The 70,561-nt window shown below is 39.4% G+C and overlaps 5 protein-coding genes across 6 annotated transcripts in view; 1 reads left to right on the top strand and 4 right to left on the bottom strand.

Moving 5' to 3' along the window:
- atp2a1l (ATPase sarcoplasmic/endoplasmic reticulum Ca2+ transporting 1, like) overlaps positions 1–10,356 on the bottom strand; it is a 15,253-nt gene extending 4,897 nt beyond the window's left edge. For both annotated transcript variants that reach the window (XM_042507386.1, XM_042507385.1), the window contains exons 1-18: positions 10,071–10,356; positions 9,079–9,096; positions 8,662–8,744; positions 7,412–7,516; positions 6,461–6,599; positions 5,028–5,108; positions 4,848–4,933; positions 4,459–4,756; positions 4,190–4,356; positions 3,634–3,722; positions 3,445–3,547; positions 3,222–3,353; positions 2,668–2,784; positions 2,360–2,578; positions 2,148–2,259; positions 1,337–1,560; positions 1,003–1,223; positions 689–891 (exon numbers count right to left, since the gene is read on the bottom strand). In XM_042507386.1, coding sequence (XP_042363320.1) covers positions 689–891; positions 1,003–1,223; positions 1,337–1,560; positions 2,148–2,259; positions 2,360–2,578; positions 2,668–2,784; positions 3,222–3,353; positions 3,445–3,547; positions 3,634–3,722; positions 4,190–4,356; positions 4,459–4,756; positions 4,848–4,933; positions 5,028–5,108; positions 6,461–6,599; positions 7,412–7,516; positions 8,662–8,744; positions 9,079–9,096; positions 10,071–10,188 — 2,515 coding nt within the window. In that variant the 5' untranslated portion in view covers positions 10,189–10,356. The remainder of the gene's footprint in view (positions 1–688; positions 892–1,002; positions 1,224–1,336; positions 1,561–2,147; positions 2,260–2,359; positions 2,579–2,667; positions 2,785–3,221; positions 3,354–3,444; positions 3,548–3,633; positions 3,723–4,189; positions 4,357–4,458; positions 4,757–4,847; positions 4,934–5,027; positions 5,109–6,460; positions 6,600–7,411; positions 7,517–8,661; positions 8,745–9,078; positions 9,097–10,070) is intronic.
- A 13,946-nt stretch (positions 10,357–24,302) lies between these two features.
- ppp1cab (protein phosphatase 1, catalytic subunit, alpha isozyme b) lies at positions 24,303–34,944 on the bottom strand. The gene is made up of 7 exons (XM_042507346.1): positions 34,522–34,944; positions 32,408–32,539; positions 30,734–30,964; positions 30,233–30,337; positions 27,262–27,485; positions 26,598–26,732; positions 24,303–25,183 (listed from the first exon to the last, which is right to left on the bottom strand). The coding sequence occupies exons 1-7, from the start codon at positions 34,574–34,576 to the stop codon at positions 25,091–25,093; spliced, it is 975 nt and encodes a 324-aa protein (XP_042363280.1). The 5' UTR covers positions 34,577–34,944; the 3' UTR covers positions 24,303–25,090.
- A 323-nt stretch (positions 34,945–35,267) lies between these two features.
- pelo (pelota mRNA surveillance and ribosome rescue factor) lies at positions 35,268–43,860 on the top strand. The gene is made up of 13 exons (XM_042507345.1): positions 35,268–35,494; positions 36,147–36,239; positions 37,574–37,724; positions 38,169–38,259; positions 39,935–40,098; positions 41,563–41,623; positions 41,876–42,037; positions 42,120–42,166; positions 42,259–42,332; positions 42,421–42,492; positions 42,784–42,858; positions 42,964–42,995; positions 43,380–43,860. The coding sequence occupies exons 1-13, from the start codon at positions 35,454–35,456 to the stop codon at positions 43,472–43,474; spliced, it is 1,158 nt and encodes a 385-aa protein (XP_042363279.1). The 5' UTR covers positions 35,268–35,453; the 3' UTR covers positions 43,475–43,860.
- A 422-nt stretch (positions 43,861–44,282) lies between these two features.
- LOC121958399 (progestin and adipoQ receptor family member 4) lies at positions 44,283–47,457 on the bottom strand. Its single transcript, XM_042507298.1, has 3 exons — positions 47,292–47,457; positions 45,338–45,556; positions 44,283–44,716 (listed from the first exon to the last, which is right to left on the bottom strand). The coding sequence occupies exons 1-3, from the start codon at positions 47,455–47,457 to the stop codon at positions 44,283–44,285; spliced, it is 819 nt and encodes a 272-aa protein (XP_042363232.1).
- Positions 47,458–48,078: 621 nt separating this feature from the next.
- Positions 48,079–64,857, bottom strand: cmn (calymmin). The gene is made up of 53 exons (XM_042508245.1): positions 64,826–64,857; positions 64,651–64,704; positions 64,512–64,571; positions 64,335–64,379; positions 64,080–64,121; positions 63,725–63,775; positions 63,496–63,543; positions 63,346–63,396; positions 63,214–63,264; positions 62,901–62,939; positions 62,680–62,730; positions 62,509–62,553; positions 62,253–62,303; positions 61,948–62,007; positions 61,798–61,860; positions 61,279–61,326; positions 61,097–61,177; positions 60,403–60,444; positions 60,253–60,294; positions 60,113–60,160; positions 59,957–60,019; positions 59,823–59,870; positions 59,647–59,739; positions 59,376–59,432; positions 58,766–59,197; positions 57,095–57,391; positions 55,921–55,968; positions 55,498–55,551; positions 55,134–55,178; positions 54,991–55,041; positions 54,775–54,831; positions 54,138–54,191; positions 53,989–54,030; positions 53,836–53,892; positions 53,636–53,686; positions 53,514–53,552; positions 53,329–53,385; positions 52,977–53,045; positions 52,777–52,845; positions 52,518–52,583; positions 52,260–52,310; positions 52,097–52,144; positions 51,908–51,979; positions 51,725–51,796; positions 51,362–51,427; positions 51,194–51,262; positions 51,032–51,100; positions 50,534–50,590; positions 50,395–50,454; positions 50,272–50,310; positions 49,868–50,155; positions 48,527–48,583; positions 48,079–48,438 (listed from the first exon to the last, which is right to left on the bottom strand). Exons 2-53 carry the CDS (start codon positions 64,667–64,669, stop codon positions 48,434–48,436), a joined length of 3,639 nt encoding a protein of 1,212 aa, XP_042364179.1. The 5' UTR covers positions 64,670–64,704; positions 64,826–64,857; the 3' UTR covers positions 48,079–48,433.
- Positions 64,858–70,561: the final 5,704 nt, after the last annotated feature.

Below are 70,561 nucleotides of genomic sequence, written 5' to 3'. Positions count from 1 at the left end.
TGCGTGCATGTTTTTCTATCACACAGTGGACAGGTTAAAAAAAGTTTACCTGTTTGAGGTGTTTGCAGAGGTGCAGTAAGAGCCTGTGGTCTGCAGCTCTTCATCTAACATTTCACTGTGGCTGTTTCTGATTTACTTTCCTATCAAATTGCCGCTAATTCGGTTATTAATACTTTTCATTTTCCTATAGATACTTGTAACATAAAAGCTTTCATTGTGAAGTTGCAAAAATAAGGAAATGTTGTGTTTAGCAGCTGCAACTTAACACACTCCCAAGAACGGGCATTAAAGGGTAAACAAAAGCAGGGATCTGTAGTACAAACAAGGACACAGGAGAGAAATTAAACTCCAGACCACAGAGATTGAGTTAGAAGCTACAAACGCAGTGAGAGCTAAACACACAGAGGCTGTAAAAAAGTCTTTCTCTCTGTTCTGCTGCACAGAGGTAAGTAGAGTCTCGCAACCCACACAAATGCTTGTTTTTGGGCGGGGAAGTAGGGTTGTCAGGGGTTGGCCGTGGTCAGTGAGACGTTACCACTACCTGCTTAAGGGCGGGCATTTGTACTTTTGGACCTACTCCGGAAAAGGTACATCTTTAGTGTGGTTTATTGTTGCATGGTGTGGCTAAACTGATAATGTACATGCAAATGGGAAACAGTAACAACAACAGTAATAACATCCTACTTACCACCAATAGCCATGTATCTGAAGAACAGCCAGCCAGAGATCAAGGGCTCCTTGGGGGAACGTGGGGGCTTGCCCATGATGTCCAGATCAGGGGGGTTGAAGCCCAGAGCGGTGGCGGGCAGACCATCAGTAACCAGGTTGACCCACAGCAGCTGGACGGGGATCAGAGCCTCAGGCAGACCCAGAGCGGCAGTCAGGAAGATACTAAAAGAGTGAAATAAGAAAGAATAAAGCAAAAGGAAAGTTAGCTGGAGACAGAGAGACAGCTGAAATGTGACGTTTCGGTGTGGATCAGAGATCACGTAGGCCGCTCACCAGACGACCTCACCAACGTTGGAGGAGATGAGGTAGCGGATGAACTGCTTCATGTTGTTGTAGATAGCTCTGCCCTCCTCAACAGCAGCCACAATGGAAGAGAAGTTGTCGTCAGCCAGGACCATCTCAGAGGCAGACTTGGCAACGGCAGTGCCAGAGCCCATGGCGATGCCGATCTCAGCCTTCTTCAGGGCAGGGGCATCGTTCACACCATCACCAGTCTGTGTGGGGAAGTGAAGAATCTTAAGTTAAAACTACACACGTACAGATAACACACGTAAAAAAGGTAAGCTCTTTGTCTTTAAGGTTGTATTCTACGCAGCTGAGCTCTCACCATAGCAGTAATGTCATCATAACCCTGCAGGAACTCCACAATCTTGGACTTGTGAGATGGCTCAACACGGGCAAAGCAGCAAGCCCTGCGCACAGCCTCGGACTGTTCGTGGAGGGGCAGATCGTCAAACTCACGTCCGGTGTATGCCTTGCCCTCAACATCCTCATCCTCCTGGAAGATGCCAATGCGACGGCAGATAGCGATGGCGGTTCCCTTGTTATCACCTGAAATATGAAGGAGACATTTGGTGGGGAGTCAGTAAAGTAAGGCTGCATCCAAATCTCTGGATTTCACCACATTTGCAGACTCGCGGACTTTGCAGGCACTCATGGGAAGATTGCGAGTGCTGATGGCTGTCCAAATCCACATTATTTATTCTAATATTGCTTTTAGTGTAATTACAATGCCCTTTAACGCACTTTGGTAATGCACTTTATACTGTGTACTTTATGTTGTATCTACAATACCATTGTTTTGTTTGGGACATCATTGTGCTGGTCAAGGGGGCACGACGCAAGAACTTTGTTCTTTTTGTATTTTTAATATGATAAGATGTAACAATAAAGTGAATCTGAATTGAATTCAATGACTGAAACAGACTCGAGGCTTGTCTATCAGCGGCTTGCTGTATTTGCCCTCGCAGACTTTACGTGATGACAGAGAACACGTCACAGTATGTGTGACTGAAGTCTGTGAGGGCTCAGTCTGCAAGTTTCCATTTCTGTGGTGTAAAACCCGGGAGAGTGGATACAGAAGAAAAATAAATAATTAGACAGCGTTGTTTTTAGTTCATCACATCCATAATACTAACCAGTGATCATAATGACACGGATTCCAGCAGCTTTGCACAGCTCAATGGAGCCAGTGACCTCCTTGCGAGGGGGATCCAGCATACCCACACAGCCAACAAAGGTCAGGTCAGTCTGGGGAGAGAAGTGCAAATAGAGCCATTTAGTCCAAGTTTTGACATGTTAGTCACAGCTGCACCCCCATATCTGTGTATAAGGGGGGGCAAGTTCTCACCTCGTAATCGGCAAACTTGGTTGAGTCCTCAAGGTTCATCTCATCAACCTTCAGTGGGGTGTCACGGGTGGCCAGGGCCAGGCAACGCAGGGTGTCACGGCCGGTACCCCAGTCCCTGATCACAGCCATGATCTTCTCCTTGATGGCATTGGTCAGGGGCACGCGGGTGGTGCCAACACGCACATATGCGCACCTGTCAATCACACCCTCGGGGGCGCCCTGAAGAGAAAACGGTTAAATGATTATCTTGTGTTTCGTCTGCCGGCGTCTGATTGAAGGCTGGGAGGAGAAAGAAATAAGTAACTCACCTTCACGAACATCTTAGCACCACCATCACCCTTAGTGGGAGAGCAGTACACGGACATGGACTTCCTGTCACGGGAGAACTCAAGAGTGAAGTTCTTCTTCATCAGCTGTTTGATCACCTGTTGGATAAAAGATTTTTTAATTAGATCGGCAGTCACCTCACCACAGGTAAATTGAAAACTAAAAAATTGTAGGTCTTTGGAATAAGTAGGACTAATCCAAATAACAAAAAGTTTTCAGTTGTTCCCAATTAGCCGTCAGATACAAGATTTTTTAAAGATATTTTTAAAAACCAAAAAGACTGATATTTGAGCAAATCATCTTTTTCTTATTCTAACATTGCAGGTGAGTAAAGTAAAGTAAAGTTTATTCAGAATCTACACTTTGCAAACAGGTAAGTGCAAAAGTGAAAACAATGTTGTTAGGTCCAGAGGTAGATTTGTAACATCAGAAAATGTGGGCTTTCTTGCAGAAGAGTTTTAAGAAGAGAATTTAAATCTATGATGTTGAATGTGAATCATCTTTAACGTGTAGCAAATGTCTGGAGAAAACCTACTGAGCAGCAGGCGTTGGCCCTCTCAATTCTGGACAGGCTCTTCACGTTGCTGTTGAAGACGTTCATCTTCTCAACCAGGCAGGACAGGGCAGTCTCAGTGGCCTCACCGACCTTCTCATAGATCTTCTTGGCCTGAAGAAACAGAGGTAGATGTGGTTATACTGTTGAGGGTCATGCGGTTTCAGTGCAGCGAATACACTGCATGACTTCACAACGTCTTTACCTCGTTGTAGTCCAGAGAGGAGTCGTTGCACAGGGCGCAGATGGTAGCCAGCTCAACAAGTCCGTCATATCCGCTGCAGTTGACCTTGGCACCTCCCTGGGAACTGAAATACAAAGAGAGATTTAGAAATAAATAAGTTACTGTGCACCTTACTGTACAGCTCTATTTGAACAATGAAAATCAACTTACACCTCGCCCTCGGGGGTGTACTTGGAGCCAGAGATATCGAAGGCATCAAGGTCAACGTGTTCGCCTTCAACGCCCTTGATGATGAACATCTGTGTCGGACAAAACAAAAATTACTTGGGTGTGAAGAAGGCTGGTTTTTAGACAAACTGTTGGCAACAAGACTTCCTTTTCGAGTGTAGAAAAACTTTTTTGTTTTTTCTTCTTAACCTTTTGTTGCTTTACAAGGAGGTTGAAATTATGATGAGGGAAAAATGTAGGTAATTATTAAATAAAAGGAAGAATTTTAAATTTTAAATTGGATTAGAGATATTTTTCTACAATTTCAAAATTGCAATAAAACTCTAAAGACCTAAACATGTTCTGTAACTACTGTCATTATCTATGTTTATATATCATTATATATAGATTATTTGTTATTCCAATGTACCAGTGGGTGAAACACGTATTCATGTAATTTTTTATTTAAAAATTATTGTCTTTAATACATGAGCTATGTTATAATATAAACAACAAAATAAAAAGTAAAAAAAAACAACAACAAAAATGTTTAACCCACCTTGGTCACACACATCTGGTTGGTGGTGAGGGTGCCAGTCTTATCAGAGCAGATGACAGAGGTGCAGCCCAGGGTCTCCACAGAGGGCAGGCTTCTGACGATGGCGTTCTTCTTGGCCATACGGCGGGTACCGAGGGCCAGGCAGGTGGTGATGACGGCGGGCAGACCTGAGAGACATCGGTGAAAACTGTGAGTGTGATAAAGAGGTGGTGGAAAAATAAAGAGTCTACTCAAACACAAACATTGGTTTCACGATGCGTTTCCCTCACCCTCAGGGATGGCAGCCACAGCCAGGGCGACGGCGATCTTGAAGTAGTAGACAGCACCACGGATCCAGGAGCCACCGTGGACGGGGTCGTTGAAGTGGCCAATGTTGATGGCCCAGACGGCAACACAGATCAGGGAGATAACCTTGGACAGCTGCTCGCCGAACTCATCCAGTTTAGCCTGCAGAGGAGTCTTCTCCTGCTCGGTGGCGGCCATCTGGTCACGGATCTTACCGATCTCAGTGGAGACTCCGGTGGCAACAGCAACACCAATGGCCTTGCCGGCAGCGATGTTAGTGCCCTACAGAAGAGATGATGATGAGTGTAACAGAATGAAGAATAATGCTAAAAAGCTTGAAACAAAGTGAAGATGAAATAATGATGGCCCTTACAGAGAAAAGCATGTTCTTCTTGTCCTGGTTGACAGCCCTGGGGTCGGGGACAGCCTCTGTGTGCTTGATCACACTGACGGACTCACCTGAGAGAGACAACAGGAAATCAACTCAAAACTGCCAGCACAGATGAGACAGAGAAACACATGTTGACAGATTTAAGGTTTCTTGAACGCTTACCAGTCAGGATGGACTGGTCAACACGCAGGGTGGTGGACTTGATGGAAACAATCCTGATGTCAGCGGGGACTTTGTCACCAACTGTTGGGATCACAGAAAAAGACAGTCATCATTAAAAATGTTTTTGCTATTTCTATTATATGGTCATAGAATCATTTTCTTATTTACATTAAACATAAAAATGAATGCAGTCAACATAACTGTGTATATTTGTTAATTATATTAAATTATTGGCTCCTGGTCTAAAGAAGTTTGCACATTGCTTTGCAACTCTGGATTTAGTGAGGCTTTTAAATAATGTAAAGCTTCATATTATTTTTTTCTTTTTAGAAAATCTGAGTTTCCCAAGGACAGAGGAAAGTGGGCTAATGATATATGGACTAATCCAAAACTGCATCCCTTTACAATCAGAAAAACAGAATAGGGTAAAGAAATGATGCTGTATACACTTTGTCTAGAAAGCAAAGATTTCTCTGTACTCAGCTGAGAAGTCGGATAGTATGTTAATCTAGAAGAAGAAAAGCGGATCTGTCCAATGTATTGTTAACGACACAGAAAATCAATTTATTTTTTCTACTGTCCTTTTTTATTGTAAACTGCATGATGCTTTGTTGGATGGGACGAGGGTGAATATTGATTTTGGTTTGCTGTGGTTTATTTTTTATTTGTTTTTCTTGTCCTTTTACACATTACATTAGTTTTGTTTAGTTTAGTCATTTTCCAACTCAAATACACAAAAGAAGAATAATAATAAAATTAAGTAACTGTTGTTGAAGTAGTGACAAACCAAAGCAAGTTTTGCACTGCACTTACTTTTTTTTTTTTACATCTATTGTTTTGCTTTGCATTTGAAATGACCGGAAAGGCTTGTATCTCATAACTCCATGTGGGATAGGCTAAAGACATGACACCAAAATAAATAGAAAATAAAAATATATAGTTGTACAGTGGTAGTGATAGTAGAAGTTATTTTAAATTCAGAGCCAAATGTTCAGGGTAATAGGGAGGAGGGGCAGCTGGAGAGACAACAGGTGTGCTCTGACAAATGAACAGAAGTGGGCAGTGGCAGGGAGAGGTGAAGATGTGTGGCAGGTGCTAGTGAGGGTATTTATACTCATGATTTTGTTTTGCTTCAGTCAGCATGTTTTCACAGCAGTGCTACTCACATTACCTTAAAAAGACACAAGGCTTTGCCATCAGTCTTTACCAGACACACATATATCCTGAATTCTTCTGTTCCTTCAACAGAAATATGTCGCAGCTCACTGGATCTTTGTTGTATCTTTCTACAGTTACATTACAATTAGACAGTTAAGACTATTTGACATAACAGTCTGTGATATTATTCCCCTGACATGAACGTTTACAGATCAGGCTGACAGATTGGGGGTTCCGCTCTTTAAAAATGATAAACAAATCTTGACATATCTTACCAGACACCTCCACAATGTCTCCGGGGACAATTTCTCTGGCCTTGATCCTCTGCACACTCTTTCTGTCAGAGCGGTAAACTTTGCCCATCTCAGGCTCGTACTCCTTGAGAGCCTCAATGGCATCTTCAGCGTTACGCTCCTGTTACACAAACAAAGACAAAAAGACAGAGAGAGTCAGTAAAAAGTCAATAAAGACAGAAGTACACATTCACAATTATGAGCTCTATTATTGCTCTAACAATAATTGCTTAACTAATGTCAGCATGCCTGTTAACACTAGTGTGAATGTAATCCATTCTCATGTTGTCCTCGGTCTGGCGCTGGCAGTGCCCTCTAGCAGGCTCTGAATCATTACACACTGATACACAACTACTGATGACACATGAGTAGGTCAAATCTGTGATCTGATGTTTGACATGTATTGTTATGGGGGATATTTTTCAAATAAATACCAATATTGTGTAGACAGTGGTGCATGGATTTGCAACAATAAAGTACACACTGTGTTCAGGGATAATATTTGAAGTGATAAAATCTTGCAGTAGGTTGCCAGTTCTGTTTTCAATGAAACAGGAACGAAGCAGCTGATTTCAACACTTGGCTGGGATGTGATGTTCCCGTAGCGACTGATGCCCAACAGCAGTGTCAATTACTCACTGGCATTCATGTAGAAGAGCATGACTTGCATAATGTGAATCATCCATCACCTATCTGATGATCATATCATATTTATCTTCTTGAATTAATGACTGTTTGTATAAGAGTCACTCAATGTTGTAACAGCAACTTCAGAGCTCACACCAGCTATTTTGAGTCTCAAAGCTGTAAAAGTTCCAGTTGAGCAACAACGTCTGGGTATAACAACATGGCAGTAACTGGAGCCTTTGTGCTTTCTGTCATCTTTGCAATAGATATGTGTTGTTGCTCAACGCGCTGCTCCTCGTCACTGACCTGCCACACTCCAACAACGGCGTTAGCGATGAGGATAAGAAGGATGACGAAGGGCTCCACAAAGGCAGTGACGGTCTCTTCACCTTCCTCGAACCAGGCCAGCACCTAAGGTCAGAGAGGTAGAGGAAAAAAATCAGTGATGGCGTGAGCACAGAATTGGAGACAACAGTGACAGCGGGCTATAGAAACAGCTTGAGAAACTGCCTGCAAATATGTCTGAACCTCAGGTACTTTAAATGGACAATTAATATTCTTTAAACATTTGGATAGAGAGATTCTTAAAAATATTATAATCCTATATATATAATGTGTAAAGTCTGAATAATAAGGGGCTACATTGCTGGCTTCCAATGGGAATTTATAGAAAAATGTGATGATTTTAAAATCTTAATTATATTAGCTATTTTCAAGACTTCATTTAGTTTGACATTTTATAATCTGTTCTTTTTTTCCTGGTGTTTACGCCTGTTATTTTGATAACACATTTGTATGCCATAACATGATTACATAATCCTTATTAATTCGATCTCAATGTCATGTAACTCCTTGCTCCTTCTTGACTTCATCCCTCTCTCCGTGGAGGCCCTTCGTTCCTTCCTTCAGGCCTGACCTTTCCCGAAGGATTCAGTTTCTCTCCTTAGCTTGGGGCTTTCTTAAAATAAACCCTTACCCCCTCAGCCCCCCTATACTTCCCTGACCCCCATCTCTCACTGGCTCCTCAATATTCGCCTTCTAAGGCCATCATGACAGCTGCCCGAAGGGGTGAAAGCTGGGCGCAGGAATTAATACACCTCCTACAAGCCCTTGCAATCCGTCTCCCTCCTCTCAAGTTGTCGTCCTCAAAAATACATGGATGGGTGGAGGGTAAGAAGTCATCTGGACAAAGTGACCAGGCAGAAACTATCAGCTGCAGTGTGCTTGTTTACTGATATAGTTTGTGAGATGAGTTTTAAAGTTAAATAACCTGTTTTTGGCATGCAGTCAGTAAGACTTAGAGATTACTGAGCCAAAAATGTAAATTTGATAAAACAAGTTTATTCCTGTTAATGACAATTGCAAAAAGTATGCACCGATTTTTCTTTTGCAGATTAAAGCTGAGTGCCTGATCCCACGTGGTGTCAGTGTCACGTGCTATCTGTTGCTACTATTATGTGTACTACAAATCCTACTGCTGTTACTTGTTGTTACAGGAATAACTGCAGCTTAGAATTACAGACATCATTTTAAAAAATGAATACTTGTTTACTTACAAAAGAGATGCAGGCAGCCAGCAGCAGGATCCTGACGAGCAAGTCCTCGAACTGCTCAGCGATCAGCTCCCAGATGCTCTTACCTGAGGAAGAGAGACAAAGAGGGACAAGAGATATAAATCATTGGGTAATTATCATAAAATATAAAAGTGATGACTGACATATGCAAGTGAAAGTTTTGGTTGTGTTTACGATTTATGAAGTATTGATTTCAGATCTTTGTTACTAAAGATGATGATCAAAATGTAATACACACTGCCAGAACAATGTCATTAGTATGTGGGCATCACTTGTATGTATTAATATTACAACCCCTCTGTGTATTGGGGGCATTTTAAATATTAATCCTGGGTTGAATCAGGTGTCTGGCTCAATTTTACATATTTTGCAAATGTGGATGGAAAGATAAACACTTACCCTCCTCAGCGGGCAGCTCTGGATTTGGACACAAAGGTGAGGGAGGAGAAAGGTTGTGGAGACAGAAAGACAGGAAAAGGATGATTAATACACAGAAAAGAAATACGGTGTCAATCAAGAAAAGTTTTGTGCAAAACTTTGTGAGGAAAATTCTTCATTTAAGATGATAAATATGACCTCAAGAACTCAAGAAACGTCCACCTTTTAAGAAATCTGTGTGCTCTACACATGCCTGACCTCAAAAAGCCATCGTACTGTGTTTGATATTAAATTAGCTTCGACGTCTAACACAGGCCTACTGAAATCCTCACTGCGGTGGCTGTTCACTTCATAAATTCCTAAACTTGTAAACAAAGTAAAACATCGCGTTTAATTGCAGTTCACTTAAATACTCCAATGCAGCAGAAACATCACTGTGAAAACAAGAATGCTTTTACATATACTTCATAACGGACACTATTGTGTCTAATTCGCCATTCCACTGCTTATTGATTAGCAATCATATCAAGGATCATTTAGCCATAAGCCATCTAAGGACCGCCCCTTTCTATCTGGCCTAAAATTATCCGTCTCTCCTGTTAACTCCCGCCCCCTATATCACCCAGGAAGCTTCTTGAGCCATCACCTGTCTCTCTCGCTCTCCAGCCATCTTCTTTGGCTATCTTTAAATAGCTCTTCAAAGCCCTCAAAGTCTCTGCTTCTCAATGTCTCTGCATTTCTACCAGCTGTTGCAACTCCTCTCTAAAAAAGCATCACATGCAAAAACTCAACCCAGCCTGACGCAACAAGTATCTCTTAGGACTCAGGAAAACACCTCCTGAAACTATCCTTGGAAATGTACTTTGTGGAATATCTTGAATGCAAACACTCAGATTTTTTTTTTAACTGTGAGTTGAGAAGTTTCTCTATGCGGCCTTGTTGCCAAACAGTGACTTTATGAGTCCCTTCTCTTTCAGAAGGCCTGCCACCCCATCCCTCCATCCCGCACTCACCATTGAAGCCATACTTGTCAAGGTTCTTCTTGAACTGGTCGGGGGTGAGACCAGAGACCTCGTTCACCCCAAAGTAACTCAGGCATTCTGCCGGGATCTTTGTATGTGCGTTCTCCATCCTCTCAGGATAGACAAGGGATTGCCCGTCTAACCGTGCCTATCCGCGCTCTTTTACTTCTTAGATGTTCTCTGCAGCTTTTACCCTTGTTCCACCACCCTCGCCTAGAAGTGTGGCACCCTCCAATTCAGGAGTGCTGGATTGACAGAAAGAGCGAATAACTGCATACACGTTCAGGGTTTTATACCACCAAAGGGCTCAGGATTGGTGGACACCCCGCTGACACACGCCCCCAAATTCCAGCATGGGAGGGCATGGTGGTGGTAGTGGTGGGGGGGTGCGGGTGGGGCTCGAGGTGGAGCAATGGGGAGGTGGGATGGTGGACTTGGACAGGAACTGAGGACATGGCTTGGATTTGGAAAGGAGGCAATGCAAGAGAGAGTGGTGGCGAAGGGGCTGGAGGGTGGGGGTCGCACGGTGGATGAAAATGAGATCTGTTTTTGGAACATGCATGGTCAGTGGAATAAGACGAAGGGAGAAGGTGAGAGAGTGAGACAGGAGATCATCTAGAGGGGAGGAGGGGGGTGCATTGAGTGATGGCTCAACTGGTATCTGCTGAGGAAGGTGGCTGAGCCACAGAGAGACTGAAGATGGTAGACGAATACTTGATTACAAGAATTAGCTGGCATTTTTACATGGACAATGTGAGTCAGACATGTCGGCACATTTACACATGAAGTTCAAAGTTCAAACCAGAAACAAGAACTTTGTGCAGCAAAACTGCATCATAAACATGTGTTTTTTTATCTACAGCCGCTCATCAAAACAGAGGCACCAGACCTGATAATAAACCCAGTTAAATAAGACATGGGAGCAATAAAGGAAAAGTGAGTGTGCAGTGGAGGAATGAGCACTGGGGGACAGGAATGCCAAGAGGACAGTCTGCGTGTCACACTATCGCACCACAGAGGAGAAGCCCCGGCCACAGATACAGGAGGATCAAGTTTTATTTCTCTTTTTTTATGAGGAAGGGAAGGCAGCAGGGAGATATGGCACATTCGGTAGATGCATGACAGATGATCCGGCCACATATTACTATTCAGTACGGCACAATGGCCTCTTGTGGCGGATTCATAGCATTGAATTTGTTATTGCCTAATAAGACATATTACTTGGGTTCATTTGCTCTAGTCAGTTTCTGTTTTATCCATAAATCTGTTTGGTAACTACGCATTTGATCACTTATTAGTTGCTGTCTTTTGTCCTTTCTCTCTGACAAATTCATTGGTATCAACTCATGTAAGGAAAACACAATAAAAAACATAATGTTCACCACAAACTCTGTTGATTTACTATTTGTTTTAAGAGCAGTAAACAGCCGTAAACAGGCTGCTGGGTGGCGCAGACAGGAATTCAAGTTGCTGTTGCTAATCAATAAACTGACAGGTGTTCCTGTAAGAACAGCAGTGGTCACTGCTCACCACTTCTGACAGCTACAGGGGCACATTTTTGCTGCAATCTATTTATTCCTGTGTTACGTTGTCACGCAGTGTCACTATGCCAGCCACAATCAAAGATCAGTTTGTTTTCAGTGTGCACTAGGCTTTACTCTTAACAAATGCATTCAATTTGTAGTTATTGCATGACAACATGTATCCTCGAAAGTTTATTTTTGGTCTTGAAAAATGTGAACAGCTGCCAGTGTCAGCCATCTAGATCATTTATAGTGTTACCCCTTCTATTATCCTTAGGGTCAATTTGACCCCATTGGAAATTTAACAACTCTCATCATTTTTTGCTTCATATTTGATGACTATTCCTATATTCTTAAAACATAAAATTGACACGATAATATTTCTTTCAATTTTCTGTGTTCTTTAACACCAGGCTGAGGTCACTATCACATACAATTTTATAATCTCTAGCGCCCTAACCTGCCACATCCATACCTTAGTGTGAGAACCCCTAATATGTTTCACACCACTGGGGGAGGGGAAATACAGTTCCTGTGAGGACACTGATCGTTCACTCAACATATGGGAGGAACAAACAGATCAAGGATTGTACTGCAGCCTTATAAACCAATTTACTTGGTGCTCTCTCTCTCTCTCAGTTGACCTCTTAGCAAAGGTTTTCTGCCAATGAGGTTTTATCACCGCTCTTTGACAGTGAATATGGCACTGAGGAGAATGTGTCTGAGATTTATGATAATATTAAGGAAGACCCTGAGGCATCCTCCTCTGACCTGGGGTCATGTTATATCTCATCCACCAGCAGATTCTGTGTCCTCAGCCTCCAAGAGTGCACATGTATACCTTCCAGAAATGGAAAGTTATCATGGTCTCTCTTCCCGGTTGAACTGTACGAGGACAGTAGGATGAGACTAGCATGTGACCCACTTACAAGTTTACATTAGGTAACTCATTTTGGCAGGAGTGTCCTCATCAAAAGGTGAATCACCTGCAAACCAATAAATATTAACAGTCTGTTTTTTTACTGTGTCATATGCTTTGTGACAAATTCACAGTGACACGGGGTGTGCAGGGTTGGAAATAAACGTTTCTGTCCACCTGCCACTGTGGCTGGTGGATTCCAAAATCTACCAGCGCAATAGATCGCTGCTGTTTTTTTGGCTGGTAAGTGAAGCAAATCTAGCAGCCACTTGCATATTTCGACACTTTGACTGGTGGTTGGTGCTAATTTCAAATCCTGGTGTATAGGACAAGTGGGTCCTGTAATTACCCTTTATTTTGCAACTCAGGCCCCCACATGACTGTAGATGAATGTGTGGTTGCATGTCATGGGCACTTTCCCTTTACGAAAATAATGTTTGGTAAAGATGGACTTCATGACAGCTCACCGAATATGAAGCCAGAACAACTTCCTGCTGGCTGGCTGCAGTATAAGTCATAAACCCGCCCCCTCCATGTTAGTGCTTAGGACATGAGCCAAACTAAAAGCTCAAAATACACATCAATTGAATTTTTCCCAAAGATGATTTGTGTTATTTTATGGTTGTTCTCCTGGTGTATTCTCAAGGGTTAATTTTTCTGATAAGTCTGGTTTTAATTTGATGCTATAAACAGGTGGTTTGACGTCATGAGTGATAGCTGTGCGTGCCAATATGTGTGCGATCAATAGCACTGCTCGTGATTGGTTTGGACGGGTGTATAAAATGATACCGCAAATATGACCTGATGTACTGTTTTTGCTCATACTATAAAGATAAAAAATGTTAGGGCATAGTTAAAACAATGTCACATTTTCTACTCCCTTTATTGCTGTCAGTGTTCACTACCAGACTTCTATCCTCTTTTATCTTTTTTATAGCTGAAAAACACTGCGAATTTCACTCTTCTATGATCCAGCTTTGTATTTAAAGAATTATAATTCACATCATCTCAAGTGATGATTTTCACAATTGTCTTGTGACCGAAACATTTTACATGAGCTCAACGGCTCACACCCTGGTATGAACTATTGTAATGTAAGCTTTGGGTCCTCTCATTAGCCAATAACACTGATAAAGAATGGCAGAAAAGGTAAAATGTCCATCTAATGATACAATAATTTGCATTTCAACAGTGCTCCAATGGACAGGTAATTTTTCTACTTAATATGTAATTTATTTGCATTAGATTTAAAATGCTTTTCATTGTGGTGGTTCTATCATGTTGACATAATATGTGATGGAATAATCACTGACTTGCTCAAGGACACTCCAGCAGTGATGGAGGATTTAACTCAGGTTGTGCAGCTGAAGGGCGACTCTCTAATCATAATGACCCTCATGGACTGTAAGTACGTCTGTCAGTGACATGTTTGAAAATGAAGCAAATGAACAGGTTAGAAACATATACTTCCATATACACATACATTACAAAAACTTTAAGAAAATGCTTTACAATTTTTTCAACTGAGTACAGCTAATTGTGTTACTTTACTGCTCCTGTGACTTAACAGTAGGTATTTCTATACGTTGATACCAGAGGTGAGACAGGCCATTGTTTTGCACAACATCACAAATAAGTCTCAAATCTTTGCATTCGAGTCCCAACTCAAGTTCCAAGTCCTGAACTTTGTATTCAAGTCCCAAACAAGTCATATAGGCTGTCCAAACGTATTGCCATTGTATCATGAAAATAACATTAGCTAAGCATTAGCTGTTTTAATATTTGCCCAGACTTACTGTTCTGTGTGCAATTTCAAATGTCAATGCAAGTTGGAAGTTTTCAGCCCACAGATTTTCATACTACATTTGTTTTGTCACTGTGAGGACCGCAGATTTCGAACATGAACTAAATGATCTGATATAATTTTTTCCAACTGGCATTCAGTAATGTAATGTTAGTTCTCCGTTGCTGTACATAACTATGAGGACTTAAACAGTATATACATTCATTCATTGTTAGCCTTTTTGAAACGCAAACATGAGCGTCTGCTGCTGCTCCTCCACTGAGAATTTCTAAAATAGGAAGTTGTTTTTGTTGCAGCTTTCAAGTTTCCAATCAGCTGCTGGTGACCAGCTGACCTGGCCCTCTGGCCTGCTGGTCAGGGGCAGTACCTTTTCCAAAATGTGCACAATATTATCCATGATGTAGAAAAACAGAAAGCCCTTAGTGTAATGCATATTTTAGGTAATAGCACTTAAACTCCCCTTCTCTTTGAAAATGCTGTGTACAAAACAGTATATTGTATGCATGAACATAATCATACAAAAATGTATTTATTTAGGGAACACATTTTTCATTAGTATTCGAGTAAGTATTGAAGAATTTTCTTTGATTTCTCTGGAATTCCAAATAGTAGTGTAAAACTACAATCCACACTACTGTTTATAAATGTGCATTTTTAACTTTAAGTACATTAAACCTCAATGGGGGGAATCCCAAAAACTTTGCATTAGCATTATGTTGCTTGAACTTTATATTGTTTTCAGACATAAAACATTTTATTCTTACTCTGTTCTGCCAGTGTTACCATCTCTGTTTCACCCAGCAGTTCTCCAGGCCTCAGCTGTTGTACAGCCGTTCTGACCTCTGAGATTTGGGGGCCGTGATAGGGGTCAGCCTGTCAGTGTCTCCCTCAGGGCAGAGCAGTGACATTTAACTCAATATCCCAGAAGGATAAGGTTTCTCCCCCGTCCCCTCCAACTTCCGCCTCTGTCTATTGCTGAAGTGTCAGTCGGCTGTGGGTGCAGGGACTACTACAGCGTAAACCCCTGTAAGTCGGGACAACCATCACCGCCAACTCCCACTGCGGTGCTAACATGCCACGCCCTCGCGCCAGGCTGAGGGATCACCATGTGCCGCCTTAACCCATCAAGCCCTCCCTCCGCCACTTGTGAACTCTATACTTGTTCCCAGTTCTGTACAAGTGTTAAGTACTGTGGCGGTGCAGCTGTACGCACGGCTATCTTATGCAACTAAGTCCGTCTCTGCTGACTTGCATGGCACAGGCAAAGTGAGAGGGACGAGGCGACATTTGAAATCTAAAGACGTGGGGCCAGGAGAGACCGACATATTTCCTAAAAAAGGTTATTGTCATTAACAGCTCATTCTGTGGGTTGCACATTATATGCTGTCCCACACTGGGGAGATATGATAACGTGAAGGAAACCCCATTTACAATATCACACGTTTCATTCATCTAGTCTAATGACAAACAGCCCCAACTAATTTATCATCCAGGAACTTTAATTCCTATGCTTAAGTAACATGATTAAAGGTATTTTTTATGAGGGATTGTATGAGGTAATAACTATCAGCGTATAACCGACAGTGAATGGTGGTTTGCATGCCCCCAGTTTGAAAAAGCAGGCAGGAGTATTGTCATGGAATATAAGCAGAAAAATGTATTTTAGCCACCTAAAAAAATTCTTCATTACAAATATTTCGGTTTTTCATTGCTGTCAGACAATCCCTTTTATAGGCACTACATTTTCTCAACCACAGAATTTCGGTGCTGAGTTCAGTTCAGTCTCCCTCTACAAATGTTTATCTTATGCATATCTTGGTTTATAAAACTATCTTCTTGTCTCTACATATTGTCAGCAGTTAAACCTTGCATTCACTTCTGTGTATCCCTGAAAGTCTGACGCAAACAGCTGAACTGATGCCTAATAAAGTGCATGGCACAGTTTTGCTTAGGCTTTTTTAGGTGGCTAGAATTGCTTTGCTTCTGTGCCGGTGTAGTGTCCAAGTTTTTTCCTTTGTCAAGCAAAGCAAAGTAAAGCAATATGTCAGTAGTTTAATGGGATGTACTGCTGTATCAACAAACATGAGACACAGTCACTCTGTAATATAAAGCTTCAAATTGTTATTGTGTTGTTTAAATACTCTGAGCAATAAGATACAGCACATTTTCCTTTTAGCGTTCATGTTGTTACCACATTACAACTTAAGACTCATGAAAAAAGCAAAGTTGGAAGAACAACTTCCCAACATGGGAAATATGACAGTCTGAAGAGCACATGCATGCAACATTTGGTTTGGTTCAGATTTACTTATAGGAAACACATCACCTGGGAAATAAGTCTTCAACAGAACATTGGTTCTCCTTGCCTGTTTCTCCAAACTGGGGGATTGCCAACCATCATCTACTGTAGGTAATTACTGACTATAAATAAGAATCTAAAATAGCACTAATTTAAAAAATACAAACTACCCCTTCAAATTAATACTTTCCAACTGCATAGACTCATGCAATAAGAAAAGATTGCAGCAGTATTATCTTAAAGACACGTAGACTAGCTTGCATTCATCAACTTCAAGGTTTTTTTTTTTTACAATCTTTAGCTTTTTAGGCACATGCAAAATATATTAGGGTACCAACATTTTCACTAACCAGCAACATAAAATCAAATAATGTATGGTATTGACAGTGAGGACATAATTAGCACTGGGCAATAAGGCAATGGATGAAGGAGCTACAGTGTCAGTGTTAGCTGGGTACTTGTTACAGCATTAGCTAATAGTAATAATAGAAGTGGCAGCTGAGTCTCTGAATCCAGAATTCCTCACAAGATATAAATAGAGCAGGTGACACTGTGCTGCTGGGCACGGCACCACCACAGCTTTGCGGCTTTTTTATTTCAGAATGCGGGACCTTTAGCTCAGGCTCGTAAGTCTAACTTTCAACTATTAAGGTAAAATAAGATAGCATGTTGAAGCGCACATTTGACTCCAGTGTCATCAGTATCCATGTGGTACATTGGGCCGAAGAGTTCCTGGTTGTTCACACCATTCCACGCACTTAGGGCTGTACTATATACGCCACGGGGGAGCTGACAGGAAAGTGAGCCTGTTGATCAAAAGTGGCTTACATTCTACTGATGGAGTGTCTTTTACTTAGCTCTGCACTTTTAGAGGATTTTGTTGCCAATTTACTAGCAGGCATTTTATTGAAATTCAGGGTCTGCAGTGTCAAGCACAGCATCCTTTAGCTTGGCAAGCTGAGATAAATTCAGATTTGACCTACAGCTGCCTCGAGTCAGTCAATGCAAATTTCAGAGGTATTCGCATTATGGTTTTCGCTGTACAGTGGTTACAATGTTGTACACAGAATTCTGAGTCTGATCTACTATCATATGAACTACAGAGGCGGTACTAACAATAAATTTAATTTATCACATGTACTTTAGTGAGTAAATTGTAATTTTTGAATTAGTTTAAAAGCAGTATACTTCTTACTTTATCTATGAGCTACATTTTGAAAAATCTGTACTTTCACTTAGATGTATTTGCATATCGCTGTGGTACAATTATTTATTCATTTTTTAAATTGTTGATGCAGCCATAGGAATTTTGTTATGAACTACAAATTTCACATAATATAATGCAGAACTAAAATTACCACCTCGTGGTTGTATGCTTCCATGACCCACTCATGTTACAGTTTACATCAATGTCTGTGAAAACATGGATGCATCACTGCATCTTCCCCACAGCAGCAGTCAACCTTTGACATTTTGGATATAAAATGTCATTACTTCATCACGACTGTGAAGAACAGTGTAAACAAGTAACACAGACACGACATATTTTGTTCTACAATGGCAAGAAACTGGAAATTTTTGTGCATTTTTTGGTGGATTGCAATCTCAGCTTGAAGGTGCATACCGCTACCTACTGTTTGGCCCAGTCCCATGGCGCTGCCCCACCTATTACCGTCATCGCCATGTAAAGTGTGAACAGGCGCAAGACAGGAATGTTCCAGAATGAAGCTATATGTGTGAGCAGTGAAAATGACTAGTGGTGCGTGCAACGTATACCCAGTAATTAGTGCTAAATCTACAGAAATTCAGTCAAGGCATTCTTGAGATATCGGATATTGTGTTCACAAGAATAGGACAGACAGACGGACAGTCAGACAACCGGAAAACGGCAATAAAAGTTTGCTGAGGAAAAATAAACATGATCTCAACACATAGTTTGTCCAGCTGAGCCACTCTGACTTACATTGTAGCAATCAGTGCAAAATGAGAGAAAAGAAGCAGTTCTCAAAGCCAATTCTTAAATGTTATTCAACAAGGGACAAGAACTTAAAACCTATGTAGCAAAATACAGCTGGAGTCAATAAATCCACCAAATCGCTAGACTAAATGTTGGCATTTTAGGTTTCTGCAAACCATAGAAATTTCTGTTTTGAAAATGCTGTAGTTAACCTGTGGAATTGATTATGGTAAAGAATTAAAAAACAACTGTTTTTAGTGGCACTATCTGGTAGACAAACAGCTAGGGTTAAGCAACCACGTGTGGTGACCAAAAAGTTGCTGAAAACACAGCGATCACTTGCTGCAAAGAAAACCGGTTTTGTTTCAGCGGTCTTAAGTGGTTTATAACTTGTCAAGTGTCATGCAATCCCTTGTTCCCTCACAGTTAGTTGCTACCTAGTTTGTTCACTATATTGCTGGAAAGTTTAACAATGGTAAATGGACTGTAATTGTATAGCACTTTTCTAGTCTTATTGACCACTCAAAGTGCTTTCACACTACATTGTCACATTCACCCATTCACACACACATTCACACACTGGTGACCGAGGTTACCGTACAAGGTGCCACCTGCTACTCAGTAATCATTCACACTCACTCACACACTTGGGGTTCAGTATCTTGCCCAATGATACTCCGACAAGTTACGCGGAGGATCCGGGGATCAAACCGCTGACCTTCCGATGAGAGGACAACCCGCTGTACCTCTGAGCCACAGCCGGCCCATCCTTTTTCCTTTTCAATATAGCTCACATATAATCCTGTTTCTGACAACCGATGTGTCACTCAGGCTTGCCGAAACTCAACACAAAGAGATGAACAGAGAGAACAAGTTATGGTTAAATAGTTCGTAACACAATCCATTTTTAGGCAACAACAGCTTGTGTTTGATCAGGAGTTGATCATTTTGCCCTGGATAATATAAATCAAAAATAAAAATGTGTGTTGTCTTGTTAACACACTTGATTTGCACACACAAGGTAACAAATCAGGGTTGATCTACACTATTTAAATGAACGGCCATAAACAATCACTAAGGCATTTTGCAGTGTTGCAATCTCAACAATTAATGCAAATTCAAAAAAAAGTAGAGGGTAAAGAAAGATAAAGGAGATCTTTGCCCAGATGGCAGGTCTTTATTTCCCTCTGAGTGTCATGTCTTGGCAGCTTGCTTTACATTCCTGGAAACTTGCCATTTCTCCACCTTATGGCAAAGTGCCTCCACAAGTTTAACGGCTTTGAGTCCGTCAGTTTCTGCTGGGGGCCTCAACTCCATCTCCTTCTTAAACCACAATAAATTGTGGCGGAGAACTTTCTGCGTCTTTTTGTCCATATCCAGCCTGGTGGCAAAGTCCTTGGAGACTCTTTTCAACTCTTTTCTTGGCAAAATGCTTCTGGGATCTTAAAGTTCTTCAGGCTGGCTGTCATAGTTTGCTCCTACAGGTCATTTTGCTCCTGGAGCAGCTCCATGATTTTCTGTCTGAGATCTTTTTCCTTCTTCTCTGTCATGCACCTGCTGGCCATTTTCTCGGTGCTCTTCTCTGCAGGGCATCAGAGCGTCTCTTTGACACCTTAAAGTCCTTTTGCTTATTCTCTACTTCTTTGCAAAGTGCATCATGCAACCTCAATCCCTTCAGATTTTTCAGCCTCTGTTCGGGAACCATAATTATTTTTCATTCGGAGGGGCCTGGTTCAGCTGCAGAATTTCATGCTGTAGGCCCTCCACCTTTGCTTTAAGCTCATTATTGAGCCTCTGCGTTGTAACTGACTGCTCATCTGAGATGTTGTGCATCTTCTCCAGTTTCTGCTTAACTTTATTTGCAGTCTCAACAGCTTAAATTGCTTTGGCCTCTTCCTCAGCCCTCAGGTCCCTCTCTATCTGGACCTAGTGGTTGAACTTCGCCATTTCTTCAGAGAAAACTTCTCACTTTTTTTTCGGTTTCATGTTCAGTGGCAAGCGTAAGTTCAGCAAAATGCTTGACCTCAAAGTGTTGACCAGGTTTCTCTAATGCTGAGAGTTAGACCACCTTCACAGCCAGCACCTTGTCGATTCTCATTAACTCTGAAGCTTTTTCTTCAGTTGATCAATTTATTGGCACGGGGACATTTTCTTCATCCTCTTTGCCAAGAGCGTTTTTGTGTAGTGCAGTTTTATCCTGCAGTCTCCAGCTCAAGGGCGTTATGGTCGCTGCAAAGGACCCTCAACTCATTCTCAAACATCTCAAAGAGGTCCACGGTGCTCCTCAAGTTTTCTATTTCATGATATTGTCAGTGAAAATGCATAGCCTGAGAGCTGTCCCACACGCTGTGATAAAATCCTTGACTATTACGATATCAATATCATGGTATTGGTTTCAGCTCCAGAAATCTAGTGTTGGTTGGGATCTATTTAGTGCTCTCACTCAAGTCATTATTTTAAGGAATAATTTTACATGAGTCTCCGATTTAAGAATGTAAAAATTCCTGAGTGCTCTTTTTTTTTCCACCTTCAAGCCCTAAATTCACAAGCCCTGCAGACCACACATCCAGCCTTACATCAAATTTACTAGCACAGTTCCATCTCTTAAAAGGATTTTATTTCACAAGTGAAAACAGTTTAACATCGATATGGTCAAAATGTTTGCAAAACAGCAGACTGCACAGATTTAAATGTGTGTTTTTATGTCTGCACATGAAGAAAATACGTCTGAAGTTTCATTATAGTGGTCATAAATTACACTTATTAATATTTCAGACTAGCATTGCTGCACAAACTAGTATGTACAGTATTTAGTATCCTCTGAAAGATGAACTCTTGGAAATATACTACATCTTCAATGTCTTGTCTATTTTCAGTACTCTTATCTAACCAGGATGCTATTTTAGGGGTTGTTTGCTATGACTGATGGGCATGATGCAGCCACAAAAATGGATTGCACCCCATAATCTATGATTACCAAAGTTTGATTTTCACCCTTTTTTTTGACCGCAGTGAATACACTAAACCTACACACAGCAGCAACAAGGTCGCATTTGAGTCCTTGAGACTCACTGACCCACACAAAATCTGGAAACATAATCCTATAGAAGTGCCGCAGTAAGAATCTGAGACCGTGTCGCAAGTGACAAATTGTGACGACCGAGAGTGACTTCAAGTCTTCAAGTCTGTCGTCCTGCTATAAATGTACACAGGATTGTACTACTGAAGTAGAATGAGAAAAGCTGGGGCACCCAGTGGCCACAGATATCAGGTTTGCAGCTAGAATGTGGTTTCTGTCAGAAGCCCAGTATCAGCCTACATATTTACGCCTCATAAACATCTTTTAGTTTGAGCCACATTATTTTGTTCGGAGGTTCACGTAAGTTAGTATTTGTTTATGCAGTGAAACATTATGAAATGAATGGGTTCTCAATTAATGACTAATGTGTTTTCTCTGGACAACATACTGCAGGACTTCACCTTTCACTTCACTGGACTTTATATATTTCAGATATAGATTAGATATCAAACTACAGGACATGGAATAACATAAATTCAATTTCCATTTTGAACGTTTCTGCTTTTTTAAAATCTAAACCAACCCACTTCAGCTCTACCCTTCACCTCTCACCTCATTGGTCCTGTAAAAGGAAGGCAAAGTGATAGACAGAGCATCTTGAAGAAGAGTGTTGATGACAGGAAGATGAATGAATGCAAAAAGAGCCAGAGAAATGCCTAAGAAAGAAACAGGATCCTTTTTTGATAAATATAGAATGAGGAACGTAACAGAGAGATGTAGTTTTCAACAGCCACTATGAAGCAACAGAGGATGGATACTGCTTTCATTCAAAAAGATTATTTAACCTAATACAAACTTATTTATGGAGATATGATTATGTACAAAATGACAGCATCCACAACAGATATTTCTATAGTTTACATCCAGCACATGAAATGTTAGTTTTGAATTGGTAAAATGTAAAGCAATGAGCTCTTTATCAGACGAAGCTCTTCAGTGTTTTTGTCTCATAGTTATGTGGATTTTCTGATTGGAGGAGTGGAAGGAGCTCATCAGCACCTCTCTGTGGATAACAGCTGAACATACTGAGACAATTCAGCCTAAACTAGCCCTCTTGTGGATGTCAGAGCATCACCTTGGAGTAAATTACTTAACTAATCTTTAGTTTGAGTCTTGGTCAAGGCAGACATTCTGAGTTTGTTGAACGGTCTTTGTAATGGAGAGTGAACTATTAGACACTAATGAAACTTTATGTTTGAAAAAAATATTTTTTTATCAAGGGACACAGAATATAAAAATCATCATTTTTTTTATACAATTTATAAAAAGTAATTTAGTTTAAGCTAAGACATACTGTACCAAAGTGGTCAATATTAAATAAGTATAAATCAAGTAATAATTATATAAATACATTTTGACAGAATATAAACTAAAAACCACAATACAATTAAGAGCTGAGAGTTGAATATATTTGTCTCTTTTATGTATTTCCCTTGAATGTATGTTTTTTAGTCATATTTGATTCTTCTTTTTGCGTTTGTATTTCACTGGTATATTTTATTACCTTCAACAATCACCCCTTTGGGTCAGTGAGAGTTACTTTTAACAAAAAAGCACATAACTTCTTTATGGTTTCATACAACATGACCAAACCTTGTAGAAACACACAAACAGAAAGAATTACATATACGTGCACACTTTGGTAAAAGCCTTTGTGAGGTTGTGTGTGTGTATAAATGCATGAACAAGGGATGTTACAATACATCTGTACTGGCAATTAGTGATTTTTTTTTTAAACACGCCATATTGATATGTTAATAATACATTATACATATATACAATTATGTATTTGACTATCTATTTATTCCCTCAAATTGTCTATATATCACATCATTGTCATGAACACTTAGAATGATAATCATGTAGTGAAAATCTGATATCATGCCAACCAAAGCATGAACATGTGGAAACGTGTGCATCATATTTATATACTGGAGTTAAAAAAAAAACTTGAATCACAAATCAATCACTTGATTGATTAGATTTTGAACAGAAAATATTTTGATGATCATGCTATTGCTTAAGTCACAAAACAAAGCAAAGATGTCAAGCACATTTTACTGGTTCCTCTAAAATGTGACAATTTGCTTTTCGTTTTATAGTCTTATATGATAGCTAACTGAATATTAGATTTGGGGTTGATAGCCAAAATAAGTAATTTGATCTAACTTTAGGCTTAAGGAGATTGCAAGAGGCATTTTTCACATTACACACTGCATGATTACTTGATTAATGTATTGTTTCATCAGATGAAACAATACTGAAAATAATCATAAATTACAGGTCTAAAATTATCAGATACATTTTGAAAGCTCTTAATGCTAGAAAAAGTTTATTTCACCCTGCTTCTTTTCCTGCTGGTTGTTTTCTTTTTATTCCTTCGAGTTTTGTTTCAAACTGTGATCAAATAAAAACACCCTGCAATTAAGTATTATTGTGAAAAGTTGCTGGATGTATTTCAGTATATAATAATAACAACAAGCAAAGTTTGGACAATTCAATCCTATAAACTGATTAAAGTACTGAGGACTTGTAACCAGATAAACAAACAGCTGTATGCAAAGGATTAATTGTATATCTACTTATTTTTATAATATTGCAGAAACAAAATTCCAATAAAAATGACTGGCATACACAGAAGCTCAGATTCTCGCTTTATTGGTCAACTTGATGAAAGACTACAAAACGAATTCACAAAAAATCTCTTTCAAGTAATCAAATCTGTACAAACCTAAACTGTATGGGATTTTTACAGCTCTGGCTCATATGAATCTGAAGAGTCATATGCATGTGTGTGTGTGTGTGTGTGTGTATGTGTGTATGTGTGTGTGGGTAAGCATGTGCTTGCTCTTGTGAGACAAGGTCCTTCTTGTTCAAGGACACCGAGACGCCACGCTCAGATTGGCAAGACACATCATGCACGCACACACACACATGCACAAACCTGTGTTTTGAGATTTTACAGTACAGAGGACAGGGAAAACAAAATACTTCCCCCCCTCCACAAGTACACACACGCCACCTGCTGGCAGGGGTTTGCTGCTAAATTAATCGTGTCAGCAATCTCCCACCGTCTCCCAAACCCTGCTTTTTCAGTCAAAATTACTGTACAGACAGACACTGTGGTTTCAACCTTTCCATAGAGGAGTGGTAAGAGAGAGGGAAAGTATAAATCTCTAATACTCTCACACAAAATGTACACGTGCACACATGATTTTAATGCTCACCGGCAGACGAGGCGCGCTCGTCGTCTGCACACGCACGCACTCATTCAGACAATTCGTAACATTAAATGTTTTAAGAAGTACAGATAAAAAAGGAAAAAAGCCCTGGGTATAGGTTTGATTTCTGGCTGTTTGGTGAAAGAAAGGAGAAGAGAGGTAGAGAGGGTAGGAGGGGTGGGTTGGAGGTCGAGGGCAAACTACTGGTGTCATTTCTTAGCTTTCCTTGGGGGAGTGACTGGGCGGCCAGAGGCCATGCCCCCTCCACCATAGAACAGCTTCTTGTCTGCAGGTTTGAGAATCTGTAAAAGCCAAAAATGATTTAAAAAATTAGCACAAATCAACAACAAAAAAAGGTTTAAAATTTTGATACGTAGGTAGGTTGATAGGACGATAGGTAGGACAGGTGTGTTTATCAGAATCTGAGTGCTCTAAGACCCCTTCACACCTTGCATTAAAATGCCTTTAAGGCGATCGCATTGCAATCAGAGAGCTGCTCTGGTGAGCCTGTGCTTGACCACATGAAAGTACAGGTGTAAATGCACCCAAAACGCACTTGGGACAGACTGTGATCTGATTGGCAAAACCACCTCTAAAGGGGGTCAAGGAAACACTGTGACCACATTGAAGTAAAGTGTAAATAGCACTTTTTACACTGAGCACTCAAGGCGGACGTTACCTTATTCTGTCTCGGATCAGAGTCACGGTCAGAGTTAGTAACAGCAGCAAGTCAAAGTCTGTGTGAAAGGGCCAAACGGTGGGATGGGTGTGATGTTTGGATGATGTGTTACGTGTGCAACCCACCAAGGCTTGTGGACAGGAGTTAGCAGCTTACTTAAAAAAGAACAGAAAGTGTAAATGTCTGCAGACTGGGGAGACAGTGAGATCCAGGAGCTCCTTACTCCTTATTGCTACGTCATGTCATTGTGATTGTTTAGAAAGCTCTGCTTGACGTCCATGTTATTTGTCACACCAGAGAGAGAAGCTGTTGTGTTACACATCACACTTCCATTGCTCCCAGAACATTGACATGCTATCCACAATCACACACTGTGTGCCATTATGCTGCTGCTATTTAATTCTGCGTAAAACAGCATAGCCGGTGTAATGAATGGTTGTCGTTGCAGTCGTACTGCAGGACCTGTGTTAAAGCAGCTAATGTAATTGGTCTGGGTAGACATACCTAAATGGCATGATTGTTCCAAACCAGTGAGCAACATCGGCTCCCCCTCACCTGACACTGAAGCTGTTGTGGCACACTGTGTTTGCTTTCTCATATGATGCTAAAACTGCTGCTCTAATGTATTTCTGTCGGCTGCTGTCTTTACAATTGAGAAGGTCTGTTTCATCCTTGTCTACCCTGCTGTTCTCCCTGACTGGCTCTAACGTATATAACAAAAAATATGGCTACTTGTAAATGTAAATATTCTAATTATTTTAGTGAGTATGGTAATTTTTTTAATTTCATTTTTGATTAAAAAAAAATGATGATGATAATGTGATTTTTTTTTCTGTGGTCTGTACCACACAACCATATTCCCTCACATCTGAATTATGATTTGTAGGCTGGGCATCTCCCTAACACTACAATGGTGTTTTGTGACGCATTTTGCCTTAATTGAAAAAATTGAAGCTTCTGAGATTTGCACTTGGCCATATTGCCATTTAATGCAAGGTGTAAAGTGGATCTGAGTGACTCGCTGGTCTCTTGCTTACCTGGAATGAGCACATGAGGGTCTCGTCTACGCTCATCATGGCTCCAGCATTGTCGAACTCTCCGCAGTAGTTTGGGGCTGAGAACAGCGTCACCAGCTGCCTCTTTGCAAAGAACTCATATCCATCCTCAACCACCTGAAAACAGATTAACAAGTTTAACAAGTTGTTTGTAAAGAGTGAAGGTAATTTCAAACAATTGCTTCTTCCCTGCCTGCCTACCTGGTGATCAGTAAAACTCAGCTGAAATCCAACTGTGCTGAAGTGGCCATGGAGCTTTCAAAGTACTTCAGAAGTTCCTCACTTTTCTTCAAATATTCACTTACAGGTGGACGTACGTTTGATAAAAGTACCTTGCGTTAACTACAAAAGTAGTTTATGTGAAGGAGGAGGAAAGATTCATAACACAAAAACACTGGGGTGGAAATAAAACCAACAAGACCTGGTAACCATTCACCTTGTTTAACATAACTATGAGTAAAACTACTCTTAAAATGGCTCGAGACGCTTCCAATAACAACATACCTGAGTTCCATAACTCACCATAACTCATGGTGATTCAACCAGATGGAGAAGAGAAGGTGGCTTACCTTTTTTTAATTCAAATGTTTTATTTATGCTTCTCATTCCTACACCTATAACCTTAGGATCAAGGTTGTGCACTGACCTGATGGGCCCGACAAATGAGGTCCATGTCGTGTTTGTGGAGGAACTTTGTGACCACGTCAGCGCCAAAGGTGAAGGAGACACCACGGTCGTTCTCGCCCCAGCCCAGCACATCCTTGTCTGGGTCAGCCCACAGCAAGTCGCAGAGGAGGCCCTGGTCAGGCACATCAGTGGGGCGCATGACCCTTCGCACCTGCTCCATAGACTGGAGGTCTGGGGATAGGCCTGGAGGAGTTCAATGTTTAACAGATAAATGTTAGAGAGCAGAAAATCACCCAGTGCGTTTTCTGATGTTCTGAAGTCTGGATTTGGTTTCACTGCCAGAGACAAAATTCTTGCCCCACACGCTAGGCGTTTTTCAAACACATCAGATTCAAACTGTAAACATAATTTCAGCTGCTGGCAACATGAACAGAGAGGAAACACGTGATGGTAGATAAAATGTCACATACTAATGCATATTAGAGCTATATTAAGTCAAAAAGCTACAGAAAATAATATAATCTACCGTAATCTTGCATTACGCTAAAGGTTAAATATGGAACACTGCAACCGTTTCATTACAAACAACATAAAGTGAGGGAACAGAGGGAAATCAGGCTTGTACACAGATTTTTAAAGCTGAAACAATCAACTGATCAACCAAAAATTAATCAGCAAGCATTTCAATAATCATTTGAGTCACTTCAGCAAAAATACCAAATATTCCCAATTTGCAGCTTCTAAAACATGAAAATTTGGCGTTGTTTCGCTTTTGTTCGATAAGACTATGAAATAAATATCTTCCGGTTTTGGATTGATGGCCAAACAATACAAGACATCTAAACCTGTCATCTTTGTTTCTGGCAAATTCATAATTTTTTTAGTATTTTCCGAACTTTAAAAAAGCCAGTCTACTTTTTAAATTGTGGCTAGGGGCTTACAGTGTCTTCAACAGATGGAAAAACTCCTGCAAACATGCAATATCCGTTCACTGCGTTCTGTCTTATGTAACTTAATATGTTCAAAGAGGGAGGTGGTGTTTGCCCTCATGATTATCAGTGCCTTTTTTTTTTTTTTTGCTGGGTCTCAAAGACATGAGATAGCTAAGTGTTGGTGTCACATTGTCTGAACCCTTAGGCCCATTTTATTCTCTCTCTCTTCCTGTTTTACAAGTGTGCAAAATTAAACAAATGGCATCTGTTATTCACATTTGTATTACTTTCATTCTGTTTCTAAACAAATGTGCTTGTTTATTCTTTGATCTGCACTCGCTGCCTTTACATATTCTTAAAATTGTCAAGATCTCAGCACATGGAAATTCACTTCTTTAAATTGTGCGTCTCTCTGGGCTGAGTATTTTGTGAGTGACTGACCATGGCATTTGCTTGAATTTTCCGTTGTTTAAGACCAGTAACAGCTCACTTCTGATGCATTTCCACAGCATGGTGTGGCACCACTCTACTCGACCTGACTCGTATATTGATCTAATACGGGTTAAAGGCAGATTGGCAGGTGTGCAATATAGATCTGGTGTATGAAATGTCTGTATTGTGAAATGACATCCCGTCACATCTCTCACCATTTCTGGGCTCCATCTCACTCCCCCTTCCTTTCCTTGTAGTTCTCATACTCATACAACTCGAGTTACACACAGTGACTACTATTAGGCTGCTATTGGCAGAGCGTTACCAACGGAAACACTGGTTGTTTTAGCAACTTCAGTATCAAGGTGTTGTTTATGACCAGCTTAAGTAATATCTGCTTCCTTGCGTTTGACACAGCTCCACACCCTCGTGGGAGCAGCTCCAATTTGGCCTGTTCCCGGCACAGTGACCTTTGTTGTTAAAAGGCTATTACTAGTGATGTGTAACCAATCAGTTAGTGCTGTGGGTGGGACACTGAGCGAAGCTACAGAGTGGTGACTGCTGCAGACAGAAAGAAGCAGCGGCATCTCAGCCAAAGTAGTGCATCTATCAAAAGAAGAAAGGTTTTGGCTATCAGAATGTTTTTAGAAAATAATTTAAATAATAACAACAAAACAATAAAATAAAAAAATGGGACAAAACTATTTATTGGTGCGGCCCACTCAAAAATTGGTAGCACCAATACTACAAGTGGAAATGTTAGCCCACAGCCCTATTAAAGATGGTGGCATGGCAGTTTCACATAGTGCAGCTATTGTTATCAAGTGTGAGTCCCTTCTACACTGAGGGGTTTTATCCAGGGCTCCTGCAGCTTAACGCAGGATAGATTTAAGACTTTTTAATGCCTCTTCTGGTCAATTTAAGACCAGTTTTATAATGACTAAAACTTATTAAAAGAAAAAAACACAAACCAAAAAGTATTCAGAGTTAGGACAATTTTGACCCAGACGTCTATTGTAACATGTTACATGTAACGTGACTTGGCCATTGTGTTTTTCCCACTTTGCATGTCATTCCACTGCCTTAGAAACAAAAATAATGTGTTTGTATAATAATAATCTGTTAACAATAAATAAATCATTGCAAAAATAATTTTATGTATGTATATATATATATAAAGGACCTGTTACCAAAAGTGAGCTGAGTCAAGTTAAATCATGCAGTGGAAACGAGGCATTACTGTATACTAATTTGTAAGACATATGAACTGTGTTAAAGCCTATATGACACCAACTCAACTGGAACAAAGACACTGTTTATGGTAACTTGCTACACATTTAGTCCACAGTCATAAGCAAAATCTGCAAAAGTTACACCTATGTATCAAAACTATGTCTGCTTGTTAGCAGTACTTAAAGTGTGATTAGAAATAAGTTCTTCAAAAGAGCTCTACAGCCATGACTGCATAGCGTAACAAGAATATATAAATATAGTCAAACAAGAAATTTAGATCCCACATAGTCCCCCAGGCCTTTACCCATCATGTTGACAGTAACCACAGAGCAGAAGCAAGTTTGTGTGTGCGTGCTCTGGACAGACGCCAAATGAACTGTTTGATGAGAATACCTCCATGGCAACAGAAGATCTTCTCATCAACAATGGCTGCAACAGGCAAACAGTTGAAGCAGTCAGTGAAGGTCTTCCAAAGCTTTATGTTGTATCGCCTCTTACCTGTGAGAGGAAACCACAATTGCTTGGTCACAATCTAATCTTGAGACCAATAAAATCACAACAGCTGCACCTATTACATAACAAACACAACATTTTCCATAAACCTGGCTCTGTGAAAAGCAGAGAAAGGCATGTGATTACTCACTGCTCATACTGTCTTATTGTGCTGCTTAGCCCAAAGCCTGGTGTACTGAGAACTTATCCAAGCTGTAGCTTTTGTTACTTCAAGTAAGTCAGTTTCATTTTTTTGGGTCCACTCGTCACACGCTTTCAGTTTTAACATTTAAAAAATCTAAACAAACACAATGGCTGCACATATGCAGCAAACGACTGGCAACCACAAACAGTGGTAAGATTTTTGTCTGTGTGTATCTGTATGCATGTCACGTGACTTACACTCATCGTAGAAGCCGTATATTCTGTTAATGGAAGCGCACTCATGGTTTCCTCTCAGCAGAAAGAAATTTTCTGGGTATTTGATCTTGTATGCCAACAACAGGCAGATGGTCTCCAGGGACTGCTTGCCTCTGTCTACATAGTCCCCCAGGAACAGGTAGTTGCTCTCTGGTGGAAAGCCCCCGTATTCAAACAGCCTCAGCAGATCATAGTACTGCCCATGAACATCACCTGGTGAATGGAAACAGCAACGTTGGTCAAAGGTGTGATAATCATGCTGTGTGTATGTGCACAACAAAAGGTAAGAGACTTGGATGGAGGTACAACAGCACTTGGCACCCTGCAAATTAACACTTCATACCGTGATTGGCCATGCAGTATTTTAAATGAACACTCTGTTATTCAAGTGTTGCTTGACTTGTTTTTTTTGTGTGTGCTGATGAGACTAATTTAACCCTTTAATGTCACATTAATTTTTTTGTGCTGCATTCAGGCGATTTTTTTGTTTAAACCTCTGAAAGCTTGATAACTGTTTTGATTAACTTCAAAACATGGGGAAAAAACATGATGCGCACCTTGGCAACAAATGTCCCCAAAACTATATATTATCGGGAAATGGGGGGGAAAAAATCTGGGAAAATTATATTAATAATTTCCTTGATTATATATTTAAAATTATGTTGCAGAAAAAAAGAAAGGACATATATATGCATTTTTAGCACTTTAGAGGTCATTTTCTTATTTTTGCTTGTTTTCGGTTAATTTTGTTAAATTTTTGTTAAGTTGCTCATCACCCTCTTCCCATGTTCTTGTAAGAAATCAAGCGAGTTTGCTCAGGTTTCAAAGGTTTAATAAGCAAAATTAAATTCAGTGTGAGGATGGTGGTGATTCTCACCAAAACGCAATCTAGGCTAGTTTCTGAGTTTCTGTTCCTTTAATCTAATGTCTTCATTAAGTGACATCAGCAGTGTGGCACAGGAGGGCAACACCGCAGAGACTTGAAGTGCAAAACAGCACTGCTCTAACATGCCAGTTTTATCAGCTCAGCCCTATAGTTGTGTAATTATGCAGCAAAGTCACAGCCATCTACTGTAAAGGCGGGAGGTAATCAATCCTGAGATGCATCCTGAATCCTTCTTGGGAGGTTATGTCTCGATGCAATAAAGTCTGCAATCAGAAATTTAAAACCCGATTCTCAAAATCACAATCACCAGTTACAACTTAAGACAAGGCTGTATGTTCCTTGAAGGGAAAAGGGACCTGAACAAGAGCCACATTGTATGCAAGTTGTGTCTGATTAAACTAAAATATTTTAGGAACACAACAAGGAACCATACTACACCCTTACAACTGGAGTTGGAGGAAAAACTACCACACATCCCTTCCATTTATTTACTTTTGTAGTAATGCAAGATAATAGACGTAAATTTGTTTATTTCAATTATTGGTCATTAAAATACACTACATTTTAAAAGTAGCAATTAGTCCTCTGGCTCTGAATCGGAGTCGAATCACGAGGCGCCTGCAGAATCCCACCTCTTAATAAAATAAATGTAAGCTTTCGCATTATAGTCCAGCACTATAAGCTTCAACAGCCATCTAAGAGTGTTTGTAAATGCTATGTGACCGCACATGAGAATTCCCCTGACTCTAAAGAACACAACTAAGCCTCACCACAAATCTTGAGGGGCGCCTCAAGTTCAAGCAGGATTGGCTGGCTGAGGAAGATCTCCCGGGATTTGAGGCAGAGACCACGGATTTCATTCTCTGTCAGCTGAACATTTTTGCCAGGTCTGGAGCCTTTCACTGTGAAAAGAAAAAAGCAACAAGAGTGAGAAATAGCACACTGGAAATGAAAGCCTGTAAACACAGCAGAGTTCATTATTCATACTCATCTGTTATTCAAAAACAGTGTGCAAAAATATGCGTTGAAATTATGACAGTATTTTTGATGGAACAGGCAAATGAAATTATGGGTATTATTCCTTAAAGGAAAAATACACCCTAAAATAGAATTTACATGTTCTGAGCAAAATGATATTTTTGTCAGGTCTGGAGCATTTCACTATGAGGGAAAAACGCAACAATTAAAAACACCACACTCGAAACAAAAGACCACAAAAACAGCAGAATTTCCTGTTAATTTCATCTGTTATTCAAGAATAGAGCCCAAAATATGAGTTCAAATAAATGGTATAAGAGTAAGATTGTAAATGTGATTCATAAGAGGGAAAAATACGCCCTAAAATAGAATTCACATGTTCTGAGCAAAATAAGGCAGACTGCCATGGACAGTTGGCACATGTTTATATGTAGCGTGCACACTGCTTAGTATTCACTCATGGACTCTTCCCTCCATCATCTGAGCAGTTATGCTTTTATGTAAAAGATGCCTGATTTACAGGTTGAAATGCAGAAGAAATGGAAGCTGTTGCTGAAGCTTTTTCGATGGAAATTTGAGTGCTGAATATGCAACGACAAGTGAAAATCTGAAATTTAAGTTCACAATGCTGGGTTTTTTAGTCATTATTTGTTTTTTTATTCTAGTATACCCCTAAATTCAGCCAAAGGGCATGAGGACAGCCTCTTGAAACAAATCTTGAAGCTGCCCCGGATAGTGAAAACTGAATAGTGGATCACTTTCTGAAACAACCCACAGTGTTGTTTCTATGACATAAGACATTTTGTAATGTACATCTCTGAGGCCGCCCTCAAAATACAACTCGTTTTGATGTACAGTACTATGAAAAAGTCTTAGGCCACCTTAACCTTTGTTATTTTAGCAAGGTTATAATGATCACACATATTTATTTCTCCGTAGTCTCTTTGCTAAAATACAACCAGAACATACAGGAACTATGTATACGGCATTAAAAACACAAATATTTCAGGGTAAAACAACACTTAACAGGCTAAAGTTGCAAGTATTTAGTGAGACCCCCTTACCACTTAACATATCTTGAACTCTCTTGGGCAGACAAAATGAGATTTACAATACTGACCTTCTGGAGTATGAACACCAGATTTCATTGAAGACGTGTCCAAATCTCAATCTTGACTGTTTGAGCTATCTTTTGTTATAGTTGTATCATTCCATGTTTCACACTAAATACTGACTTCAGTCTGAAGAAGTCATTTTGTTCGGTTTTTTTTTGGTTTGTACATGTTCTCTGTATTCTTTCTTTGTATCTTCAAAAAGAAAGTGTAAATAAATATATCATCATTACAACTTTCCTTAGACAACAAATCTTTAGTGGCGTAAGAGTTTTGCACAATTCTTTTAACATCAAGAAAAAAACACAACTTCAGGACCAAATGTACTATGACAAAAGATGACACCTGATGATATAAAGCAATGCAATTATGTTCCAATTTTCAATTCACGATGCATTTTAAATATGAAGTCATTGCCTAAACATTGGGCAAGCTAGAAAGGTAAGTTTTGTCCTAATATTCTTTCAACAATGATAAAGTTCTGGACGACGAATTTACACAATGTGTGTATTGGTCTGGTTACATCCAATACACACAACTCCAGGTCAGCGACGCCGACTCTAATGAAGTAAATCATGAAAATAAAACTATTACTATGCATTTAAAAGGGGCTGCGAAAAGTAAATTTGCTGCGAGAAGGATGCTAACCAAACATATCTGGCGCTCACTAACCTGTTTTGTTAGTAAGTAGCAGATGAACTGAGGGTAACAGCAAAGGAGGCTATCGTTGTCTAGCCGCCGTTAGCTAAAATGGCTACCTCGGTGAATAAATATCGAGCGAAATACTGTCTTACCTTCCAGTAGACGTTGTATAATGGAGTCAATGTTCAACTTGTCTGCTTCGGCCATGCTATTCCTGTATTATGGTCGGTTTCTTATCACTCCTACGAATTCACGACTTTGTTACTATTAACTGGCTACCGAGTTACAGTTAGCTCAACTAGTTTTGCGTTAATCGGCTATCGTTAGCCCGCTAGCTAGCTAACCTTGGGGCAGAATTGGCAACCTCAAAATGTGAGGCTCGGTGCTGAATTGTTAAAGATGTGATGGCTGTCATGTACTTCAGAAATTCGCGTCAGTTACTTTTTTCCATTAAATATCCGAATTAACTTTAAGCATTCGTATTTTTTCGTGACAACGATATTTCTGCCGTAGCTGCTAGCACCATGCCATCGACAAAAAAAAGGCTAGAGGAGCGTTAGCTCAAAGCGAGGTTGAACGGAAAAGGTCTGTCTGTTCCTACGCCCCCATTGGTCAGTTTTGCTAGTAGGTGGGATGTATGGAGCCTTTATTCTCCCTGATTGGCTGTTTCCAACGTCGGTTAGTATTTACTTATCTCAAACCACAATGTAAAAAGGACAAACATTCACGGATATATTTCAAGTTAAGTTGGCCTTAAATTAAAGATTTTGTCAAACAATGCAAGATTAGCCGCCTTTATGCACATTTAATCAAATATTCGTGTTTGTATCGCTCTGTATTTGTTGCGCAGTGAAGCGACACCCACGGAAGTGACCAAGATGGGAAGAATTGACGACGTATTTTGGCATGACGCAATGTCCTAGCGCCTGGCAACACGCACCGAGTGATTCATTCTGAAGTTGAGAGATGGCTTAGCTAATTTGCTAATTCTCTGTAAGATAAACATGACTCTTACTCAGATAAACGCTAAACGATCTATTTTACGCTATTAGTACTGTTGTTTATCCTATACAACCATCCGACCATGAAGCTGCTCCATAAAGACATTGAAAAAGATAATGCCGGGTGAGTGACTGGCTAATGTTAGCAAGCTAACCAGCATGGTGTTTAGCAGCTGATTAAACGTGTCACTTTATTCTAGATGTTATTAGAATTCAACTATATCAACAGGAGAAGACTTAGGGAGGTTTGGATTGCGGAAATAGTCTCAATTGTAGTTAATATGTAATAACACACAGGACACGAGCCATACAGTACACAGACACCTTGGGAATAGCTTTTGCTTTGATGACAGAGCTTTAACGAAAACAAAGTAAACAAAACTAACGCCGATTGTATTATAACCAATGTACACTATGTAATTACTGTAGCAGCGTGGGTGATCGTTAATCATAACAATAAGCCGTAAGAGTTGTAAACAAAACCACTTGGAGAGAGCCAACAAACCCAGTTTTTGACATATTGAAAGCACTCAAATTTAAAGATCAGGTTGATTTCAACGCGGTTCAGATCATGTACAGAGCTAAACATCAAGTACTACCTAGTAGTATCCAAAAGTTGTGAATTCATTGCACCATCTGTGCCATTGTTCACAGTGGTTGGCATGTATTTAGCGGACATTTAGCATATCCACAGTTAAATTTTGTGATAATCTTGATTTATCACCAACATGACATCAACTCTGAACCTGGTCTGTTGATTGCATGTACTTCTTCAGTCAGGTGACTCTGATGCCAGAGGAGGCGGAGGATATGTGGCACACCTACAACCTGCTGCAAGTGGGAGACAGTCTGAGAGCCTCCACTATCAGGTAACCACTAACGTCTGTCACATAAAGGTGACAGTTGAAGCCCTGCAGTGCACCCAGAAATAGCTGACAGTTGTTGTCTTATGGAGAAGGATGTTATTATGTTGCAGCATTGCAGGATTGGCAATGCAGCATCTTTCTGGACCCATTTCATTTAGGTGCTTCATTCTCCCATTAGCTGATTAAAACTTAAATATTCGACTCTTTCTCTTGCCTTTGAATAATATCAAGGTAAAGCTACGCAAAGTTTAGCTTCCAGCCAACTTCATTTCAACCAACCACTCATCAGATTTGGTAGACACCCGCAGCAACTAATGCAGCCACGCAAGCAAGTTGACTTTGTGTTAACTTGACATCTGAAATGGAGCGTTGCAACAGATAACTTTATTTACACACAGCTTCTGGTTTTGCAAGAATTCTGCTTTTGCAAGACATACATATTTTTGGCTTTGTCTTGAACCTTCTCAGCCTTAGACATGCTTTAAATTTGTTTCAGACACATATTTTGATCATCATAGGAACCCCAGTAGCATATAATACCTTTTGTAAAGTTTCTGTGAAGATGATGTTTAAGGAGTACTCACGACATTTTACCTTGAACTTGTAAAGAAAACTTTTTCTTGCATGCCTCCATGGTGAATGGTGAATATTCTTCATGAACAACAGCAAAACTAGATATCACATCTTTTTACAAACTCTCACACAACTTATGCAGTATGATCCAAGTCTCATTTATCCAGTCCTACGTTCATTGCTTCCACACACATACATTTTCACTAAAACATTAGGATATAAAGCATGTCAGTACAGCAGTCTCATGCACGGCTGAGCAGCGTGCCAGGGCTTAGGTTTGCATTTGAACTCCGCTCAAGTGGAACTCATACTAACATATGTTTTTTTGGATTCTCTGTTCTCTGTGCACGCATGCAATGAAAAGCAACATTTTCTTTGTGAATTCAATGTTACACACTCTGACTAACTGATAAAAAAGTGGAACATTTTCAAATAATTCCTATAAGGAAAGATTGTACCAATATATGCTTTTGAGCCAGTAAACAATATATTTATATACTATTTCTTTAAATTTCTAAGTTTCACAATTTAACTAATAGTGACAGATTCTGTATTGTTAAAACCTAGCACCCAAGCACTTTTGATTTAGCTGTAGTGCAGCTTTATGCTTTTGCATGACACAAATGCAAGTATGGTGCAAGATTTACATTCTCAATCTCAGTTTGCAAATGATAGTACATCAGGCTTTTTACTCTTTCTCAGTATTTATCTAGTCCCCCCTTCCAAAAAAAAAAATTTAAAGTCCCCTTCCCCTGTTCCTACAGGAAGGTGCAGACCGAGTCCACCACTGGAAGTGTGGGCAGCTCCAGAGTTCGGACTACTCTGACCCTGAGCGTGGAGACTATTGACTTTGACTCCCAGGCCTGCCAGCTGAGAGTAAAGGGCACTAACATAGAGGAGAACCAGTATGTCAAGGTCTGAGATTTACCTTGCGTCTGTTGTCATGTCACATTTATGCATGTTTTGAAGTGGAACAGAGGGCAGAAGTAATACAATTAGGAAAGCAAGGATTGAAATTAAGATTTTAGTAGTAATTGGAGATCATTATATATATGTGTATTTAACCGAAAAACACTTTTAATATGGTTGGTCGTTGTGGACAGTCAGTGTCTACTATATATTGACTAACATACTTAGAAATATATGATAAGAAATAACAACAGTGCAATTTATTATTCTTCTTGCACAAAAATCTCAAGATTGTTCACACACAAATGTATTTGCCACAATCAGAACACTTTCTGTCCCTTCTGCTAGCCGTCATCGGCCGGCCACACTATTCGTTGTCATTTGTCTAAACGTTTACTCCTGTTTGAGATAAGTAGCTGTTGTGATCGTGCTCTGTTCTGCACTCATCAGATGGGGGCTTACCACACGATTGAACTCGAGCTCAACAGGAAGTTCACTCTGGCTAAAAAGAGCTGGGACAGCGTCGTGCTTGATAGAATTGGTAAGCGAGCGCTACTGTTTGCGTTTGTGTAGTTCACAATTGTTTCACTCAGTCAGAATAATTACAGCAAAAAATGCTACTTTGTCTCATTAGTGGGTTTGGTTCATTTAGGATCTTATACTCAGGGTACCCGTGGATCCTTAAAAGGTCTTAAAAGGCATTAAATCCATTAATTCTAAAAAAACAAGGCCTTGAATGGCATTAAAATGCCTTCTATCAATCTGTTAGGAGTCTAAAAAATCTTTTTCTTTCTGACTTTGCATTGCAGAAGCTCAAAATAATTGGTAACTTAAAAATAATAATTGTAATTTATAGAATGCCCTTTGCATTAACATCGGCAAAGAGTCATGTTTTATGCTACAATAAAAAAAAATAAAAGTGAAAAATAAAAGAGCTTTCCCCTTAATCTTAAGTCATTGATGCAGGTACAGGATTTTTCCGTCAGTATTAGCCTCTGTAAAATTGGCCTTAAATTTCATTCCAAGTGGCATTAAAGAAGTCTTAAAACAATCTTAAATCCCACTTGCCTTAAGCTGTAGGAACCCTGCTCACTCTTCCCACTTGCACGTCAGCAGCCAGGGCCGGTAAACAGTATCTCGTTTACCAGACAGAATTTCATGAACTTCAGCAGCTGTCCGAATCTCAGCATTTATTTCCTTATACACATAAAACTACATGTTACAGTCATTTCTGGTATTTAAATTCAGATTTGTTCACACCCTCAACAGACTGCCAACAGTTCTCCTTAAAGAGGATTAAGACATTTCAGCTGTTCCTGGTGCAGTTATTTGATGAGCACCATATTGTGAAAATGATTTTTTTTTTTCTCCACTGAAAAAATGAAGAAACCACAGAATCAAATTCTAGAGTTCAAACAGTATTCCATATTTGGAGAAGTTTGCTTGTTTTGATGACTCTAGGGTGCTTTCATATTTGACTGTTCTGAACTGTGCATTTGGTTTTAATACCGTTATTAACCGCTGTAATCTTGCACAACTTAAGCTTTCTGCCAAATAGATTTAAATGTTTTCACTCTGACCTTTGCCTCCTTCTGTCAAACAAGTAATTGTGAACTGAGCCAATACGGGTCAAACAACACAGAGAGACCAAATCTTAAAATTGCTTACAGATGTTGAAGAGCTGAGATCATGTTTAAGTTGCACAGTGATGAGAACGAGCAGTTTTGACAAGTTATTTAAATCCCTTTGCTTGAAAGTTTCCAGATTGGGTGTTCTTGCTTTTGTTTTGTCTCTTTTTATGTCTGCTACTGACATACAACTGTTGTTTTTAACTGCAGGCCACAATGATTCTCTCCAGACATAATAAGAGACAGGTTGACACATAAGCTGGTTTTCTTTTACAGAAATTGCACAATCCTCTTGTTAATTTATTTACATTTCCAACAAAAAGAGAGAGGGTTGCCATGGGAACAGAATCGGGAGAAACAGGAGGAAAGTAACTGACAGATGGGGTTCATGCATTTGAAGGAGCGGAGGTCCGTTGAGTCATTGCTGCTGTAATCATCACCACAGTCACATTCATGTAGAAATTGATTTTGAAATTCTCAGTAATAACTAAACCCAGCTACAGTTACTAGAACAATACAATATTTCCTGATAGCACCACAAAGTACCCACCGCCTCACATTTATCCTCGCTTTGTCTTCCCCTTTCAGAGCAGGCATGCGATGCAACCCAGAAAGCAGATGTGGCAGCTGTGGTGATGCAGGAGGGTTTAGCCAATCTGGTGTTGGTGACCCCCGCCATGACTCTGCTTCGTGCAAAAGTGGAGGTCACCATTCCCCGCAAGAGACGGGGGAGCTGCACTCAGCACGAGAAGGTAGGCGAGCTTTCTGTAACCGCACGGCCCAGAGAGTAAATGTTGTTTTTAACAGTAGATTTTTTCAGAGAAGATTAAAATGTTAAGATCGAATGAATGAAAGAATGGATGGTGGATAGACCAGAGTCCTGCACCTGGTCCGGTACCCGCCGGCGGGCACGGGTAAAAACAAACTAAATGGAGTTGGGAATTAGGTGAGAACAGAAATAATCATAGGTGCCCACGGCTGAGCGTCGTTTCTGCCTGATCTGAAAAGGGTATCACGTGACAGAGTAATAATATATGCAGAGGACGTTCAATAAAACATCGGTGTGGAGTTGAGGATGCAGCTGACTGATAGCGACAGGGCATTAACTCTGGATATACGAACAGATGATTAATACAAAATGGGCTATTTTTGTGTCACTTTGCATTACATCAGAAAGTGGAGGCTGACTGAGGGATTTGTTTGCTTATCTGAATGAGACAGTTCAGTATGGAAAATGGCGTAATGGCAAAACAGGGTGTTGAATCATGGATGGGATCCATAGATCGTATAATAATGGACGTAGCCATTGCAGCGTCACTCACTGGTTAGGGGACTGCTGTTTTGAAGCCTCAAGTTCAGCATTATGGCTGAACTTGTGAATGTTTAAATTAGCTATAGAGGCCAAAATGTTTTTTGTACCAGGTTGTAAACATGTTTATTTCTGCTGTAAAGTTGGGCATTTTAACATGAGGTCTGCAGGGACTCTGTTTTGGAGCCAGCCTCAAGTGGCCATTCGACGAACTGCAGTTTTTTGGCACTTCTGCACTGGCTTCACTTTTCAGCCTCAGATGTTTCACAGGATTTGTATTAACAGGGTGAGGCGGGTCAGAATTTCAGTTGGAGATAATTATGGATTACTTACCTTCGAGCTTTGCGGGTGGGGTCGGGTGCAGATGGGTGCGGCCTGGTAAAACTGGACCTGTGCAGGACACTGGGATATACCGATGGCAAAATAAAAGTCGCATTATTGTGTTTATCTGACTAAAAGTTGATTTTTAAAATAGATCTAAACATGTTTACTGAAATCTGACTAAATCAAATTTCTCGAAATTGAACTTCTGAGAGACTTCTTGAGGAGCAGAAGCACTCAAATTGAACAAACTAGGCTGATATACACACTTAAGACTTTTAAATATATTATCACATTTCCAGTAAGTAAAACAGAGTAAATCAATAACTTTAAAATGAATTTACAAAACAGTCACATTTTTAAATTGAGCCATTTTAAAAATATTGAGCAAACAAATAACACAGTGGATTTTCAGAAAGAATCAACATAAAGGCAAGAGTAAGAGTGTGTTGGATGCATAATAACGTTTTTGTTTAGTCATGAGTGTAAGATAGGTGTGATTTGAAAACAGAAATAATCACACACAGTATCGGGACCTAGCGGATGAGTCATGCGGGCTGATTGTCAAACGGTGTCTCTGTTGCAGGCGCTGGAGAGGTTCTATGAGGCGGTGATGCAGGCGATTCTTCGCCACATCAATTTTGACGGTACTGCTGCTGCTGTGTAGACACATACACACTTTCACATGCACACACATACAGTATGTTCCTGTTTTGTGTCACACACTTCTCCCTTTTTAATTTGTTCCCACACATTTGTTGCTTTGCTGTGAGCTTCTCATCTGCTGCACTGCGTCATGTTTATGGAACTGTGGTTTATTATTGTTGCCTCACAGTCTCCGCTCGCTTCTGTTAAATGATACATGAAAAAAGTTTAGATTTGCCTCCCTTGCCCTCTAGTGGTGAAGTGCATCTTGGTCGCCAGTCCAGGGTTTGTGAAAGACCAGTTCATCACGTACCTCTATAAAGAGGCGGTGCGACAGGACAACAAGCTCCTGCTGGAGAATCGACCCAAATTCATGCTGGTCCACTCATCATCAGGTCACAAGTACTCACTCAAAGGTAGGAGCTAGTGGGCTGTAAGAATAAATACGATCAAATATCATCAGGGTGAAAACTCATTGAAATGCTTATTGTTTTGCAGAAATCCTTTCTGATCCCACTGTGACAAGCAGGCTTTCTGACACCAAGGTAACTATACCTCTGTAATGTGTCATCGTCTTTTAAACAAATGCTCTCAAGTCAAACAAAGTGACTAACTGGTGTTTATGTTTAACTCTCAGGCAGCAGGAGAGGTGAAAGCCCTGGAAGATTTCTACAAGATGCTGCAGCATGAGTCTGACAGAGCCTTCTATGGGTGAGAGCAGTCGACAAGAAGTGACCAACGCAGTCCCCGTTCATGCACTCTGATAATCAACAACCTTTGTATCTTTGCATTCTCACAGACTGGCTCATGTGGAGAAAGCTGCCGACGCCCTCGCCATCGACACCTTGTTGATAAGCGATAAGCTGTTCAGGTACAGACTGAGACGTTCTTTAGGTTATCTAATTCAATTAACTGTATGGCATAGTTTGGCTGACTGTGTGTTATATAAGAGGTTCTATACAATCAAAAACATATGCCATCAGAACAATTAAAAAAAATGCTAAAATCACATGAAAATTACACACTTACAGGTTTAGATTCTCATTCACATCATCTCACTTAATCCTGTAACTCTAATGGCTTTAAATGCATCAGTGATGTCAGGAACAATCAAACCCACTCTGTGTAACACTGCTTTGTGTGTCTTCGCGTGTACGTCCAGACATCAGGACGTCCCCACAAGGAGTCGTTACGTTCGGTTGGTGGACAACGTGAGAGACAACGGCGGCAACGTCAGGTACTAGTCATCTTTTAAAAGACCGACTGTGTTAACATTCGCTCAGAGCTGTCAGAAGATCCTCTGTCGGGCATTCAGCTGATGAGTTTTCTCTTTTTCATGCAGAATATTCTCAAGCCTTCACGTGTCCGGTGAACGTAAGTTATAAAACCATTCTGAATTGTTTAAAGTTCAAAGTTTTTTAGAGCACATATCTACACTATTTATCTGACAAAATCATTAATCAAGCCTAGGTTAATGGTTAATTGAAGGTACTCTGTGGAGCGTTGGCTTCACTGTCCAGATCAGGGGGATTGATTTTGTGTAACAACTTCACATTTTACCTTAAAATGAGTGCAACACTGCAGGGTTTGTCACATTATTCTGCCTCACTTGTAATCACCAGTATGATTAAAATAATGCAAACGTACTTTCAGGTCTGCAGTGCAAATGTCCGATGACTGTAGGAGGAATTTACTGAAGTCAGCCTTAAGTTCTGGCTGTTTGCTACCTTTGTGATGTGTCTTTGATTGTCTCCTCAGAACTGACTCAGCTGAGCGGGGTGGCTGCCATTCTGCGGTTTCCCATCGCCGACCTGTCAGAGGCCGAGGAAGACAGCAGCTCAGGCGAAGACTGATCCACAGCGGTGAAACGGAGAGCTATTTTTGGGAGAAAAGAAGATGGAGGTCGATCAGTGTTGCAGATAACAAAAGAATGCATTGACTCAGTGTGTTATGAAACAATAAAGCTGCTGTGTTTTCCATCTCTGCAACATCCACACCTCTTTACAGTCTACGCACCTGTTTCTGTGTGTCGTTTTGATGCTTTTGGTTTGAAGGTGGCTATGGGTTTGAAAGGTGCAGCTTAACAATGCCAATGAAAAGGAATGTAACATTTGTTGCCAAGTCCAAATGAAAACAGTTCAAATTTTGACTGATATTAGCAATAGAAAAAAAAAAAAGATTTTTCTTTCCAAGTGTATATACAATATAACTTTCTTGCAATTAAAAAACAAGCATTCAACCACCTGCATTGTTTCAGTTTGTCACATTGTCATCACACATGAATGAAACACAAGTTGAAGCAAGATGTAAAAATATATAATTTATTAAATACATTTATTTTATTTTACATTTAGAAACTATTTTTGGTTATGGGTAATACGACCCAGAACTACTGCATTTCAACAAACTAAAAATCAAGTGTGCTCAGGATTTTTAATTTGATACATTGATATTTGAGTTTCACAGTTACAACACTGTTAGTTCCTCTTATTCTGCACTGGCAAAATGTCAAATTGCAAACTTCCCTTGTGAAGAATTTCAGCAGCTAAGACTAAAGTGCGTTTTGTAACAACTTGCCTCTACTGCCTCATTGAACCCTAAACCTCATTTCCATCAGCGCAGCCTTGAGTGCATGCAAGTGTGTACTCGATACATTTGGTATCACTCAGCAGGACACTGGTAGGTCTTAATCCAGGCTAAATCCTCCAGCGTGCCCCAGTGCAGGTAGACAATTGAGCAAATCACCATGACATGCATTATCTGGTGGCTGTTGCCCCAGTTATCAAACAGGCCGGGGACGAAGCGCTCAGGGATCTGGATGATGTTGACCAGCCCTCCCACCACAGCCAGAGAGTCCATGATGACAAAGAGGCGCAGGGAGTTTGGACTGCCCACCCCGCTGCCAAACACCCGGAACAGGAAGAGGGTGAAGCGGAAGAGGGCCTGCCAGACGAAAGCTCGCAGGCGCAGGACGTTAGTGCGGGCCGTGGTGGCACAGTAGATGCCGTAGGCTGACAGAAGGATGTAAGCCAGCAAGGCAGCCTGTCGCGTCGCTGGGTAGCAAAGGAGGGTGATATGGATGATGGGAAGTGCACCTGGTGACAAGAGGGAAGATTTAGCCTTCAAGTTAACAAAAGCAATAAATAAAACTAACTCAGATGTTAGGAACTTGGTTGTTGTCAAGGTTATTGTGCGCAAAGGCTAGGACTTGAGTCAGACTTATGAAAGGACCAGTGTGTGAGATTTAGTGACACCTAGTGGTGAGATTGTACATTGCAACTAACTGAAAACACCTCCACAGAGCAACACTTGAGTGATATTCATCTGCTCATCTAAGCAAGACTGCAAATAATGGTTTATTCCAACAGAGGCTAAAACAGAAACAGTTAAACAGAAAATCATTTTAATGGTCAGTTTTTTAATGATGAGAAAAATTTGATGTGTTGGATTTGCCTCAAAAGACTTTCAAACAATAGTAAGTGGAAATTAAATTAAGATCATGACAGAATACTGTCTTTTTTGTGGAGTTTTAAACTTTAAAACATTTTTTTAAACAAATGAGCTGATGGAGATTGTTATATGTGGAAGTAAAGATTAATTTAGTCAGACAAACAGCTGTGATCAGTGGTGATAATGTTGATGCTGTGCTTGTTGCAGAATTTGTAGGATTTAGACAGAAGAGCAAATTACAGCTGGCAGTAGCATCAACAACCTACCCAGTGTGTTAACAAGGCAGACACCAAACATGTCCAGGGAGAGCAGGGTGTCATACACATGTTCTCCTCCCACATGGTTCATGAACACGTGGTAGACCACCGAGCCCACGGTGGGGGACAGGCAGGCCAGGTAGTGGACCACACCGATCCAGGCACTGTCCACCTCCATCCAGGGGATGCTAAAGGGCAGCAGCACCAAGAAAAGGAAAAATGGGACGCCTGAAGTGACAGAAGATAAGGAGTAGAACAGGAAAGAGGAGAAATTAAATTAAATGACATGAAGGGAGAAAAAAAAGTTTTAAAACCTGCACAGATGCAAGGCCTTTTTGAAAACCATCTAATTCTAAATCATTACTCTTTAGCATTATTGTCCAAAATTGTGTAGGGTTGATGTCTATGTAGATTTCTGACACCTTCTTTAAATTAAGATAAGATAAGCTTTTATAAATTCCTAGAGGGGAAATTCAGGTGTTACAGCAACACTAGACAGAAATAAGTATCTATAAGTAAATAATAAAATATATGAATAAAATACTACATTGATGAAATAAGTGATGTATATAATTATATAACTAGTATAAGGATAAAAGTGAAAATGAACAATGCAAAAGCAATTAGTGTTATGAAGTAAAGTGACACATATGATGGAAGTGTAATATATGAAGCATGATATAGTGCAGTACAGTTAAGTATGAGGTTTAACTCATAGAATCACGTGCCATGTAATAATAATTTAAAAAAAATTATTACTATTATCATCATTTACATTATTATTAGTTACTATAATTTTAACTCTGTAGTACTTTTTAAGCTTAAACACAGAGTTTGTTAGATTCAGATATTTTCAGAATAAATATGAAAAAGAAAACCATCCATGATCTATCCATGACCTGTGTAACATATGACTTACAAAAGTAAGAACATGAGAGCACATATATCAAACAAAACTAAGCTCAGACATGAACAAATGGAGACACAACTGAAAAAAATGAAAAATAAATTCATGAAAGTGAGTAAAATGTGGTTAGGAGAAATAAGCTCATATAAAGCAGCTAATATCTAAGTAATAATTAATTGAATATTGTATAATATAACATATAATAGTAGTAATCATAATAATACAGTATAGTCTGTAATAAATAATAAGTGAGCAATAATTAAATACAACTTCCTACAGAGGAATATGAGGAATTTAATGTAGTTGTTCCTGTTTGTTTCTTTACTAGGAACAATGTGACAGATATGACTGTTGGCTACATGCATAGAGAAACATGAGCAATGCTCTTAACATATTGCCCTTCACTTCCCCCCTTTGTAAGAGTGTTAGACTTAATGGACTTATGGGATAGCCAAGGAGAAACTGGAGCATGAGGAAGAATCCTTCAAAAGTTCAAGGTTGTGCAGGTTTTAGCAGCTCCATTTCCAGTTTTGCTCGTCTTTATACTGAAGTCGGGTTCAAGTTTGTAAATCTCACATCAAAAGTACACATCAAAAATTATGTCAACATACTGTGACATTCTTCACATTCTGCAACTGCAATCTATGCAAAAGTGCATCTCCAGGATGCGTACTTTGGCATTCTGATACTCTCAGTGTGGACATTTACAGCTGAAGTGTCAGCCAGACACACACCTTAAAGACCTTGTTAACAGCAGGATATTTCCAGGTCACAGGGATTCCCAGGGCAGATTACAGCTAATACCCCATATCCTCATTATACACCTCGTTCAGTATGCTTATAACCATAAGTGAGAGTAGTGGACATCTGTGACCTGTTGTGTTTGTATGTGTTAAATGGTCGGAAGGATTTGCTCTGCATTGTACTGTAAAGACATTTTAACAGGATGAATAAGATGCAGATTAAACACTTTAATTTTGGCATTTACTGTGTTGTCTCCCAACGAAAGAACAGCAGTTTAAACCAAATGCAATGTGCATTATTGTCTGGACTTACCATGGGTGTAAATGTTCCCCAGCTCATTGTGCATGTAGAAGAGGCTCCTGAGGCACTCCTGAGCCGTGGATACCGGCCGGTAACCCGTCAGGACATATTTGTTGAACTGAAGGTGTTGAGGGGTCTTAGCAAAGTCCAACAGCCGTGGCCTTTCACAAAGCACCATCACCACTTCCTGCAGCCAATGCCCCTCACATTGAGTTGACAGAATAGTTCAGGTTCCTCACCGTTTACATCCTAAAAGAGGCTACGCTCAGGACGCAAAGGCACGGTTATGAACACATGGAGCTGGAAACTCTGCTCCTGGAAATCCATCATTGGACAGGTGTAATTCCAAGCAAGCAACCTGTTGAGCTGGCCAAGTGGCATGCTTTCAGTTAGGCCAATCAGAGAAGGGCTCTTAGCCTTAAGCTGGCGTAATCCTCACAAAAAGCCACGTGCAATGCCGCAGCTGCTCCTCGTCATGGCTCATAACTGACCCACACCTCAACTTCAACATAACTATATTCTTTATTTCCCTTACTATAGACTGCACTCATGTTCCTATTCCTTATGCTGGTCTAAAACTGTGCTGCATTCAGGGTGATCTGGGGATTACAACACTGTAAGAGGTGTTTCTTCTTAATGACACTGATAATTCCTGAGCATTTACAGTACATTTAAGCATACTAATGTATGCAAACACACACAAACTAGTCTACTGTTTAGTATTCATTGATGGTTTTATTCAATCAAATACTGTACAATAATAAACAGATGCTTGCAACAAGTAGTAAAAAAACCCTTTCCCATGTAAAATAAATAAGACAGAATTATGTTGACAGAATTATTTTGAGGCAAAACTGTGTGATTCAATAATAACACTGACTGTACTGTATGCAGCAGACAAACTCAATTTCTCTCCCAAACAAATTCTTTGCATGTACAGTGAGCAGTAAGTGCAGGACAACAGGTAATGCAGGGTGCATAAAATTTACATAAACAGAAAACAGTTCAAAGTGTTTGCATGTTTTTTCTCTACATACAAACACAAAAATATCGGCATTATTCGACAATCAGAAGAAAAGAAAATAATATACAATTAGATATCAAAAATATTATACAACGGCAGAGAAGGATTATACTTGTCGTTGTGTGCAGGGTTAACCTGTGTGGAGAAACATGAGTGGGATGGTTGTGCAGCAGTCAGAAAACTGAAAATGATTATTTTTTTGTGTGAGTCAGTCTGTTCTTACCTTGATAGCCACTGTTCCCAAAGAAGCCATTCAAATCATATTTGCCATTCTTTGCTCCTGAAGACAAAGAAAACAAACAGTTCACTCTGTTATGCAAAAACTCTCAGATTACTTTTTTGCCTTGGAACATTACTCACACTTATTGTTTAATTTTAAAGCACATGCAGCCTCTGCCTGGATTTTAATGTTTGGTATGGTAAACTTAAAGGAATAGTTTGACATTTTGGGAAATACATTTATTTACCTTAATCCATCCCCCAATCCTGTCATTTCTCAATATTCACCCCAGCTTGAATTGGGTCAGGTTTTTTGCTAATTTCCCCGTTTTTATATGAATTAACCCTTTTAATCCTGGGCATTTTGGCTAGATTTCCTTAAAAAAGCATGGGCAGAAGAAAATAAGCAACTGAACAAGAAATGACCCCCAAAATTAGCAAGGAAAAAGTACAAGAAAATTACCTGAAATCCAGATTTCAAAGGGGTAACAACAGATTAAGTTTCAGTTTCCCTGAACTCGGCAATTTGCTACTCCACCTTCAGCCTCTGCAGCTCTGAATAACCACACAGAATAGTCCAACAGCGCTCCTAATTTTTGAATGGTCTAGTTTATAACAGAGTGCACTCTGGCGCTCAGAATAGCTATTTACTATTATTAATGCACCCTGTGTAACAAATGTCTATAACCACACTGAAATACTTAAGCTAGTATTTTTTTTTTTATTTTTACAGTGGGCCCAGAGCTGCTGCCATGGTTTGGGCTCAGCTTGGGCCTGGACAGAACCCATGTAGGGTTGGGCCTGATTTTTTTGGACTGACATGTATGTTAAATATAAAGCTTATATGTGTACTACACATGACTGTCGGTTACTTTTTGTAAACACACTTGCCAGGGAAAGTGACACTAAAAGCCGACCCCAGATTCGCTCTTATTTGGCACTTCATCTTGCTCTGTTTGTTTTTTCCGGCACTGTGTTTCTTGGATGCCTGCTGCTTATGGTCTGGCACCTGGGCACTACCTTTTTGTGAAGCCCAAACCTCAGCTGAGCGCTGTGGGAAGCCCATACACATCCCCGTACACAGAAAAGAACAAGAAAAGAAGAGAAGATAGACAGAGAGCAGAGTCTCTGCAGAGAAACACACCGCCACACACTGCTACTGAGTCATAAGTGACAAGTGAGAGGGAATTACTTATGTTTGAGTCTACACACTGTTCTTTAGGAAAATCCTCCATCCTATATCTTTAAAGAAGATTGAAAACAGGAGGAAACAGCTTTCCTGGCACGTAAAACTTGTCAATTATTCTACTTTAAAGCACAGTACTTTATCCTCTCCTGGACTTGCCTTGTGGGTGAAAATGCAGTTTAAGATGCTGCTGAATATGTATCTGACGTGGCAGCTGCTGCTGATGAAGCAGGTCATCAGGTTGCTCAGGCACCTGAGCCACGCCCAGTGATCCTGTAGCAGGCACGGAGTCAAGGGCAAGGCCATCAGTGCCCACAGGGTCCGGCAAGTGCTCAACCCCTTCTGCGGGCACCACATCAGGTGTGAAGGACTCCACAGGCAGATAGGACGGGACGGACGGGTAGGCCAGGGTGGGGCTGGGAGTGGGAGCTGCAGGAAACGCAACAACTAGAGAGAGAGAGAGAGAGGCATGAAAGTGGGAAGAAACAGTGAATCACTGTGAACTAAGATTTCAATATTGTCTGTGCAAAATGTATGCAATTTTCTTCATTTCATAGTTTTACCTTCTGGCTGCACTTGTCCATTTATATAGCCTACATTTTCTGAAAATGAGAAACAGTGAAATATCACACAATGCAGTGGAGCCACAAGAGACAACCATGCAGAAAAACACACAACACACTCACCATATCTGTCAATGGACATCCCTTCACCTTCCGCTGCTGGTGTCGGTACTTCTCCCTTCGCTAAGAGATCAGGAAAAAATAACCAGTTAAGAAGAGATCTGCAGTATATTTGTGCTGTAAATCTCTTTGCCTGACCCACCGTAAGATTTTCCAGCTGAATCCGTCTCAAGAGGCTCATAAGGTAAACCGGCTGCATCTGTTGAAGGGCAAAAATAATATAAACGTAAGGGCCGGCAACATGGCCCTAAAATAATATCTCAATATTTCAGGTTATTTTTAGGATAACAATATTCTTGATGATATGACAAAAATACTGAAAAATATAAAAAACACTATTAGTATTAACGTCAACAACATACAACTGGAACACAAAAGGCATTATATTGTTACATGTAAGCATAAGCAGTTCGCCTTCTCTCTCATTTCTTTAGTTTGTAAACATTAGTAACTATTAGCAAATGTATCATTATGTCGACAAGTTGGAATATTGTAACGAAATTAACTTTTCTTATATTAAAAATTATACCGGTATTATCGCAAATTATATGATGTGGCACACCACTATATAAATGCAAAATGTATTTGTACGTTTCTGACCCAGCTGCTCAGGTAATTTGTAGCAATTAAGATGAAATACCGTATATTACACCAGATCTGGCTTCAGATCCAGACTCAAGGGGCTGCGCCTGGTATGGTCCCTGGTTATCTGTTGATGTTAAACTCATCAGTAAACATATTGAAAATAACTGCAGGGAAATGAATAACTGGTATGAAAACACATAAAAAGGATGTACTGCACCATATTTCCCAGATTTTGCTTCACTTCCAAAACCAAGAGCTTGTGGTGCATAAGGAACTTCACCGCCACCTTAACAGTAAGCAAACACAATGAGAGGACGAGTCAAATCAAATAAAGACACAAACAAGTGACAATTAGAAGGAGGCTGTCGTGTTTGCTGATTCTCACCATATGTGCCTGTTGATTTTCCGTTCTGTCCAGGAGATTCAGGCTGATATGGTGACCCAGCCAGACCTGGAATAAAATATATGATTAAAGAAATTAAAAAAAAAATAAAATAAAACACTATATTCATACTTGCTGTATCCAGTGCCGTCTGCCTATAGTTTCATGACTCTGACTTAATTTTTATTTTTCCATTAAATTCACCTTTTGATTTTAACTTTTTCATAAAATTCCCCTATAAGTGGATTAATCATAAAAATAAATGTGTGACATTTTGGAAATACATGTATTTCTTTCCTTGCCAAGAGTTAACATGGAGGATTGATACCACTACTATCTGTGCGCTAAATATAAACAAGCTTTTACCGTATTTGCCAGTAGATTTGACGTCAGGGCTCAGTCCAGCCGGTTGAGCTTCATAAGGCATTCTTCCATAACCTGTAGACACGATGGAGAGACAGAGGAAGAAGAGGAATAATAAAACGTTAAGGTGGCAAAGTATGAGTAGCGAGCAAATCATAACGAGGGATATTAAAGCTAATAATTCACCGTATTTGCCCGCTGTATTTCCATTACTGCCGAGGCCAAGAAGCTGTCCAACATTGGAGAACCCACCGTATCCTGATCAGAGAAGAAGGGAAAACAGTAACATAGTGTCTGCATTTTTGGAATGACTACTGCAGTAAAGATAATAAAATCAGCCACAGCAAAACCCCTTTTTGGTCACATCACACTGACCGTATGGTGCGGATGCAGGATCCCCTCCCGTGCTTGCACCAAGACCACCTACAAGTATTTTAAATCAATGTCATCATTAATATCTCAAACAACACATAAGATACGCCATGCTCACGGTGCTGACTATTTTTTTGAAATACATACTGCATGACAAATGGCTCACCATGTTTTCCAGATGATTTGCCGTTTCCAGCAAAGGGGCTTCCACCATAACCTGAACAGAATTGAGAAACACATTTGGGACTCACCAGACTGACCTTGCATGCTTGTATTGACTCTTACTGGACTAAAGTGAGTTTAGTATGTACATTCAACCAGAAAGCACCCAGATCACAAATGAATGACTTTTCAGTTTCCATCAAGACCTACATGCAGCATCCATATAAAAAACGTAAAGGGAAGCATGTAACTAACAACATACCATACTTTCCTGCACCATTAGTTCCTGTACTGAGGGGCTGTCCACCAAACTGCAACCCACCAATGCCTAAATCAGTGAGTGAGTAGAAAAAAATGTTGGTTGGCACAATAATATTAAGACGTTTTAGATTTAACTGAGAGTTCTGCACAAAAACATGAGGCAGAATTTTATGAGCTATAAACTCATAAATCTGTCCATTAAACTCCCTTTCCAGGCCACATTGTAGTGAAGTGATAAAATACGACCAACAAGCACTCACCGTATTTGGTGTTTGATTTCTCTGCACCCATTCCCAGAGTCTGACCGCCAAAAGGCAAGCCGCCCATTCCTGTTACAACGGAGAAAGTTTTAGTTGTGGTTTGTTGCATTTTTTTTTAAGACTGTTTCTTAAGACATTGTTATGCTGTACAGGTGTGTTGTCTCATGTTAACAATTTGAAAGAAATTAAGTTATACATACCACCATACATGCTGCCCATTTTTTGATTTGGACCGAGACCAGCAGACTGAGGCACAAACTTGCTCATTCCTGCATGTGTACACATCAAAAGTTTTTGTACTGGATCTTTTGACTTTTAGGTGAATACTCTGCTAACAGTATTAAGACCTTTTTAGAATGTTTTATTGATGCTTTTGTTGCAAATATTAGACAGATGATTCCTACAGAACAGCACTAAACTCATACTCTGTCTGCTTTTGCACACACCACACAATTAGGAACAGTTTTGCAAGTAAGGAGATTTGTGTTTTTTTGGGGGGGTTTTACTGTGGATAATTCAGCTCATGATTAAATCATATTTTTATGGTCTTACCATCCAGTCCAGCAGGAACAACGGGGGCTCCACTGTAAGGCATCTGTCTGGCACCACCTGTAGAGTCAGTAAATTGGACAATAGTGGATTATTTTCACTGTTTCACAATCCATGTCTTCTTGATCTAAATAACTTCACTCTTATGTTATATTTAATCGTATCTACATTTGTCTCTCATATCATACCTGACTTTCCATTAGCAGTGGGAACACCCTGGCCAAGACCTGAGAAGAAAAACCAAAAATATTGATTTTGACTATAATAACACAAAAATGAAACTAACTAAATTCCATATAATGTTCCTTACTTGCATAGTCAGGCTGCACACCAGCACTGTAGCCATTTCCATTTCCATATCCTGCAAAAGGACATCATAAACAACCTCATTACAAAGAAATATTTTTTGTGGTCCAAATTCAGCCTTAGTTTATACAGCTACTGCAGGCGCAACTTATCATCAGCTTACAATTTAAGACACATTTTAAAGGTTATCCTTTTAAAATGCACCTCCATATGCATTTCCATTTCCATATCCAGCTCCAAGGTACGCTCCTTGTCCGTAACCTGAGATCACAGAGAACGATTATCAAAACACACTACACACTTAAAATTACAATTATTACTCCTATGAGGTTGAAGTGCTTGAAGATACACACTCACCAGGTTGCTTAGGTTTCCCCGCATAAGGATATCCAAGGCCTGCTGCACACAGAAAACCAAAAGTACTTTGGAAAACACATCCAAATTTCTTTATAAGTGAAAGAGAAAATCTGGAAACTATCAATGTTTGTACTGATAGTAAATATTACCAGCTCCGTATCCATTGCTGAGTCCAGGGACAGTGTAGCCTCCTGCTCCGTAACCTTTGGATAAATAAAACGACATTTAAATATAAGGGTTTTACCTTCACTAAACAAACAGTACAGTGAAAAAGGAAGGAACTGGAATAAGGAAATTCCAGTTATTACTATATCACTTAAAGAAATCAGAATGGTATTAAGGAATATTTTATTTTATGGATTTCAAACCTCACACTTTTCCCTCATAGCTGTTTTATCAGACTCCTTATCTGCTTTATTACTAGCTTGTCCAGCTGCAGCGTAAATGCTGGATTTATGATGGACGCAGAATTTTTTTCATGTTCGACGAATACTCTAAGTCAAATTCAAGAATATCTATGATTATATAATATATAGCACTGCAAAATTTAGTATGATACAGGACATACCTGCAACGCGATAATAGTTTTCTTCCATTTTTTTCCCAGTCACATGTTCTACTGTTTGAAAATATTGAGATTTAATAGGGTGGGTGGTGGGTCATCACCATTTATTTTTAATTTTTATCTTTTACTGCAATGTTATGTATCAAATATATCCTTGCTGTAATTATATATGCATATCTTTAAACTAAATTAAAAAAGTGATCACAAAAAAGACTCATTACCTGGTTTGTTTGCTTTAGCTCCTCCGTTTGAATACCCCCCTGCACTGGCACCGTATCCTAAGTAATGGCAGAATATAACTACCACCTGGCCTTCATTCATTTCTGTATGTACATCATGAACAAATCTGCAGGAGGCTTCAATTATCATCTGCAAAATGCTCCATGGTGAACATCTCACACACACGAATATTGATAATGAAGGATAAAGTCATTTACCGTTGGGTTTACCACCGAATCTGTTTGGAACACCGGCTCCTGCTCCATAACCTTAAAACAAATCAAAGAATCATGAAGTAATAATACAAGCAATAAGTATTCCTGTATCTATGCCATGTCCAGAGTAAGTAGTATAAAAGCACCTTTTGTGTTTGTGCCAGCAGACGCTCCAGTACCTCCATTATAACCTTTAATGACAAAACGTGTACACTTAGTGTCCATCATCTGCACTGACTCTGTGTTTAATATTCAAATTAAGGCAGTAACCAAGTGCAAGTAATGTTACACATATGTGCTACAGATAATCAGAGGGTTCAGGTAACGTTGTCCTCCCTCCCATAACTCAATGAACCACTTAAAAACCCATTACTTTTAAAACAAGATGCACTGCAATAAAGGTAAAAATACACATTTTAGCATGCAATTCCTATTGAAGCATTGGAACTATGGTCATCATTTTAGCACTTACACATCGCCCGTATTAAAACGTAATTTCTCAAAGTTTACCAGGTCTTGGTATTTTCATCCATTGCCCATTTGGTACTCCTGATGGTCCACAGTCTGGAACAAACAGACAGACAGATATGTAGCCTACATACAACAGAGCAGTCAGCCTCCTAACAAGCAGACTTAATGTAAGTTTGGCTTTGAACAAAATGCTGCAAAAAGCTGCGCTATATTATCGATATATATGAGCTCTAACATGCTCACAATGACAACGCTAACGCGTTGATGTATAACAGGTATAATGTTTACTGTATTCACCAATTTAGCTGCTTTGCATGTGTCATAAACCAAAGCATCGGATAAATTTAAATTGTTAGCTATGATGGTACTACTTGAAAAATCAGGGGATCATTTAAGTTCATCTTGAGGGGGACTTCAACTCTCAGATTAGTTTTAATTCAGTCAAAAGAGAGAAATGTTTACCAGGTTTAGCTCCCTGTCCCTTGGACATCGAAGCTCCTCCTCCGTTTACTGAAAATCAGAGGCAGATGTAACAGATCAAGATTAAGTTGTAAATGAGCCACATATATTCATTATTTAAAATGTTACACACAACAATAAAAAAAAGTTAATTGGTGGGTTATATTTTAAAACTCACCTCATGCACCATTAATACCCCAAATTAAAATGAATAAGGATTACGGTTACACATCACAAGGACCAAAAAACAAAGAAACACACTTCATTAGAAATGAACACATTGTGAATCGGTTCATTCTCAACCAGCTCCACATGTTAAAGGAACAGTTCAACATTTTTGGGCATACTCTTATTGGCTTTCTCTGAAAGTAAGATAAATTTAAATTAATCCTCTCACCCAACTCCGGCAGCTAGCTTAGTTTAGCCTGAAGACCGAAAACAGGGGGAAACAGCTAACCTGGCTGTGTTACATGGTAAAAATCCAACCAACAAGCACCACTAAAGCTCATTAATGGACATGTCATATGTTTTTTGTTTAAATCCATGCCAAAACTTTCAGTCTAAAAACAGACAAGTTGTGGTTTTACAGGCGAGGCTAGCTGTTTCTCCAAGATTGAGAGTGGTATTACCACTATTTTATCTTACTCACGGGAAGAAAGCAAGTAAGTGTATTTCCCCAAAATGTTGCTTTAATACATGACAATTATTTTAAAAAGGACAAAGTCGGGTGAAAATTTCAAAAGGAAAACATGAAATAAACAATTCTGATCACAAGTTATTGGTCATTTTTTGAGACAATGCTGAGGGAAGCATGCAACACAGACACAAACTAAAGTTACACAAAAATCTGTACAACTGAAACAATTACAACCATGAGCACTGGCTAGGATTCACTCTAATGCTCATACCTGGCATTTCTCACCATCAAAATTAATCACCTCAACTGATCTAAAAGTGTGCAAATACTGATACAGAGAATACTAATTAGATTACAGGTATGTAAGAGTGAATCCTAGCCATTCAAACAACACAAGTCTTGGATTGTAAGACACTTTGGGTGATCATAATCCGCAGAATTCTGCAATGGACTTCAAGTTAGGACAAACACAGGATTCAGTCGACATGTACACATGCAAAATAACACCAGCAAACACGCCCAAATCAAGATTTAGTTTACCAGTTGCCCCAGTTTCTCCTGCAGGGAGACCTTTGACCCCAAGCCTGTCAGGTCCTGCCTCAGGCTGACTTTTGATGTTTGCCTCTTCTGGTGTGACCTCAGGGACACCCACAGCCAGAGTCTCTTCAGGGGTGATGCTGCCTGAACTTTTAGCTGCCACTGTTTCAGGAACAGCTTTGGTTTTCAGGGGTTTGGTGCTTTCAGGGGCAGCATCCCCTTCACTGGTGCTGTCTACCACGAAAATAACGTCTGTCTCTGCACCATTTTGCTCAGGCACAGCACTTCCAGTCACATAACCTAGAGGTCATTATCATTTATAGACACATATTATTCAGCTAAATGAACTATAACTGCAAACGTCTTCATACATTCAGCACCACAGAATATGCACATCTGTAGAAAAACATGAAAATACTCAACATTTGAGCTCAAGTGCATTTACAGTGTCTGATACAAACTATAGAGTACATGGATTTATAAGAAACACTATAAAACATTAACTGACATACAGGAAATGCAGCCATAGCTAGAATGCAAGTGATCAAAAAATGATACTCTTGTCAACAGCACCAGATGGCAATTTGTAGTAAAAAAAAAAAGAAAAGAAAAGAAAAGATAAGAATAATCTGTGAATCATTTTATAAAACATGAATCTGAGCATCAAGAGGACAACAGAGAGTCATCAGGATGCTACCTTACAGCATTTCAATATATAGAAAATTGGTACGTAATTTAATCAGCGGTTCATGTCTCAACTTTATCTATACAGACCAAAGTCGGATGAGGTTTGCAGATTCACAGTATGCAATTCATTTTGACATTTAAATAAACAAGTACAGTGAGATTCTGCTACTCTGTTTCAATGCAAACATGCTGAACAATACCAGACACAGAGTATATTAATACTCAGGCAGTACATTTAAAAGGTGTTTATCTTTATATACATTCTGAGTTTTGTTGCAAAAGTCTCTGAGATACAAATCCACTACAATCTGACTATTCATATTTCCTCTAAAAGAAAATCATTAAATTCAAGTCAATGTGTCTTGCTTTTTTCATTTAAGGCACCCATCCCTTGAGTGAATTACGTTAACAGTTGTTATCAGCCTTACAGATGTGGGTTAAAAGGGGTCTGCTACACCTACCAGCAGCTTATCAGGCATAAACACTTGTCGGAGAGCAGTTTGTTAGGTCTCACTTTTAGTTTTATTAGGTTTAGGTGCCGGTACTGCCTGTCTAGGTTTAGAAAGAAAAATCATAGTTTAGTCGTTAAAATATAACTACTGATGTTTTTAAGACATTAAATTACTGTGAAGACCTGAACAAATTAATATGTGGTATTAGTAGCAACAAATCTTTAGTATTTACCCCATATTTCATTTTGAAAACATAAAATCAAATTTAGTGGCAAGACTGTACGTAAAGTATCAAAATAAAATAAATACAGTATGTGGCTCTATCTAACAGAGCAAATTATTTTTATGTGCCTCTTTGGGGGGGGGGGGGGGGGGGGGGGGGGGGGGGTCCCCTAAAGTAATGTCACTTCATTTTTAAACTTTTATTTGATTTAAAAAGGAAAAAAACACTTGTAAAATACTTCTAGTAATCTAATTCAAGGATTCCTTTCCTGCCAAAAAAAGCTCTGCACAGATTCAGGTTTAGTGTACTTGCCTTGAGGGGGGACTGCTTCTGACTCTGGTGCTGGGTTGGTCTGAGGAACCACTGGTGCAGGTCCAGATGTGACTACCTTTGGACCTTTGCCCTGTGGACCCATGGGTGCTGGTTCAGGTGTGGGTTTGGGTGCAGGCTTTAGGCCTTTGCCTTGAGGAAACGCTGGTGCTGGTTCTGGTGTAGCCTGAGGGATTAGTGGTGTCTGTTTGTAGCTCTTCCCTTGTGGCACAGGTGAAGGCAGCTTTTGATATTTCTCTTGCGTCACCATAACAAGGATACCGCTCGTTGGCTCGGGGGCAACGGGTGCTGCACCCTGAGTTATTGGAGCTGCAACAACCTCTGGTGCTGCACTGGGCAGCTCAGGAGAGAGAGCTCCACCTTTTAGGCCCTTTTCATTGGACGCACCTGCACCATTTGGAATCATACCATAGCCTGAGAACCAAACAGAGATATGTTGGTGAAAAACAAAATAGAAAACCACAAAGAACTTAATTTAAAGATTGAAAAATAATTCAAAAAAGTGTACAACAAAAAGTGTAAAACTTTACACATAAAGTCAATATACAGCAAAAGTGAAAGGCAAAACACGTGCATGCACAAGAGGATTTACCAGTATTTGCTGCTTTAGCCAGCTGTCCATTAGGTACACCAGCAGGACCGCCATAGCCTGTGAAACACATTTTCAATAACAACTTTCTGAATCTAAAAAGCACTGCAGACACTGTTCATGTAGTGTAGATCAATGGCAAAACAAAAACTGAGACAAAGGGATACTCTATATCATTTTTTTGCCTTCCCTTCACCAGTGTGAGGACACAACTGAGATTGGTTCAATCCATTTATCACAAACATTACATGTGTAATTTCTGCAGAGTTCTTACCAGTGCCGAGTGATTTAGCACCTTCACTGGGTAATGCTGCTCCAACTCCTTTGGTAGTTTGTGGTATTGACCCTCTGCTTGCTCCTCCATATCCTGACAGAGTAGATTAACTTTGGTAGTCAGTCAGAGTTTATTATTGAATAAAATAAATTTGACATTGGATAGCAGGAACTTACCGTTGGGTTTACCTCCATATCCACCAAGTGCAGCACCATTTCCTTGACCTTAAGAGAAAAATATAAGAAATAGTGAGCAAGGCAGGCATCTAAAATACTGTACATAAAGTTGCATATTTTTCAGAGGTTGTCACCATTGGGTTTGGCTCCATAGCCTTTGGTAACTCCAGCTCCCGCTCCGGCTGCAGCTCCATAACCTCGAGTCAAACACGACATTATGTAAATGAACCATCCCAATGAAACAGAGGGACATTCTTCTACATGAGGAACATTTAATAATGATCACTTACCATTGGGTTTGGCTCCATTTCCATTAGGAACAGCTCCATTTCCATAACCTTAAGATAAAACAAATCATTATAAAAACATCCATAACATACCTAAACACGTCATTGTTTTTAAGTATAACGTTTAACAAAATATGTGTGACCTGGCTGGGGTCTCATTGCACCTCCTCTGGTGGCTCCATATCCTGCAGCACATTCATGAAAGCGTATTAATTTTTCATCCTGATTGAGATGTCATCAAAATAAAATGGTATTTTGTATCATAATTACAAGAAAAGAAGCGCCAGTCTCACCGTTGGGTTTGGCGCCATACCCATTTGGAATATTGCCATAACCTAAAAAAACAAAAAAAACAAAAAATACAAACCTAAATTCAGACTTATGCAAAAAACTTAATCTGTGGTCCACACAAAGAGATACATCAAAATTATGTAAATTATGTAAAACTTATTATATAAAAATAGTGATTTAAAATGTCCATATGACAAGAAAGGTAATTCTGTACTCAGATCCAAAAATAATAACATTTATGTTGTTGATCGCACATTTACCTGGTTTTACTGGCTTAGTAGCTCCACCACTTGGGTATCCATAACCTTAATAGTGTCACAAACAGCAAGAATAATATACTTCATATTGTTTATATTATAATAATAAAATAACAAACATTTCTTGCATATTGACCCACCATTTAGCACAGGTCCGTTCCCATTAGGGGCTCTCGCTCCAGGATAACCTTTACATTTTACAACACAATGAGTTTAGACTATATTAAAACTGGACACGTGTCATATTTTTAGTTAGTTTAGTTTAGTTATATTTAATCAGATATTATTTATAGATTTACCATTTGGTTTTGCACCTTGTCCATTGGGTACACCAGCTGCAGCACCATAGCCTGGAATATTAGCAAATAATTCAGAGGAGGAATGTTTAATAAAAAAAAAAAAAAACCTAATTTTTACTTGACATTTTTGATGTACCTACCAGGTTTCGGCCCCTTCATTCCTCCATTTCCATACCGAGGTCCCAGTCCCAAACCAGCGTTACCATAACCACCGTTATAGCCTAGAAATACGGTGAACACATACATATATAAACAAAAACCACATACATTTTATTCATCATCCCGTTAGTGATCAGTACAAACTAACTTATGCATGACTCACCTCCCACAGGTTGAGCTCCATAACCATTATAACCATTACCACCATATCCTACAAGACCAAATAAAGACATTGTTACTGGTCTATGCAGGATATTGGATTTTTTGCCAATATAAAAATAACTTATTTGGCCGATAACTGATACAGATATCTATATATCTTTTTTTTTCCAACCCTAATTTTACTGATCCTAAAGTCTCTTCTGTAGTGGATTTAAAATCATATTATGCATAATGTAATCGTGATGGCCCACCATGGATGGAGACATAAAATACATTGCTTTTAACATATTCAGTATTCATTGTTCAAAATAATAAAGTATGATTGATGTTTTTTTACATGTTCACTTTGTCAACAAAAAAAAGAAAGTTTGTGAATAGTTTGTGATATCTGCAAAAATCAGCATGTTTTCCGATTCCGGTATTTTGTTTCAAAGTCAACATCTGAAGATACCGATGATGTGCCGATATCATCATGCATCCCCGGTAGTGACCTCAGTACTGTATCATGGTCTCCACTAACCTTGGTTCCTGGCAAGCTGAGGTACACCCAGACCTCTGGAGGCTCCCATCCCAACACCTGGACCTTAAATCACAGAAGTACACAGGTATCAGTGAATCAATCAAAATGAGTGTTACGATTACCCTGACAACAAGGTAAAAGATGAGGTACTTGTGCCAAAAGGTGGTCGACCATATCCTTTCATAGGTTTACTTCCAGCTCCTCCCTGTCCTGTTAACACAGAGACATGCTTAAGTTACGTAAACAAATCAACATGTTTTATGTCACAAAACTCAAAAAATATTACTGTGCACATTTTAACATAACCATTCCCTTACCATTTGGTCTTGCCCCATTGGATTGTCCAGCTGCAGCTCCTTGACCTGAAGAATTGATTATTACATTGAAAGATGAAACACTATCTACATTCATTTACTTAAATATGGGTTTTAAAGTTTCGTTTTTGTGAACCTTACCATTGCCTTTAGCCCCATTTCCATTAGGTACACCATATCCAGCACCATAGCCTGACACAAATTATATTTAATTAATCTTACATTAAGTCAAATTAACTTGTTGGATTTTGAGACTGATTTAACTGAATTCTACATCTGACACCCACTCTTTCCACATTATTCTTAATATGTCTGTCTGTGTATGTGCTCATGTATGCTCATACCATCAACATCTAATCAACAAACAGACATTTTATTGCTGTAGAAGCTATCCTACCGTTTCCTTTGGTTCCATGTCCATTATTTGCAGCAGCTCCATTACCTAGAAATATTTACAACACAAACAAGTATTTTCTTCATCTTCATATTTATTTTGAAACAAATTAAAGTAAAACTGTTTTCCATGAATTAAAAGGATCATTTGTTAATGAAAATAATTATCACTCACCACTGGGTTTAGCTCCATTCCCACCGAGAACACCACCGGCAGCACCATAACCTAAACAGAAAGAGAGAAACAAGCACTAAGAGACTCATTTGGAAATGCCACACTAAACTATAAAATTACTTCAAACAAAGTGACTACATTTCCAGCATTAATGTACAGTAATGTAATGTACACGCAGCACTCTGCCTGTCGTTATAAAATGATTGAAACTGTGACCTCACCATTCAAATAACCTCTGTTTCCGTTTGGAGCTCCATAACCTGGAGATTACAGAGACTGTGTGAGTTTAAATGCGTCTCAGCATCTGCTGCATGCTTTCTCAAATGATAATGACTATTTTAGCTCCTGATATTATCATGACCTGAGCGGTTAAAGCTGTGGAGTAGTTACAGTATGTTTGAGTGTGGCGCAGGTTTGGAGTGAATCCCAAGTGACTTATATAGCATAAAAATTATAAGATGTTTCGCATGGAACACATAAGCATACCAGACTCTACGTCAAATCTCATCTAGTACATCATCACATCTAATATACCATTGCCTTTAGTTCCTTGTCCGCCATATCCACCAGCTTGAGCTCCGTAGCCTGCAACATAAAGGACATTTACACTGAACAGTGTTCTTTTTTTTTCTGTATTTATGTGTTGTGAATAAGAAGATTTCATACCGTTGCCTTTCGTTTGTTGTCCATTGGTTGGGCCGGCTTGAACACCATATCCTGCATTAAAGATCACAGTGCGATTATATTATAGTAGATAATCGTGAAGTAAAATTAGAATTGTTTGTAAATTGGTGGAGAGATGCATGCAACATCTACCATTAGATTTTGCTCCATTTCCATTGGGTGCAACTGCTGGATTTCCTCCTAGATTAGTGAAAATACAATAAGAGATTGTAAAAAAGTTAGTGGTGACTGATACTGAGTAAAATATGCTGCAGTGCAGTCAAACAAAAAAATATGGGTTGTTAAAACAGTAGCTGGAAATCTTGCATTTGCTGCAAAATTTTGCACTCATTGGATGCTTGGGTTCACATGGAGTACGTACCCTGTGGTTTTCCACCTTGTCCGTTGGTTACACCACCTGCTGCTCCATAGCCTTCAAAACAAGATAGAAAAACAGAACCAAAAGATCCAACTAGATTCTTTACAGTGTAATAATGCAAGATTATACTATATTATGTTAATGTTACATTGACTGTTGCATTGTGCTCTATTATGTTAATACAAATACTCAGTACTATTACTTCATCATACATTAGCCTTATGCAGATCTTATTTTTTATTTATGTTACCCGCTATACTCATCCAAAATTTTTACTGTCCTTGCAAAATCCAAATTTTCCCACTGGGCACGAGTAAAGGTGAATCTTGTCTTATCTTAGAATTTCAGCGAAACTTACCTTTCATGCCTCCATTGATCCCACCAGCAGCTGCACCGTAGCCTTAAAAAGATTAGATACATGGTAAGAAAAATTAAGAATAAGCTCTTAATTTGCAATACCTATTATTTGTTATTGCCAAAGAGTATCTGCATGCATGTATTTTGTCCTTGTGCTGCTGCAACAACCGATTTTCCCCATTAGGGATCAATATTGATGCATCATGTCTAGTACTTTGCAAATATATAGTGAAAACTGGCACATCGCTGAACTTACCTTTGGTCCCTCCTCCATTGGTCCCACCAGCAGCTGCACCGTAGCCTTAATTAGATTAGATGTTTTATGGGAAAAAGTTAGATTAAGCTCTAAATTTTCAGTTGATGGTGTGGAAACACATTCCCCATCTTTCTAAAATCAGATCATTCAGTCATGCAGATTTATGTAATAACTAACCTTTGCCTTTTGTCGAGTATCCGCCGTATCCATTTTGTGCACCCATTGCCTGGCCCACACCTTAGAAAAAAACAATTAATATCAAAATACTCTCAGAAACAGAGGAATCCATGGCTGGAAAAATGTGCTGTTCATTTACCTTTCGATGGCATCAGCATTCGCCCCACACCTCCACCGTTCTGAGGTTTCAGTCCTGCAAAACATCATGACATAACAGCTGTGAGCAAAAGCTTTACCTCGAGTGGGTACCCTTCCAATATAATAACTTGCATGCTTTATTAAGACATTAAGTATACAGAGTGTGATGGATTTACCATTAGGTTGTGGCCCTTGTCCATTGGATATTCCATGTGCAGCACCATAACCTTAAACACAACTTAATGTTAAACTGCTGTCAGGTTACTTCTGTTTAACAGGAAAAACATTTAGCTCTGCAACATATTCACGAATCAATCCTTACTCCACAGGGCAGGAATCAAACCTGTTTAGCATGACCATAACAGCTAATTTAAACAAAGTTTTAGAAAGCAAAATGTCAAGTTGTGAGCAAGAAGAAGATATTCATCTTCAAAAATGTAATTGTATTACAGAGAGAGAGATGGTCATAAAATTGGATATTTTTATTAGCATTTTTGTGATTTCATTTTGTTTTGCTGAGGGAGTGATACTATTAACTTATTTTATTCATCTTTTGATTTTAAATGGTCCCTCAGCAGCCTCAGTGCTATCGCCTGCATGTGCCTGTTTTTATGGTTCAGTGACATTAATAACTGTCTATTTATATATATTTCATTTCGAAGTTCGTTGCAAAAAATGTTGTATTTTATGTTGTATGTTGTTTTGCATGTAAAAAATTTGGCTACTTTAGATACCTTCTTATCTGTGTAGTGGTGGCTAGAGTGGCAATGATTCTGTACACACATTTACGTTTAAATTGGAAAATTAAAATAATCACACTATTATATTTCTGCTTTGACTTTTTAAAAATGTATAATATCAAATGTTTCTATGCAGTTGTTTTAAAATTATTTATATATATTTATTTATGTTTTTCAAAATATTAGGGAATGGGTGTTAAGAGGAAGCGAAACATTGTTTCTTTCACCCGCTCCGTGACTACAGATGGAAACTAGCCAGTAACTAAAACCGGACACAAAGTGTCTTTTCTCTTTTTAAGGTTGTTTTTTTTTTAACATGCTTCCTGAATTAAATAAATGTAATGAATTACACTAAACACATAGTCCGGCCACCTTCCTACCCCATTATTTCTTACAGTCTCTAAATTCGTTGTTAAAGACTGAGTCCAGTCTCCGGTTGAGTCAGACTGAGCAACATTTTTGGGAAGTAGTGAGCCTCGGCTCTACAGAAGTCAATGGAGGGACTGTGTACAAGCAGTAAAACCATTCTTTCCCTTCTCACACAGGGATGTTAAATTTAGACTGCTGCTGCCACCGAAGCTGAGCTGCCTTTGATTTCACAAACTGAGGCCGCTGGTAAAGAGAAAAGAATATATAGTTGCTTCGCATCATCACAAGAAAAGTTGGTAGAGGGCCGAGGACACATAAGAGCTATACAGCGAGCATTTCAAAGATTTCAGTTTAGCATGATCGTTTGAAATGTGACAGGCAAACCCGAGAAACCAAAAGACGTTCGTCTCATCTCTTTTTCATCTCTCGGCAGGTTGTACCCTTTAGCTGCAAAAGACCAGAGCGTGACGTGGTGAAGCATTTTAACATAAAGTGAGGGTCTTCAACACCGACATCTTTTCAGGGAGGAGTGAATTTATTTCTCTACAGTCATTTCTGTTGAAATGATTCAATATTTTCTGAACATTTTGGCCCTAGTGTTTTATATTTTTAGCATAGTTAAAATCAGTTATCTATAGAAGCTGAGAACGGTCGTGCAATTATTTTTTAAAATTCTGTCAATTAAATGATTAAATCGTGAACCTGAGATAAAAAGATAATCAATCTAATACCACGAAAAAACAAAGGTTTGTTTCCTCTTGTTACATAAAATGTTCATCAGAGATCAGGAGTGTCTTGACAACTGCAGCACCTGATTTAACCTGATAATGTCAGAACAATCGGACTGTATTTCAGTCAAGCAGAAATTGCATTGTTGCTTCTATTAGAGATGACATTTAGATCTGTCCTTGTCATTTAAGGAACCTTTATAATTATCATGTTTATCAAGAAATCTGTCTTTTGTTTTGTTGATAACTGACCTAAATTAACGTGTTATTATGAAAAAATAAGCTTAGTCATCACGAGATTACAAAATAACTGGCTTATGATCCAGATAATGGCATTTAAAAATAATTGCAAGAATGGTTGTTCTAAAGGCTTCCACAGCTGAGTAGATAATGTTTGTTTTTTTCCAACATAAATGTTAGAGTGCAAATCTAATAGCTATAAACCAATCAGAAAGCAATATAGTATCCATTAAAGAGGGATCTGGTACAGAAATGATGCAGATAGCACACATGATGCTTAGATATCTCTGTTAAATACAGTGAAAAAAAATATTTAAGAAAGATCAAATTTGAAATATAATCCCCTTTTAGGAAGCTTTCCACCAAAAGCAGCAAAAGGGGAAAATACAGAAAATAGTCCATCACACGGAAGTTAAGCAGACTTATGAGGGCTACATATAAGACTTGCTGGTTTAGACAGAGAGCAGGTCCCCAGTGCAGCAGACAACACTATAATCATCATCCTTGGCCATATGTCAGCTCATAACTCACAAGACAAGTGTTTCACCTTCTCTCTACAACAGACCACACAGACATGAAACTGACCACAGTGACTCAACAGAATATACAGTGCAAACGTTTCCCACGCAGAAGGAACTACACAGCTGTTCTTCCTTATGGATTTTTTCCAATAACAGTAACTCGATGGTTGAAATTGGCCTGTTTGAGTTAACTATCCAGTTGACATGCAAACTTTCCTAATCTGTTGCCCTCCTTGCATTAAGTTTTAACAGTTCAGCTTTTACAAACATTTGTATCTGGTTTATCTGCATTTGGAAATACCATGTTTTGCTATCCTAGATCAGATAATCCACCTTACTTTTGTGCCGGTTTCCGAAAGCAACATTGAATCACCCTGATCCAGTTACAATCTGTTCCAAGATTACCAAAAAAATCAGTGACCGGTGCTCTAAATTGGACTACAAATAACAGTGTAGGCTATTAGCTAAGGAGCAGGTAAATAACCAGCATGAAATCACTTTTAGTTTTTCATTTGATGAAATTGTTCGAATAGTTAGGAAGTACTTTTGACTGTGTTATTGTGATTAATATAAAGTGACAACGTAATAACTTTTAAAATGAGTGATTTTTTTGTTGACAGCGATAGGGGGATAATATTACGAGGATAAAATCCTCTTATTTTTTTACTTTTCTGTACTAACATGCTTAATGCTTACCTAATGTCTATTTAAAACTACAATGGTTAAACAAATCAAGTGAAAAACAAAAATACAGCATAGAAATATTTGACCACTTTCAGAGGTTTGTTACAATTTGTTCCTGAATTCACCCCTCTAGTGAAATCAGGATAATCCTGATGTTTTGGGATCAAAGTTATTACAATCCTACTAAAAAGTTTTGGACACCACATAATAAAGGTCTGATCTAGATGAAAACCAAAACTGGATTATGTGATATAATCAAATTTCATAATCATATTTTTCTTTTGAAAAGTCAATTATCAAGATTTGATCCGATCAAATCAGGGCCAAGACAGTTACTGTGTCTTAAATCGATGTTTCTGGTTCATGATTCAGTCATAAAGGCACATATTTAGTTATTTACAAAATGAATCCAATGCAAATAAATGTAAAACATCAGGATATTTTCAGTACATTATTTTATATGACTCCCTCCCAGCAGGGACCTTCACTTCCACACTTCACTCACCCCCTGTGTGTGCAGTCTGCACCAGTAAAAGGACCACCGCGCTCTGAAGTAGTAGTCGTCCCATCATCGTGGACCTGGAGGGAAAAAGCCCACAATGTTTCAGACCCAGCAGAAGAAAGAGGAGAGTAAAGCAGATGATGTGAAGTGGGCAACATACCCCGATTGTGAGGGTCAGATATACACTCTGGTGCGAGGCGCCCCTCCTCGTGCTTATAGATGCTCCCGTTCTGCAGATCCTCCCCCACTTGTTGGGAGAGACACCCAAGGTGTACACACACACTAACTAAATAATTGGGCACTTTAAGTACATTAACACTTAAGAGAGACATAGAGAAGCAAAGAGAGGGAGGTCAGATAGGACATTGACTGATGAACACAAGCTGAATTAATGGAAGACGGGTCATAGTTTAACTTGTTTACAGACTATATAAATACTTTTTCATAATTTTCTAACCATATAGCAAATAAATCCATGCACATTTTGGATTAAGGTGTTCTCCCTGTCATGCAATGCTGCAGAGAAAAAATAATTGTGTTCCCCTGGAAAGAGTTCCCTTAAAAATACTGAAATGAGCTGTAGTTGAGTCAAATATAAGATGACAGACGTCACTCTAACTCAAGAACATCAAACGTACCATAACGCATAAAAACAACTGTGAACACGAGGCGAGACTCACTGGAACAGTCCCACCATGGAAACATACATCCTGCAGACATAAATCATTTTTAATGACTGAACCACAGTGACAGAAACCAACAAAGTTGAACGTGTTCATGCAATGATATCAATAGGCAGCAGTTCAGTCCTGTATTTGGTTTTCAGACTGTTTTTACAGGCACATGTTGTTCAAATATTTCCATAGACTAAAAAAAAATTTTAAATTGCATATACAAAACTCAACGTGCATCCTGTCTGGATATCTCCATTTTATTTGTGAATGGACTTCATGACATCACTTTAAGATGCTGATGATCCAGTTTAAAGAGAGATGGAAACTGTGAGCGAGCTTCACTCACGTCTTTCACTTTATAACGTCTCCATGGATGCAGCCAACACACACACATACACACAGTGAGCGCAGTCCCTTGTATATTTAAAAAGGAAAAAAGTAAAAAAGAGAAAGATATCGCACCTTTCACATAGATTCCACACTTAAAGTCCAAATCCCCTTCTTATGGGGTCAAGGAGAGGTTAACGTCTCACCTCCAGGCCCGCCCAGACCTCTCACATACTTGGCTTCTCAACAAAGTCACTCACCATCTCCGCTGCTGCTGACAAACCATCCGTCTAATTTTTCACCACCTGTTACAAACATGGCTTTCACTTCCTCTCTGATCCTTCAGCTTCTTTTGGAAATATTTAATATGTCATGGTTTTAATCACGCAGCATGCACAATCACACCTGACTTTTTTTTGTTTAGACTCATGATCCCCAGAGGATGAATCCTGACACATTTAGTGATCTCCTCACGTCCTCTAGCGCCACTATGAGGTTCATGTTTGTGACTTTGAGAGAAATGTCTCAATGGCTATTAAAAAAATCAACGAATTTGGTACAGACACACAGAATGAATTGTGATAACTTAAGTGACCCTCCTGTTTTGATCTAGCACTTTATAAAGTCAAAATTTCAACATATACACACATATATACATATATAGTAAAGCACTTCCTTGTTATTTTTTTGGTTTTGTTGGGGTTTTTTTTTTTTACTTTGTTTTCTTCTTTCATCCTAAGTTACTTGTTGCCCTCGTCCCATGTTTCTGAATCAAGCCGATTTGCTCAGGTTATAAAGGGTTAACAATGTCAGGAACAGCTTTTAATGGCATGTAGCTCCTGAGTTTGACAGCTGTGCTGAGTGGAAAATGCTTGTCTGTAATAAACTATTGAGGGGTTGAGAGGTCATTATGCTTTAAAGCCTCTGTAAAGATGTGTAGGTAAATACATAAATTACCAGAGTCCACAAACACACTGAGGTCCTCTGTAGACCTCCCACACAGCAGCATAAACACAATAATCAGTGTGTCTCTCTGTGACAGTTCTCGTACCTCCTATCAGTATAAATCCAAGCTGAGAACTAAAACTATTTTAAACAGACAGATGAATTGACGTAAAGCCAAATTG

This window comes from Plectropomus leopardus, chromosome 19 (assembly GCF_008729295.1).
Source record: "Plectropomus leopardus isolate mb chromosome 19, YSFRI_Pleo_2.0, whole genome shotgun sequence".
NCBI classification, from domain to species: Eukaryota; Metazoa; Chordata; class Actinopteri; order Perciformes; family Serranidae; genus Plectropomus; species Plectropomus leopardus.
Note: the sequence above shows the minus strand (reverse complement) of the source record. Positions and strands in the feature narration are given on the sequence as shown.

Excerpts from the sequence above, each read along its gene's own strand:
- ppp1cab (XM_042507346.1), bottom strand. The coding sequence starts at position 34,576 with ATGGCCGAAGCAGACAAGTTGAACATTGACTCCATTATACAACGTCTA. Across the intron at positions 32,540-34,521 it reads TATACAACGTCTACTGGAAG|TGAAAGGCTCCAGACCTGGC; the intron begins GTAAGACAGTAT and ends TTCTTTTCACAG. Across the intron at positions 30,965-32,407 it reads GGCGCCCCTCAAGATTTGTG|GTGATGTTCATGGGCAGTAC; the intron begins GTGAGGCTTAGT and ends TCCATTCACCAG.
- pelo (XM_042507345.1), top strand. The coding sequence starts at position 35,454 with ATGAAGCTGCTCCATAAAGACATTGAAAAAGATAATGCCGG. Across the intron at positions 37,725-38,168 it reads AGGAGAACCAGTATGTCAAG|ATGGGGGCTTACCACACGAT; the intron begins GTCTGAGATTTA and ends TGCACTCATCAG. Across the intron at positions 42,333-42,420 it reads TCTGACAGAGCCTTCTATGG|ACTGGCTCATGTGGAGAAAG; the intron begins GTGAGAGCAGTC and ends GCATTCTCACAG.
- LOC121958399 (XM_042507298.1), bottom strand. The coding sequence starts at position 47,457 with ATGGTGCTTTGTGAAAGGCCACGGCTGTTGGACTTTGCTAAGACCCCT. Across the intron at positions 45,557-47,291 it reads GGGGAACATTTACACCCATG|GCGTCCCATTTTTCCTTTTC; the intron begins GTAAGTCCAGAC and ends CTGTCACTTCAG. Across the intron at positions 44,717-45,337 it reads CTGCCTTGTTAACACACTGG|GTGCACTTCCCATCATCCAT; the intron begins GTAGGTTGTTGA and ends TCTTGTCACCAG.
- cmn (XM_042508245.1), bottom strand. Across the intron at positions 62,731-62,900 it reads AAACAGAGGTTATTTGAATG|GTTATGGTGCTGCCGGTGGT; the intron begins GTGAGGTCACAG and ends CTTTCTGTTTAG. Across the intron at positions 52,145-52,259 it reads CAAATCATCTGGAAAACATG|GTGGTCTTGGTGCAAGCACG; the intron begins GTGAGCCATTTG and ends AAATACTTGTAG.